Source organism: Chanodichthys erythropterus, chromosome 16 (genome assembly GCF_024489055.1).
Source record: "Chanodichthys erythropterus isolate Z2021 chromosome 16, ASM2448905v1, whole genome shotgun sequence".
NCBI classification, from domain to species: Eukaryota; Metazoa; Chordata; class Actinopteri; order Cypriniformes; family Xenocyprididae; genus Chanodichthys; species Chanodichthys erythropterus.
In genome coordinates this window covers 40,386,415-40,451,129 of record NC_090236.1, presented here as the reverse complement: position 1 = coordinate 40,451,129, position 64,715 = coordinate 40,386,415, and the positions used below count along the sequence as shown (strand labels likewise).

Below are 64,715 nucleotides of genomic sequence, written 5' to 3'. Positions count from 1 at the left end.
AAAGTCAGAATTGCGAGTTATAAAGTCAGAATTGAGATATAAAGTCAGAATTGCGAGATATAAAGTCAGAATTGAGTGATATAAAGTCAGAATTGAGATATAAAGTCAGAATTGTGAGATATAAAGTCAGAATTGAGTGATATAAAGTCAGACTTGCGAGTTATAAAGTCAGAATTGCGAGTTATAAAGTCAGAATTGCGAGATATAAAGTCAGAATTGCGAGATATGAAGTCAGGATTGCGAGATACGAAGTCAGAATTGCGAGTTATAAAGTCAGAATTGCGAGTTATAAAGTCAGAATTGCGAGAAATAAAGTCAGAATTGCGAGATACGAAGTCAGGATTGCGAGATACGAAGTCAGAATTGTGAGATATAAAGTCAGAATTAAGAGATATAAAGTCAGAATTGCGAGATATAAAGTCAGAATTGCAAGTTATAAAGTCAGAATTGCAAGTTATAAAGTCAGAATTGCGAGATACGAAGTCAGAATTGCGAGATATAAAGTCAGAATTGCAAGTTATAAAGTCAGAATTGCGAGTTATAAAGTCAGAATTGCGAGTTATAAAGTCAGAATTGCGAGATATAAAGTCAGAATTGCGAGATATGAAGTCAGGATTGCGAGATACGAAGTCAGAATTGCGAGTTATAAAGTCAGAATTGTGAGATATAAAGTCAGAATTGCGAGAAATAAAGTCAGAATTGCGAGATATGAAGTCAGGATTGTGAGATATAAAGTCAGAATTGCGAGATATAAAGTCAGAATTGCGAGATATGAAGTCAGGATTGCGAGATACGAAGTCAGAATTGCGAGTTATAAAGTCAGAATTGTGAGATATAAAGTCAGAATTGCGAGAAATAAAGTCAGAATTGTGAGATATAAAGTCAGAATTGCGAGATATAAAGTCAGAATTGCGAGATATGAAGTCAGGATTGCGAGATACGAAGTCAGAATTGCGAGTTATAAAGTCAGAATTGTGAGATATAAAGTCAGAATTGCGAGAAATAAAGTCAGGATTGCGAGATATAAAGTCAGAATTGTGTGATATAAAGTCAGAATTGCAAGTTATAAAGTCAGAATTGCGAGATACGAAGTCAGAATTGCGAGATATAAAGTCAGAATTGTGTGATATAAAGTCAGAATTGCGAGATATAAAGTCAGAATTGCAAGTTATAAAGTCAGAATTGCGAGATACGAAGTCAGAATTGCGAGTTATAAAGTCAGAATTGTGTGATATAAAGTCAGAATTGCGAGATATAAAGTCAGAATTGCAAGTTATAAAGTCAGAATTGCAAGTTATAAAGTCAGAATTGCGAGATACGAAGTCAGAATTGCGAGATATAAAGTCAGAATTGCAAGTTATAAAGTCAGAATTGCAAGTTATAAAGTCAGAATTGCGAGATATAAAGTCAGAATTGTTAGATATAAAGTCAGAATTGCGAGTTATAAAGTCAGAATTGCACGATACAAAGTCAGAATTGCGAGATATAAAGTCAGAATTGTTAGATATAAAGTCAGAATTGCGAGTTATAAATTCAGAATTGCGAGATATAAAGTCAGAATTGCGAGTTATAAAGTCAGAATTGCAAGATATAAAGTCAGAATTGCGAGATATAAAGTCAGAATTGCGAGATATAAAGTCAGAATTGCGAGATATAAAGTCAGAATTGCAAGATATAAAGTCAGAATTGCGAGATATAAAGTCAGAATTGTTAGATATAAAGTCAGAATTGCGAGTTATAAATTCAGAATTGCGAGATATAAAGTCAGAATTGCGAGTTATAAAGTCAGAATTGCAAGATATAAAGTCAGAATTGCGAGATATAAAGTCAGAATTGCGAGTTATAAAGTCAGAATTGCAAGATATAAAGTCAGAATTGCAAGATATAAAGTCAGAATTGCGAGTTATAAAGTCAGAATTGCGAGATATAAAGTCAGAATTGCGAGATATAAAGTCAGAATTGCGAGTTATAAAGTCAGAATTGCGAGATATAAAGTCAGAATTGCGAGTTATAAAGTCAGAATTGCAAGATATAAAGTCAGAATTGCAAGATATAAAGTCAGAATTGCAAGATATAAAGTCAGAATTGCAAGATATAAAGTCAGAATTGCAAGATATAAAGTCAGAATTGTGAGTTATAAAGTCAGAATTGCGAGATATAAAGTCAGAATTACGAGTTATAAAGTCAGAATTGCGAGATATAAAGTCAGAATTGCGAGATATAAAGTCAGAATTGCGAGATATAAAGTCAGAATTGCACGATAAAAGTATGAGAAAAAAGCAATTGCAAAAAAAAAAAAAAATCAGTTTCAGATCCCATTTTTATAAGATAGAAAGTCACAATTCTGACTTTCTGTCATGTGATTGTGAGAAAAAATAAGAATTCTGAGATAAAAAGTAGCAATAACCTTTTTTTTTTTCTATTATTTAGTGGCGGACATGCTTCCATAAAAATGGGAGAAAGTGGGAATTTTTTTTTTTTTTTTTTTGCCTCAGCAAATGTTCAGTAAAGGAGGAGCCTCCAGAAAATGTTGATCATCCCCCTTGTTAAAAAATGAAATAAACAAAACTATACCAGAATAGGTAAGAGGCCGTTCACACAGGACATGTTTTTCCAATCCAACGTGTTTTTCTAAACGCGCTAGACGGACGTGTATGACTGTTGTGCTCACATCTTGTGTCTTTCGCAGCGTCTCGCTCATGACACGGTGCTCAAGTTAAAATCAGTTCAGCTTTTAAAAATGCGTCTTGAGACCTTGCGTTTTTCCCCATTCCACATTTGCAAAGCAAAAATGTGCTCTGTAAACGCGCCCTAAAAGGGTTGCAAATGCAGTAGGTTTATCAAACCTATCTGATAGATATAACAAGAAACATTGGATTTGCTTTCAAACAGAAAAAGTCATGTGGTTTTTCCACATTTTGCAAGTCACTGTAGATGTATAGAAGAACTAAGCTTTAGGCTACACGATTATTTATTTATTTAAGCAAAAACACTGTGACATCTCACTTTATTCCAGCCAAGAACATTTATCTTAGCGACACAACAATAAAGTGCTGCTATAACTGTTAATGCTCAAGTATAAACAGAGCCTTGTGTCTTTCAGACCCATCAGCCTCGAGGGCGCGACCCAATAACTCAAGTCAGGCCATACATATGCAAACACACTGTTGTCAAAGTTGTCAGCACACAGTCAGCGTTACAGGATGTAGATTGGCTCGTCAGGTGGGCGCACGCAGTGAGACGCATCTGCTGCTATTGACGGAATTCTACGATGGAAAAGACGCGTTTGATGCGCAGCTCTGGTCGTGGGCGTCATGAAACGCGTGATTGACAGGGGCAGGAGAGGTCGTGAAGTGTAGGCGTCCAGTTGATAAAAGCAGAAAGGGTTTCACCCTAACATTTAATAACTTTAAGTCTTTGCAGCAACACATACTGATGAATAGCGATGCGAATGAATCGGGTCTTTTTTTTTTTATTTATTTTTTTTTTTTATAATGCACAATTATTAATACAACTTAAATAAACGGCAATATGTGCCTAGAAATGGTTTTACTGGAATTTAAGTAATGCCAATTCTGTCGAGACGTAAAATAATGGCTGAATCGTCATTTAAATCCATCTGAGCTGTTTTAAAGAACCGATTTGCAAAAATGAGTCAGACTTTCTGAAACTAGCACTGAATCACTGCGGTTTAAACGCTCTGGTTTGTGATTTGAAGCATCTTCCCACTCTCTTATGCTTTAGGAGGGTTTGTTTAATTCATAATTACTGCAGTATTCAGTTTCCCCTGAATACATTAGTAATGTTATGAAAGTATTTTATTGCACGTTCAGAAATTGTCTTTTGAGTGTTGTGGACTAGAGGAATTAATTGCACTAAACGCTAGACGGCGCGCTTGCTCTTCCCTCTATAGAGCTGGATAACTTCACTTTAATGACTCGCGCGCTCCATACAGTCCTATGCATGACGTATACAGATATAATAATTATTTTCAGGGTATTTCCCATATATTATAGACCTAGTTCTGTATGTAAAAGCAGCGCTTCTATTTCTTTCTTTCTCTCGCGTTCTCTTTTACGCGCACACGCTGCATTATCTCACATGCGCGTACGCAAAAAGATTGAAAGAAGAAAGACTTTTTTTATACACTTATACAATTCTCCAATTACCATATAGGCTACCTGGGAAATGGGCTGGCTGTTTACCCGAATGGACAGACTGTTGACTCTCTGCGTCTCGCGGTGACAGGCGCGTCAGGCAGTGAAGGTCCGCCCCTCGGCGGTGTTCAGCAGCGCTGCGCGCATCACTCTCAAACGCTAATTCCACCGGGACAGACGCAACTTCGGTCCGCACGCGGAGCGGAGGAGACGCACACGAAATGACACCAATGGCTGCGCTTATGTTCACGGCGACTTTTGCGCTAATAATCTGGATACCGAGTTTCGCGTTTACCGCACGGGTCTACCCTCCTAATGAAGGTAAGGATTTACCAAAGCAAAGGAAAATCTCTCCAAGAGTTCGGTTTTTGTTGTTGTTGTTGTTGTTTGGGTTACGACTTGGGACGGTTTAGAGTGGCACAGAGTCTCTTTTTTAATATTTCAAGACTCGAAAAGGAATTATAACATTTTTCTCCGAAAGTCCCTTTGGAGATCTCCAAGTGTCTGTGGTTCCCAAATCCGCAGCTCTAATGGAACACATTTTTTTCCTCATCAAACGAAGTTTAAGCTCGGACTCTGTTGGGAGTAAACACTCTAATTTTGTTGGAACTTTGTTTTTTTTTTTTTTATTGCACCTATCTTTATTTATATATTTTTATTTCACGAAATGTGCTTGGATGACCAAGAATGGAAATAGGAAATATGTAGCGTATAGCTCCAATAATTTGACGGAAACTTACATTTTTACGACTCCTTCATTATTTTTTATTTATTTTGGGGTGTTTTCAGAATCGAAATGGATGTTCTTCATAATCAACAGAGACGCGCACGAGACGAATGATTTTCAGTATAATATAGACTTATATTACATGCACGCTTTTAATTTAGTGTATGCTAGGGCTTTGTTTAGGTGTGTTCAGACTATATATACACACAAATTCTGAAACCTTTAGAAATAAAAAGAAATAAATCTTGCCTTTTATTTATTCTTTGCACATTCACTGCACACTGATTATGTTTTTTGTTTTTTTCTCTCAAAGGGCCTGATTTTCTTTGGAAAATAGCCAAATTAAAACAATACTTAATCATGCCACAATCAAACTTTATAAAATACAGTAACACTTTAGTATAGAGAACACATATTCACTATTAACTCCCTCATTAAACTACTAATTTACTGTTCATTAATAGTTAGTAAGGTATTTGTTTAGGTATTGGGTAGGATTAAGACTGTGGAATATGATCATGCAGAATAAGGCATTAATACGTACTGATAAACAGCCAATATTCTAGTAATATGCTGCTTATAAGCACCTAGTTAAAAGACCCTAAATTAAAGTGTTACCTAAAATACTGATTATCCAATTAATTTCCTTAATAAGCATAAATCAGTATACTTCAAGGAAAAGGAGAGCAATGAGTGTTTGGTAGCAGATGAAACCAGTTGTGACTTCAGAGACAGTTTGGTGTAGTCATAAGGAGGTTGATGATCCATCTTCAGTGACTCACGGCATTTTGTCTCTCCGCAGTGACGCTGCTGGACTCGAGAACTGTGCAGGGAGAACTGAAATGGGTTGCGAGTCCGACGGAAGGAGGGGTGAGTCTACAGAGGATTTACAATTTTGCTTTTACTTTTGTATTTGTGTAGTAAAACCTCTATCGACCACTCTTGAAGGTCTTGGAAAGTATATTTGCACATGAAAAGCAGAAATTAAAAGAGCACGGCGCTTTAACCAAGGCCTCGTGTTGTGCTAAAACACACCAAAAACTGATGGAAAGCAGCTTAAGAGGACTGTATGCACTCAGTATTTTCTGCATTAGATGAAGCACTGAAGACTAACGAGACCTACACAAACATCCATAATTATAAATCCTGACAGATGAAATGGCTTTGTTCTTATAATCTGATGTTTCATACAGACTGAGAAACGACTTGAGTTTAAGTGCTTGTGCTGAGGATAATTCATTTATACATTTTGTGCTTTGTAATTATAATGTTAATTTCTTTACATCATTTATGGGTTGGCATCTTAAAATTTAATAATTTTTCTTGTTCTTGGTGCACTGTATTTTTCCATATACAACAGTGAAGCTCGACTTTTTGTGAATGAGTAATTTGAAATACAGATTTAAACATTCATTTTATACTTTTTTCTTTGACGAGGACAGTACTGTTTACCTCCTTTTTAAATTAGGTATTTTAAAAAGGTTTCCTTTTTTTTTTTTTTTTGGCCACACTTTACATTAATATTCATAATTATTATGCAGTCAGTAGTAGTTTAAGCACATTTTTATTGTTAGTGTTGTTGTGATTTAATTACTAAAACTGAAACTGCATACATTAATACATTACATTAACAAAAACCTATTGAACCTCCCGTGTTTCTATTCGAGCATGAGCGAAGTTATTTATCTGCGATTCGCTTGATTAATTACACCACAATTAGTCTTCCCTCCGTACCCACTTTGGTTGGTTTCAGGTTTAATGGTGAACTTGGCATTTGAGGAAATGCGGTCCCCCCAGCCTGTGCTGCTTTATCTCATCGACCCGTTTGATTGACAGGGTCCCGACAGAGCCCCCTCCCTCACGCGAGCGGGCCGAATGTACAGCTTTATCGCTGTGACAGCTGGGATTTCTACACTTACGACTTACAAAGAGTAAAAAAGCGAGAAGAAAAGACAGCGTCATAGATCGTGACAGGCCTTTTCAAAAACTCTCCTTCATTGCATACATCTCATTTGAAACTCTCACCAGCAGGAAGCTTCAAACTCTAGGCCCCGTAGTATTACAATGGCTTAATATGGGATTAATGGTGACCGGGAAGTCAGGGCGTTCTTGTATATGTGCAAGAGTGTTTATTATTGAAAACCATACTTTAGCCTAAGTATTTTTTAAAAGATTATCTTTCTCCCAAATCACAGCGAACAAACATTTGACATATCGCCACATCTATCAGCCAAAAACAACTGTTTTTGAAGCCTTTGAAAGGTTTAAACAGCACTTTCAATTCTAGTGTACAGAAATGGAGCTTTTCGATGCTTTGAAGAATCATGCTGGGTTAAAAACAACCCAAGTTGGGTTGAAAATGGACAAACCCATTGATTGGATTGTTTTAACCCAGTGGTTGGGTTAAATGTTTGATCAATCTGCTGGGCAGTTTTACTTTACCCAACTATTGTTTAAAAATGATTGTATCTGGCTTAAAATGAACCCAAAATAGGTTGGAAATTAAAAATCAGTCAGGCAACAATAGGTGAACATTTATTAATAAGCAACTTAATAAATGTTTAATTTTTATTCATTAAACATATTTTGGGTTCATTTTAACTCAACAATAGTTGAGTTAAATAAAACTACCAAGCAGGTTAGGCAAACATTTAACCCAACTGCTGGGTTTGTCCATTTTCAACCCAAATTGGATTGTTTTTAACCCAGCATTTTTTCAAGTGTATTATCCCAATTATGTTGATTATTTAACAATCCCAAATTAAAAAAAAAAAAAGTATCAAATCTCCAATAACATCTTTGAGTGGCCGATGAGTTTGTTTATAAAGCAGTGTAAAGGTTGAGTATTAAAACCGCTTGTCTTAAAGGGATAGTTCACCCAAAAATGAGAATTCTGTCATCATGTACTCACCGTCGTATGATTTTTCTAATGAGGGACACAAAAAGTGTTAGCTTTTCGTCCACACTGTGAAAGTCATTGGGGTTCCAGTGGTGTTTTGGACCCCACTGACTTTCATTGATTCTTCAAAATGTCTTCTTTTGTTTTCTGCAGAAGAAATAAAGTCATATGGGTTTGAGTAAATTATGACAGAATTTTTCAATTTTCATTTTTGGGTAAACTAATCCCTACTATCTACAAAAAAAAAAGTGCACAGAGTCTAGCAGATGTGTGATTAAATTCTCATTATCATATCGTAATCAATGAAATCACTGCAGCTGTTGGTCTGTGGGAAATCTCCATCTCCGGGCCTGGAATTGTGTGCACCTGCTGTGACAAAAGTCTCCCTTTGCAGAATCTCTATAGGCCTACTTACCTCTCTGTCTCTCTCACAGTGGGAAGAAGTGAGCATCATGGACGAGAAGAATACGCCAATCAGGACGTACCAGGTATGCAACGTAATGGAACCCAACCAGAACAACTGGCTCCGAACAGACTGGATCCCCCGCGGCGGAGCTCAGCGCGTCTACATCGAGATCAAATTCACCCTGCGTGACTGCAACAGCCTGCCAGGAGTCATGGGAACTTGCAAGGAGACCTTTAACCTCTACTACTACGAGTCCAACAATGACAAAGAGAGGTACATCCGAGAGAACCAGTTCACCAAAATCGACACCATCGCGGCCGACGAGAGCTTCACGCAGGTGGACATAGGAGACCGCATCATGAAGCTGAACACGGAAGTGCGGGATGTAGGAATTTTGACGCGGAAGGGCTTCTACTTGGCCTTCCAGGACGTCGGGGCATGCATCGCCCTGGTATCCGTACGGATCTTCTATAAGAAATGCCCCCTCACCGTACGCAACCTGGCCCAGTTTCCGGACACCACCACCGGGGCGGACACTTCATCACTAGTGGAGGTACGCGGATCCTGTGTGGACAATTCAGAGGAACGTGAGGTCCCTAAAATGTACTGCGGAGCAGATGGAGAATGGCTGGTGCCTATTGGGAACTGTTTGTGTAACCCTGGCTATGAGGAACATGGAGGAACATGCCAAGGTAAGAGCTCGGATATCTTGAGTTTTTCCAGCAGGTTCTCTTATGATTCAAGACCGTGATCGGCCAGCGGCAATATATTCCATATAAGATGAGATCATTATAATTGAAGCTGACCTGGATGCACTTTTCCCTCCTTCAGGGATATAAGAGTTTACTCAGATGTAGACAGCTGGGCACTCGGCAGATCGCTGTGGATTAAGCGAGTGTTGTTATTCGAGAGGTCTGGTTATGATTATGGTTCGCCCTGTTTGATATCAAAACACCTCCCTGTGGATTTGCGCATGAGAAACGTTGGCGCTAATTATTTTGTTGGAGCAACAGCCGTGTGGTTTATGTGCAGAATCTGCTTAATTAGATCATGGGCGAATGCTCTCGTACCCTTTTCTCGTTTGCTATCTCTCAAGAGCATGTGCGATGGCTTTCAGTTCACATTAAAGCCAAAAGATGTGATTGGCAAAACGTTGAAAGAGCAGGACAGATAAAAGAAGAAAAGGAGAGGATCAGATAGATTGCTTCTGTCACCAGAGGGCCGTTTCTCTTTTTCCATGCTGGCTTTGATTCCCAGTGTCCGTAGTCAGGCCGTACGGCACTGAAAAAGCCATGATATACTGTTTGGGGTAATTCTGAGGTCAGTGCAAGCAAAAAAGGAAGAGCCAGAGGACATGTAGACAGTTTGAGCACGCCCTTTCTTTCTTTTCCGTCTGGTCCGGGAGAGGGTCATCGCTTGAGCGGGGTGATAAACAGCCGACTGGCCAGTCTAACGGCCTTTATTTATGAGCGCTATCTCTGCGGGCTAATTGCATGACAAATACGGGCTGTAATTTAGGGCTCCTGCGAGCTCAAGGGGGGCGGTCGGCATTCACAGCGGGTGATCTCTCTCTCTCTTTCTCTCTCTCTCAGTGGATGTGCTTGTGTGGGTGGTTGAAGGGGTACACTCGGAAAGGCCATTCTCAGGGATCTGGCCGTTTTTCTTGGCCACTCTTTTATTCGCTGGCAGTTGCCGGGTTCCCCACTCGCTCCTTAGCTTTCCATCTCTCTCCCTCTGCTCTCTTTTGCCGTTCAGATATGTTGAAATAAAGGAAAGAGGCTGTAATTTACCAAGAGCAGAACGGCGTTTCCACACAGACATTTGGTGGAACGTTTTACTTAAATCACTTCAGGGCCTTGCGTTGATGATTTCATTACTCTGAGATGTTTGGAAGATGGTGTTTTAAGTATTTCTGTTGTTTGGCGTAAAATTTCATATCCCAAATCTCCCAACTGTAAATAATAAAACAAAATAACATTGTTCTAGCCCAGGGTTTCAGGTAGAGGTCTTCACGGGTCCAAAAATGTGCTACAACACAGAACTGACCCGGGCCTGACTATTATTTTGAAAGTTGGACCCGGATCCGTGCAGAACCGAGAAATGCCATAAATGTACTACCCTGAACCAACACGGACCCGTCTATTATTTGAAAAGTAATACATTGGGTCCTGACCCGGACCCGGCTGACCATTTAAAATATAGACCCGAACCCGTAGGGGTCCGGGGTACTCGGGTCTCGGGCACTCTTTGTAGACCCCTAGTTTTAGGTCAGTTGAACAAAACAATCACTTGCTCTTTCAGGCCAAAAATCTGGGTTATTATTCACTCCCATTATGAAGCTTGGAAGAGCTCTGATTGTGTTCGTCTGAAAGAAGATAGTCATATACACCTAGGATGGCTTGAGGATGAGTAAATCTTCTGATAATTGTAATTTTTGGCTGAACTATCCCTTTAAGCATGAGCCTGTCATCAATGTCTGATTAAGCCATCACAGGCTGTCTTCAGAGAGGCAACAGGCAGTTGTTTCCTCATTGAAGCGGGTTCAAAAGGTGGCTTTCTATCCCAGCATGCAGATGCGAGCCGCTGTCTGTTTAATAAGTCTGTGTGTGCAGCCCAGGCCAGGGGAGGGATGCAGAGGTTCACCTTCAATGTGAGGGCTTAGGAGAGGGCGAGAACTTTCTCAATGGGGCGTCCCAAGGACCTTGTGAAAAAGCCCATTGAGGATAAGGGATACAAGCCCTGTACCCCAGAAGGCCTCAATGGGAGCCTCTCCCCAATTGTTGGGGTGTCGTGATCGGGGATGGGGGCGAGAGGGGAGGAACACTAGACAGGGTCAGGGGTGACCCCTGGCTTTATCCTCCTCTCCTCCCTGAGAGACGGGGGTCATGGCCGAGATTGATTAAGACGTCAAAATTTTGACAGCTGCAGCCTAGATGGACAGGTCCAAGAACAGAGGAGCGAGAGAAGGCCACAAAACAGCCGCCGTTCGGCTGGTGAATGGAGCGGAGACTTGGCCAGAGGATTTGGTGTCTTTTCTTCTCTTTAAGAGTTTGCTGTTTTCTCACTGCTCATCTGCTGTGTTGAGTAGGAGGTGAGGATAGAGAGGAAATCTCCGCTTGTTAGTGGGCGTCCGGCGAGCTGGAGACGTGTAAAAGCACGCTGAGATGCTAGGCTGTGATGGAGAATGACAGCCCACTCTCAGCGTTTCACTACACTGTAAACGTACACAGAGTTTAGTGAAACAGCATGACGACGTGGAGAGAAATCCAACCAACACCAGTGAGATTTCAGCTCTTTTGACTAATATGCATCTGCCTACTGCAGTATTTCTACAGAAATATACCCCTGTGATAGTGTCGCTTAGAAAAGAAGTACTGTTACCATGAAAAATGCCCAGGCAAGGATGGTATTACCATGGTACTTTGACACTATACCATGGTATAGAAATTCATGCACCATACTATTTAAAGGGATAGTTCAACTAAAAATAAATCTCATGATTTACTCACCCTCAAGCCATCCTAGGTGTATATGACTATCTTCTTTCAGACTAACACAATTGTTAAAGTTATATTAAAAAAATATCCTGGCTCTTCCAAGTTTTATAATGGCAGTGAATGGGGCTCATGATTTTGAAGCCCAAAAAAGCTCATCCATCCATCATTAAAGTAATCCATACGACTCCAGGGGGTTAATAAAGCGTTCTGAAGCAAAGCGATGGGTTTTGTAAGAAAAATATCCATATTTATAACTTTATAGACTACACGCATATTCCAGGAGAGATGAATGCAGAAGCGTGCATTGTTTACTGCAAAGGAAAACGGCGAAAAAAAGGTGAGTTGTTTAGCTATACTGTAGATTTCTATTAGTCTTAAAATGGTGTGTTCATGAATCTACCCAGGATGCTTCAGAATAAATAAAGTCGTAAGATTACGCTTGAACTCGGCTCTCGTAAACGCACGGATGGCTATAACCGGAAGCTAGTGATTAAAGTTTATAAAGTTGATGTAATAAATATGGATATTATTCTTGCAAAAACCCACCGCTTCACTTCAGAAGGGTTTTATTAACACCCTGGAGTCGTATGGATTACTTTAATGATGGATGGATGAGGTTTTTTGGGCTTCAAAATCATGAGCCCCATTCACTCCCATTATAAAGCTTGGAAGTGTCAGGATATATAACTCTGATTGTGTTCGTCTGAAGGAAGATAGTCATATACACCTAGGATGGCTTGAGGGTGAGTAAATCATGGGATTCATTTTTGGGTGAACTATCCCTTTAAATAGTATATCAAGATATTTACTATGGTATTACAATAGTGCATTTCCAAAAACATGATAGTACAGTACTTTTGTAGCATAGTACTACCATGGTACATGAATTTTAGCACCATGGTATATTTCAGCCATCTGATACTATCACGGTACTCCAGTACCACCACATATATGTCCAAAAAATGGCATTTTTGGGAGTTTGTTGTGTCTAAAAATCATATCATAGTTCTTTTTTGTCAGTGATACTATGTTGTTTTAAATGTACAGTGCAAGTACCATAGTATTTATCAAAGTATCACTCAACCATGGTGCCACCGCTTTATTTTTTTAATGGCTGCTAATGTAAAACAGCTCGCGCATATTCATGTAATTAGAAAGGATAAAGGGTTTAAAAAAACTAGAGCATGATGGGAAGGTGTGATAATATGAAACAGTGCTCTTTGAATCAGAACAGACAGCAGCTTGTGTAACTGGAAGGAAAACGATGCTTGACAAGACATTATTTATGCATGTAAGCAGAGATAGACTCTCAAGAGAACACTGTTTGTATCGACTTCACCGTGCAAAAGTACATTTTAGCTTTAATCACACATTAAGCAAATTGGTGTACTTGAGAAGAGGTATTGATCCGGCCTTCTTATGTGTTATTGTTGCTTTGCAAACTTTGCACCTTTGCACCTGTATGCATCTGCCTGTGTCTAATTAGAAAAGGCTTGCATGTGTATCTCTTCGCTGTCATAATTATGAGCAGGTGTATGAGAATCATCATCCTCAGCTGTGAGTCGTTTTTGCTCTTTTCTTTGTTAAACAATAGCCGCCGCCTGCCAAAATGCTCCCGCCTATGAATATTCATCACTTCCTTTTCGCTTTTGATGGCGAGCACATATGTTGATTCCTGTCACGATCCTCCTCAGTTCTCCCTCCGTCGGCCCCTGAATGGACTGTCAGCTGTCCCAGGAAAGAGAGATGCAGAGAGGTGCTCTTTGATATCAGACAAAATACGTCATTTGCATATTTCGTCCGTGAAATGCAAAGCCAGCAAACTTGTCTCTCAAAGACAATGGGCGGCTCGTCCTTTCAGCGAGACGGAGCGAAGGTTGGGTCCGTCCTCTTCGCTCTGTGATCATGGCAGCATGCTGTATGTGTTTGAAATCATTTGGATAATATGATTCGCATGATTAAATCCAGATCTTTTGAATCTTTGGAGTTCAGACGCTCCGGTCTGTCTGTATGTGTGCAATTGCTTGCTCATGTGTGTGTTGTTCTCCTTGACCTCTTCCTGTCTATCATCATCCGGTGCTCCCATACGGAAGCTCCCCTGACAGCTCGCAGCCCGTCAGTTGTCATGTTGTGATGGATGCACCGGGTGCGGAAAGCGGCCTGAAGGACAGAACTGGTGGGAAGGGTGAGGGATGGAGGTGACTGTCCCCCTCCCACAGAACTGTAAGCGTCCATGATAATGCAAGTTTAGAGGTGACAAATGCCCTGTGCTGCTCGTTCAAATGCTGTTTGAGCCGTCTGATTCAGTCCCTCACAGTCATATTTCTATAACGAGATATTTTCTACTTAATTTTGGCATTTTAACATTTCTCAGCAGGGGTTACTAGTCAAACTGTTTGCAAATGTACAGAATGGATCAGGGTAATACCATGGTACTCTTTAAAATACAAAAAGTTTGAGATCGGTGAGATTTTTTAAAAATGTTTTTAATAGAAGGTGATGCATTTATTTCACCCAAAATACAGTAAAAAACTGTAATATTGTAAAATATTACCACGGTTTTTTGAATATATTTTAAAATGTAATTTATTCTAATATGCGGATTTGCTGTGCTAGAACAGTTGTTATTATTATCAGTGATTTTTTTTTTTTCAGGATTATTGGATGAATAAATTGAAAAGAACAGCATTTATTCTAAATAGAACATTCTAAATGTCTTTACTGTCACTTTTGATCAATTTAATGCATCCTTGCTGAATAAAAGTATACATTTCTTTCCAAAAATAAATAATCTTACTGACCTCAAACTTTTGAACGATAGTGTATAATGTTACAAAAGAGATTTCAGATAACTGCTGTTTAGTTAACTTTCTATTCATCAAAGTATCCTGAAAACAGTGATGATAATCAGAAATATTTATTGAGCATCAAATCATCACATCAGAATGATTTCTGAAGGATCATGTGACACTGAAGACTGGAGTAATGATGCTGAAAATTCAAAAAAATAAATTACAGTTTAAAAAATATTAAAAAAGAAAACAGTTATTTTAAATTGTAAAAATATTTCACAATATTACAAATTTTTTCATATTTTTAATCAAGTAAATGCAGCCTTGGTGAGCAGAAGTGTCTTATTTCAAAAACATAAAAAAATCTTAGCGATCCCAAACTTTTGAACGTAAGTGTAGCTTGTAAATGGCCTGTGTTTTTCCCATGGTACCGTTCATATCAAAGTACCACAGTATGATACTTTTTTTTTGTAAGGCGAAATGCCTGAAATAACCAGATGAAGTAGAAACTACCCAGCGTCCTTGATAAATTCACATAATTTCCCAAGAAAGTCTGTTGAAACTACATGCTAAGCACATTTTTGCTAATGTTCCCTTTTGAGAAATTCTGCTAGCGCTGGCCTCATCTCTCTGGTGTTTAATTATATTTTAATTACGCCGTCTGGCACACGTTCACTGCCGGCGGTCTGGATCCCTCAGATCAGCACAGATCTCCTTTAGCATCACTGCTATAGTGGTGCGGACGAGCCGTATTGACTCTCCGTCTGAGGGTCTGTCCTCCCATTCTCCCTGATTAACCCAGCATCCATTTAGCCGCTGCTCTCCACACATGCTTCATGCCAAAGGGTTTGTGTTCAGATGTCCATCAACGGTGGACGTGAGCACCCATCCCAGCTACTTCATGCGATCCTCCCCATCAGTTACTGCCTTAAGTTGGCCTCCTTCCAGAGAAGGTCAAAGGTCGAACGCAGGAAGGCCCGAGCCATCGTTTTCTTCTGAAAGAGACGTTGAAACTGCTGACCTGTTTTATGCGAGACTTTACAGTCAGCGCGGCCGCTGCGCGTCTTTGTGTTCGGGTTTGATTAGGACGCTGCCAAAATTTTCTCTGTACAAACGCACCAGATGGAGCTCATGAATGCAGTTGTTCTTTTCTACTAATGAAGTGTTTATGAAAGCCTAATATGAATGGTTTGATTCACGATGATTGATGTCTCAAATTAATCTTAGTGCTGTAGAAGTTTGAACAAAATGACTTTTTTCCTGCAGTATGAATGACAGGAACTGAAGTGGCTCGGTGTTTTCTCACTTAGGTAAATATGCAAACGCTGAATGAAAGAAATGTTATTCAAAAGCACTTTTTGAACTCTCCATTGCACAAACATGCATACTCAGGGATTCCTGACTGAAGGGCTCTTCGCAAAACTCACTCTCGGCACTTCAGGATGGGACGTCGGTTAACAGATGTCAATTAAGCTGAGAACGGTGAGCATTACTTAGTAATGGGATTATTTCGGGGGTCGGCAGACCTGTTTCCACAATGCAAGGCAACACTTGTGATTAGCCCGTAGGGGTCACGGCGGCGACTTCACAATGCACATTAATACTGGTAATTATTTGAAGGGGCTGAAGCATGGCTGGATCTAATGCTTGCCATTAGACTTGAGGGTTTATTCCATTCCTGGGGTTTTGGTTAGAGTGGATTGGACCGGCTGCTGTGGAAAAAGCCACTCGGTTTGTCACTGAACACAATTAGTTGTGACTTTATGTCTTTGTTAGCGCTGAGAGAAAGGCGGGAGGGGAAGAGGAAGAGCGTTCTGTAGAGGTAAATCTCACAGAGGAATTTCGAACGAGATCCTTATATAGAAGCATTGAAATGTTGCTACACATTGTCACCAAAAAAGTAACTGTGAATTTACAGATTTGTTCAGTGTCCTTGAGGAGTACAAAGTAACATTTTTAGATTGACGGTGGCTCAGCGGTTTATAAAACGGTTTAGAATGTTACTTTTTCATCAAGTAGCAGTTCAGTGTGACGAAATGATGCATTGAAACTTTATATTAGTGTTGTCAAAAGTACCGACTTCGGTACCTAGTCGGTACTGAAATTTAAAAAAAGTTTGTTGAGTGGATTCGTAAACATCTCTGATTGGCCGTTGTTTTCACGGCTCATCGGATATGTCTGTGATAGGCTTCAATGATCAACGCTGTAAAAACGTTGTAAATAGTCACCAATTAATCTCTTCACTAAGCGCTTACACAGATACACACGGGTGCGTTTGAAAGCAGGCGTCTATCGCGGTCCACTGTTAGACGCCTGCTTTCAATCGCTCGCGCTCCCACTTTCAAAACGCTTTCAAATTCAAACACTTCCGTGTGCTTTCAAATGCTCCCACGCGTTGATCATTGTAGCCAATCACAGGCATATCCGATGAGCGTGTCAACACAATGGCCAATCAGAGACGTTTATGAACCCGCTCAACAGCGCTCAAAGCGTCACGTTTTTAAAATTTCAGTACCGATAGGTACCGAAGTCGGTACTTTTGACAACACTACTTTATATCACACTGAATCGCAACTAAAGCAGTTGTCAAACACACAAACGAAACAAAAAAAGTCCCTGCATTGCATTTGACCTCAGTTTTGTAGCAAAATGTTTCAATTATAACAAGTATTTTTCTTTTAATTTAGTAAAAGTCATCCTAATCGAGATTTATACATATATTCATTTATTACTTTATATATATTTTATAATCAAATATTATAATTATAAAGTCTTTTACTTAAAATATAATCTAATTTTAGATATTTAGACATTTTTCTCTTTAATAGCTTCATTGTAGTTAACTACTTTTTCTTAGTAGCTTGTTACAAATCTAACTACTACTTTTCCTTTCTCTTATCTTGACTAATTTAACCTCCTTTAATTACGCCCCTTTTTACAAGATGTAATATAAGTCTCTGGTGTCTCCAGAATGTGTCTGTGAAGTTTCAGCTCAAAGATAATTTATTATAGCTTGTCAAATTTGCCCCTATTTGGGTGTGAGCAAAAACACGCCGTTTTTGTGTGTGTCCCTTTAAATGCAAATGAGCTGCTGCTCCCGCCCCCTCCAGAAGAGGGCGGAGCTTTAACAGCTCAACAACAACAAAGCTGGAGAATCTCACGCAGCCAAAATGAGGATTGTCGGTAATGGTAGACCGTTGTCTCTTGCCATAACAAAATGGCGGCGCCATGGGTGGAAACTTGCAGATTAAGCGGTGGTAAAACTATAGCCAAAACAAAGTTACTGGGCTGTCCTTTTTCACGTTTTCTGGGTTGGTAGATGCACTGGGGACTCGATTATAGCACTTAAACACAGAAAAAGTCAGATTTTCATGATATGTCCCCTTTAAATCGTGAGTATCTTGTATCTTGACTGTCAAAGTTTCAGATCACTTACTCAACATTGCAGAGTAATAAAACATATTCATAGTCATATTCAGAGCAGGTGATATGAGAAGAAAACACATTTAAATGAAAGATCGTAAGAAAGCAAACTTATGTATTTTATAATTAGCACACACACACACACTCCTCTTGGCCTGTAAACGACCTCTAACAGCATTACAATGTTGCATGCCTCCTCTAACACATGTGGCTGACTTAAATAACCCGAGTTATGTTTCTCCTCACAGACTCCCAGCTCATTTTTGTGTGTGTACACACAGACTTTCGCAACCTAAACCACACATGCATTTCTCTCATTTATGTTTGCACTCCTCAACCTTCAAAAACGAACACACGTGACAGAAAGCAAAGCAGTCATTTGAAAAAGAGGCTGTTGCGAAGTGTAATTCACTCATCGTTGCCGTGGTGTTGACACATTTACCCTTTAATATCCCTTGCTGGACATTAATCCGAGAATCCAGAAACTCTTTCTGCTCGCTCACCACCTCGTCGGCACACACCTCTGCTCTGAGGCACGAGCTTGTGGCCGCACATTCACAGTAACCACAACCCATAACCCTTTGCATGTGCATTCTGGAATTCTTGCGCTGCGTCGAATTTTGGATCACTTGAGAGAGTCTTAATGTTGCTTATTTTCACTGTAAGTTGTTACTGCTTACTTTGGCTCTGATTTGATGCATGTAATCAAACCGTTAGATTTTATCCGTTCTGTTTGAGTTTCTCCAGTGCAATGTTCTCCATGTCATGAGCTGTTCTTGGTGTTTTTTATAAGGCACAGATTGCTCGCTAAGCGAGAGCGTCCATTCAGCGGGCAGCACAGTGCATTCTCCCTGTCTTTGTGTGGCAGCCTCCCTTTGAAGGCCCTTGGCTAAGAGGAGGTGGGGGACCGAAGCCGACAGCGAGAACATTAGCATGTCAAAAGCCCCTAGAATCAATAAGGGCCTTTTTCTATCTCTCTTTTTCCCTCTCTCTCTCTCTCAAGCGCTATATCTCTACCCAGAGGCCACGACCCTCCCTGGCATCAACCAGCACCGAACAGACCTTACCTTCATTTTTCTGTGTTCACCGTGGTCCTCACGGGCCAACATTTGTGTAGGTTATATATGGAAAACCAATGCTATAACTTAAAGACCTTGAGAATTACATGATATGAACACAATTTTACATTTTAGTAGAGAAATAACATGAGTGAAATAGGATCAGGAGCAGAACTCAAACTCAAACCAATAAGACGTAGCTCAGATTCAGGTTTTGAAATGTACATTTCTTAAAGGGCACCTATTATGACATGTTTAACAAGATGTAATATACGTCCCCAGAATGTGTCTGTGAAGTTTCAGCTCAAAGATAATTTATTATAGCTTGTCAAATTTGCCCCTATTTGGGTGTGAGCAAAAACACGCAGATTTTGTGTATGTCCCTTTAAATGCAAATGAGCTCCGCTTTTCAGAAGAGGGCGGAGCTTTAACAGCTCAACAACAACAAAGCTGGAGAATCTCACGCAGCCAAAATGAGGAAAGTGTTCAGCCTTACATTGTTCAAACCGGAGTCGACACTGATGGAGAGACTCAGGAAGAAGTTACAACTTTTAGACGTTTCTGAATGGTTAGTGGATAAATTGATGTAGTTGCTGTGGAGTTGATTCAACTCATCCACTAGCATGTGCCGTCATGTTCATCTTTTGTGCAAAACCCGTATGGACGCCACTATACATAGCATACCAGTTTGCCAACCAGGCTAACGTTTATGATTGCGATCAAATGCTGTGAATGGTTTAATATTTTTTTCCAAAATATCACTCAGACAGAAAGAGCTTGCCAGGGTCAACTTTCAGGCTCTAAATAGTGTTCTGTGTTTAAACGACACTTAAACATGGAAAAATTCAGGTTTTCATGATACGTCCCCTTTAAGGGGTTTGTGTTTTTTTCTTCACTATAAGCTGTCAAAGCACGTCCCGCCGCTACTGGCTCCAGCCCAGCCCCGAGTAGCCCTTCGCAGTCTCTGTGGTCTGGCCGCCCAACAAAACAAGTGGACGGGACACGACCTGTTCTCAGCAGCATCAGCTCTTTAAGAGAGCACCACTTAGCCAGGGTTCACGGCGAATGCACCGCCCCGACCCCCTCTGCAGAATTTAATATAGCGGTCCAGAGAGAGCCCACTGCCAAGCCTGCTTGAAGTGAGTGCTATTTGCTAATGATTGTAAGAGTAATCCTGCCTGCGAGATGTGTTGAAAGAGACAGACAGGGCTGGTTTATGGAGTGCCAGAAAAGCAATTGCAGGCCAGAGCATTGGAAGTGAGGGGAAAAATGTTGGCTTTGCAGTGAGGGGACAATGATTCTGCGCCCCGCCGAGCGAGGCAATTATGACCACAAGTGAGTAGTGGAAAAAGACACAAACAGAGAGAAAAAGGAGAAAGTAATGAAAAGAGAACAAAGGAGCGAGAGAAACCTCAAGGAGAATGTAGTACCATGTTTTTGGGCTTTTACCATAGTAGTACTATTGTATTTTTGGATGCACCATGCTTTTACAGACAAATACTAAAAAAATACCATGGTATTACCACAAGAGTTTGGACTTTTAGTGTGGTACTTTTGGATGCGTATTCCATGGTATATGAATTTCAGTGGGTTGAAAATGGACAAACCCAGTGATTGGGTTAAATTATTACCCAACATGTTGGGTAGTTTTATTTAACTCAACTATTGTTTAAAAATGTCTGTATGTCTGGCTTAAAATGAACCCAAAATATGTTGGAAATTAAAATCAGAAACATAATTACTAGAGGCAACAATAATAATCAAAAGGTGAACATTTATTAATAAGCAGTTTAATAAATGTTTATTGTTTAATTATTATTAATTTAACTTATTAATAAATGTTCATTTATTAAACATAAATGTTAATCTCCAACATATTTTGGTGTTCAAGCAATACAGTCATTTTTAAACAATAGTTGAGTTAAATAAAACTACCCAGCAGGTTAGGCAAACATTTAACCCAACCGTTGGGTTAAAACAACCCAATCACTGGGTTTGTACATCATTTTTTTTAAATGTACAACTTTTTCCTCAATAAACTCCTAATTACTGCTTATTATTAGTTAGTATTTTTTAACTATCAGCTAACTTTCAGTAATTAGTTAAGTTTAGGTATTAGGTAGGATTAAGGGATGTAGAATATGATCATGCAGAATAAAGCATTGATATGTGCTTTATAAGTACTAATTAACAGCTAATATCCTAGTAATATGCATTAACTAGTCTAGTTAATAGTGTGAATTGGACCCTAAACTAAAGTGTTTCCTAGAAATGCAGCTAACTGAAACTGTTTAAGTACTAAAGTTACTAAAACTAAATCAAACTGAAAGTAAAAATGCATTAATACTAAAAAAAAAAAAAAAAAATGCATAAAAAAATTGCTAAAACGAAAGTAAAATATTCTCCAAGGTACAAAACACAATGCTGAAGTAGTAACACTATATACTAAGTCTTCTGCAGCTTTATCTGCAGTTTTGCCTGAAGAAATGTCTGACATTTAAGTCATTATTCACTTCAAAAATGTTGTTTTCCACCATACTTCTCGAATCTCACTAGTCCTGAAAGTTCAAATTGCACGTTCACAATACATTTTGGTCTACACCTTATTTCACTAGATAACTAGCACTATATCTATCCCTGCGACATGATTGATAACAACTGAATTTGCATCTTTCGTGTGAACCTTCCCTTCACATCCACACACATTTCCAGGGAGCTCCTCCTTGTTTGCTATGCAGGAATTGTTAGGAATGTGAGATGTTTGGCCCCCTGCCTCTCCCAGCTGCCCGTCCCCTCACAGGACAGTAGACAAGACAATGAGCTGCATTTCACCTCCATATCCCTGCCCCCACCGCGGCCCGAGAGCAGAAAAGAGTGTGTTCTCGTCACCTGCGTGAGCCAGGCCTTCATAAAGACTTCCTGAAATGCCGTGAGTGTGTGTAGGTGGAGTTCCTGTCTATCAGATCCGAACCTCTGGCTGGGATCTTGATATGATTCAGAAAGACCTACCCCGGAGTTGTTGTCTGTGCTGCTTTGCCCCCTTCTGCCTTTTCCTTCAAAGCTTTATGTATACCTCCTTATATAAAATACAGCAACACACACACTCACACACTTCTGTACAGCAGATGGCCGCGTAATAATTTACCTCGCGCATAAAGGTTAACACTCGTCCTTTGTGTGCTTCGCCTCTGCCTTCGGTGAGACCTTGGGACTGTCTTTAGAAAAGTTTTGGGAAACTTTTGACAGGTTCAGGGGATCAGAGAGGGCAGGAGAAGGGTACGGAGAAGCAGAGACAGACAGAAGAGCGATAAATAAACCTAGGCGAATATATGGAGATTAAAGTCAGTGCGGTTTGACGCAGCTCGGCCTCTCGCTGACAAACACGCTTCTCAGGGGTTTGAGCCGCATCAATCACACACACACACACACACACACACATACACTGCAGCGATGAGGGATGTTTGAATGCAGTGAGTGGATCAAGGTATCAGTCACTGCAGATGTAATTAATAAGCAGAAGAAGGAAACCGATCGATGAGGGAATTGGTGTGTTCCTGCTGGAGGGCAGAGATGATAATCATGTCGTTTTTCCCCGTTCTGTTTTTTGAGTGAGAAATGAGTGATATAAAGTCAGAATTATGAGTTATAAAGTCAGAATTGTGAGATTGCATGTTATAATGTCCAATTGTGAGGGAAAAAAAGACATTTTTTCACAGAATTGTGTGTTTATACTTCTGACTTTATAATATGCAATTGCATGTTATAAAGTTAGAATTTCGAGATTCAAAATTCTGAGAAAAAAGGTCAGAATTGTGAGATATAAAGTCAGAATTGCATGAGAAAAACGTGCAATTGCGAGAAAAAAAGTCAGAATTGCAACTATATCTATATCTGAGAGTTTATATCTCACAATTGCATGAAAAAAGTCAGAATTGTGAGATAAAAACTCGCAATTACCTTTTATTTAGTGGTGGAAACAAGCTTCCATAAAAGTGATAAAAAGTGAAAGCAGTGTTCGAAAAGTTAAAAAAAAGACAATTTGGGGAATTTTGTTTAAGTATAACCCAGTGGTCAACTGAGTAGTGGCTGTTGTGATGCCAATATATGTTTGTATAAAATTTAGAGAGTATTTAGTAACAAATGTGTGTATATATACATATATATATACAGCTATGGAAAAAATTAAGATTATTTTTTAAAAACCACTTAACATTGATTTCTGAACTTGGAATCAGAAATTTTCCATAGCTGTATGTATATATATATATATATATATATATATATATATATATATATATATATATATATATATATATATGAAGACTTCAGATGCAAAAGCCTCTAAGTGCCGTCTGAAATGGTCTTCTTAAATAAGCACTTTTATCAAGCTCGTATGTGTTTAATTCCACTTTAATGGCAATTAATAGGTCCTATTCATTGAAAAAAATGCTTATTTTAGAAGAAAATTTCAGACGGCACTTAGAGGCTTTTGTAACATAAGCCTGTGAGGTGACAAAAGGGGAAAGGAACTGCATTAAAGGCTATAAACTACATAAATGTCATGAAAAGGCCCTGATATTCCAACAAAACTTGTAACCCGTGAGATAATGTGTGTGTGTGAGTGTGTGTGTGTGTGTGTGTGTGTACGTGAGGTGGATTAGCCTCTGTTGATCCTTTTGGAGCAGTGGCTTCAGAGATAAGCCAGCATCATAAAAGTGTCATAAATATGTTAGCCATTAGCTCACGCAAACCCACAGGTCTCGACTTCACTTTCTCTGCTTTCGGCAAGTCTGTGTGTGTGTGTGTGTGTGTGTGTGTGTGTGTGTGTGTGTGTGTGTGTGTGTGTGTGTGTGTGTGTGTGTGTGTGTGTGTGTGTGTGTGTGTGTGCAAAAGAGACTTCTTCTTCTTCTTCTTCTTCTTCAGAGCAGAAGCAAATAATGTCCAATATGCTCAATTTCTAATCAATTTCCCATCTTATAAAGTGTTTATGAGCAGCATTAGCTGGGTTTCCATCGACATATGTTGTTGTGATTATGGGATAATGCCTAAAGAAGTAAATGTACACTGTAAACCTGAATACGTTGGCAAAACTTTAAAAAAAATGAGTTAAGTTAAGAAATTCAAAGTTTAAGTAAGCAGAACTGGCAGATTTCAATTCTATACTCATATATTTTAATTGCTTTTAACTTGAATTTTTTGCATAAGTTAATTTATACACTAAAACTTAAAATTTCGTGGTAAAACATGCTGAGAAATAGAAATCCCAGCCCAGTTTTAGGTAAATTTAAGTTTGTCTAAATTAAAAGAAATGAGTTCATAAAACTCAAAACAATGAAACAGTTCAGACTACTTCAAATGTGTCCGTTTCATGAACTCAAAAGAAAAATAAAGTTCTAAATTCTCATAAAAGTTCATTTGATTGAACTAATTTGTTTAAATTGAGTTTGTTCAACTCAAACCAATTAAGTATTTCGAGCGTTAGGGTTTACAGTGAAATGTGCGAAAACTTTTGCATAAATTAAATCCACAACTTTTTTACTATCCATTGTTATTACTTTTTAATTGAATTATTTTTTAATCACTCCGGAGTTGCAGGATGTGGTGGAGGGAAAAAAGGGCAAGAAACGGAGATAGAGACGGAGGGAGTCACACTTGACTTGTGTGTGAGAGGAGAGAAATATAACCTGGCAGAGTGAAGTCAGTGTTGAATTTCCTGAAGGACACACACTCTGAAGACCACCCAGTGCTGAAGCTCATTCCCTCTCATTTTCCTGTCCCGTTCTTTTCTTTCCACTTCTCCTCACATGTTTATTTTTCCTGCAGTTTTACCTCTTTGTCCGCTATTTATTTATTTGCGATCATCTGAATGGAAACCACCAGTGTCTATATTGATGTCCCGCTTCTAACCAAACGTTCTCGGATTACACGAATCTAATTGAAGTCTTTTGTCCCGTCTGGAACATCTCTCAATACTCATAAACCGCCACACATACCTCGCAGAATTCCATAATTCATTGGCTTCCCAACACAATGCCTTATCCGCCTTTGTCCTCAACTCCACCCTGCGTTTTGTCTCTCTGTGGAAGACAACAGGTGACTGTTTTAAGGTCTAAAGCCTGTAGAAAGCATTCAGAGCTCGGTTTGAGACAGTGTCTTCATTGAGACGTCGGGACGAGAGCGCTGACCCTGAATATTAGGGCATGGGCTGGTAATTACGACCCTATTATGTCACAGGCAGTAAGCTCATCTCCTCAATCGTCCACCGGAGTGGACAATGAGACCGTGATTGTCCTGCTATTGTCCGGCCCATTGGCCATAGGCTTCATGGAGAGAGAGTGGAAAGGTCAGATCCGTAGGGGGGACGAGATTTGCCTGTGGAATGGAATCCAGGAGTCTCCTGAGGGATCTTAGGAAGCGAGAGGACAGCTGGTCGTCCACCGTAAGGGTCTGGGACTGAGAAAACACTCGGGCTCTTAAGCAGGTGGAGGGTGTTAGATATCCTAAGTGCTTGAGACTGCATTCGCTCATAAACAAGACCGTCTTCTGGTCTCCCGAACACACCTCCAGTCTCCTACCGTGGTGTTAAGCTTCCCCTCTTCAATTAACTCTGTCCTCCAGCTGGTGTTAAGATGAACCAAAGCTGATCAGATGAAGCCTCTCGCTCTAATTCCCATCCTTCCCCTCCAACGCACGGCAACAAAGCCCGCCGTCCGGCAGAGGTCGCGACCCATCTCTTCTCCCCGAGCTCGTCCTATCTTTCCATCCCTGCTGTTGTTTTATGGATCCTGTTTAGAAGATGACAAAACTGTGTTAATCTCCTCTCAGAAGATGTATGTTAACCCTCCGCTCTGATCAAGCACGCTGTTGCGGCTGATTGCGAGTGATTGGCCCCTGGGCAGCCTGTGATGGAGAGAGAGATGAAACGGAGGAGTGGAAGGTGGTGATTCCCGAGGGCGAGCGCTAATGCGGCCCCGGGGTTCCTGACACTTATGTGAGATTAAAAGAATTGGCCGGCAAAGAGAGAAAATAAGAGAGAACGAGGCAGAGAGTGATGAGGGACACTTGTTTGAAGTACATCCTGTCAATCAAAAGCAGAAAACTTTTCTGTCCTCGCTTGGAGCGAAAATACTGTCAGATTGTTTTTTTAACGATCAGGTTAATATGCACTTCTATTTGCACTTATAAGGGACAGTCGCACTAGATTTTAGGTATGAAAAATGATTTCCCAGCAACAAAAATAGGAAACTGGATATGATGTCATGTTCCATAACATTATGATGCGTGATATATTGTTACCGGTTCAGGGTTTTATATCTTATTTAGTATATGGCACTTTTCCATCATCGAGCGCATGATTAATGCTGATAAAATGCTATAAAAATGAGTGCTATAAATACTATAAAACACTAATAATGATACTAATGAAATTGATAGAATTTAATGATTATTTTCAGTATGAAAAATTATTTCTCAGCAGCAAATATAGGAAACCGGATATGATGTCATGTTCCATAACAGTATGATGTGTGATGTACCGGTTCAGGATTTATTTTATTTTATTTTATTTTATTTTATTTTATTTTATTTTATTTTATTTTTTATTATTTTATTTTTTATTTCATTTTCATTATCATTATCATTATTATTTTATTTTATTTTTATTATTATTTTATTTTATTTAGTTTCTTTCGTTTTTATTTTATTTTTTATCAGTATATGCCACTTTTCCATCATCTAGCACTTAATTAATGCTAATATATAAAAACACTAATAATGATACGAATAAAGATAATAATGAAAATAATATAATTTAATAATACCGTTAAATGTAATTGTTTTTCAGATCTCAAAACTCATGTTTATCTTTCATATTGCACATTTGATTCTTAAATTCACTGTAAAACTATTTTAAATGTATTGCTTTTAACTTTTGGTGTGTTTTTTATTTTATGTTTATTTTTTAGATTATTATTCATTATTTATTTATTTATTTTTTTTAGTTATTAAATACATTTTTAATTATTATTAAGTGAAATATGTTAATAATTTTATTATTATTTCTTAAATTATTAATATTTTTTGACAAAATAGCAAACCATCAAAGCGTCGTCTTAACTGAAGTTTACTTTCTTTCATATTTATACTAATGCAAAACCACAAAAATGAGAGTTTCCCCCATGTTTGATTTTCACACAATGTGCCAGTCCATGACGTTCAGATCCTCTCTTGGTCTAACGTCTTTCTGCGTTGCAAACTTTCAGGTCAGAGTTCACCAAACCCAAACTTTTGTACTCAGTGAAAGGCAAATATTTTTCATTCATATGAATGTAAGTGAATGGCACACAAAGCCCAATCTAACTGCCCTTTACGGCCCATCCTCTCGACACACGAAAGCTTGTTTGTCCTATTTGTCATATAAAAGCCTTGTGTTTCTTTCCCATAATGCTTTGCTAAGAGCATGTATGATTATCGCTAAGGGCATTATTATGATTTGTGATAGAGCGTGATAGGGCCTTTTAGGGAAACACATCTGTAAACTATCTACAGATCAATAAACTCTTAGATAAATGTCATAAGTTGTGCGGCTTTATTCTCGTTCAAATGCTATCCGCGGGTATCGATGGCTTTGTCGAGGAAAAAAAAAGTCAATAAAAGACCTCAAAGCATTCCTTTGTCTCTGTCACCATAAATAGGAAATTATGCTGCGTGTTTGTGTGTGTGGAATATTAGAAGCAACGGAAAAAGAAAGAAGGAAGTAAAAAGACAAACAAACAAAGGAGGGAAAGAATAAAGCTGGAGAGAGGACAAAAATGGACGAGAAATAAAAGAAAGCGGGCAAACTTGAAAAGAGAAATCAGAGCTAGAGAACAAATGCTGAGAGAGCGAGGGCGAGGGCTTGGCTCGGGTGTTAGGATTAATGACAGTGCATTCCTCTGGTATCACTTCCTCTCTTCATTAGAGTGTCATAAAGTCGTGCACTGCTGTCTGTCATTCAGACACTCCACACCCTTACAGTGTCTTTCACAGGCCTGACATGAACACACACACTCCAAGTGTCTTTATGATAGCCAGAGTTTTTTTTTTTTTTTCTCAAAACTTAATAGTTTATGATCATTAACGTCTCAGTTTCTCTCTTTGCAGCCTGCAAGATCGGTTACTACAGAGCTCTGGCTACAGACGACAGCTGCTCCAAGTGTCCGCTGCACAGCTACTCTGTGAGGGAGGGATCCACTTCCTGTGCCTGTGAAAAAGGCTTCTTCAGGTCTGAGACGGACCCTGCCTCTATGCCCTGCACACGTAAGTGCATTTAACTCTATATATATACACATGGTGCATCAGGGGCATGTGTCCGTTGACAACTGTAGTCCGATTTACACTGCTGTTCAAAAGTTGGTAAGATTTTTAAATGCTTTTGAAAGAAGTCTCTTTTGCTCTTATGCATTATTTGATCAAAAAACGACTGACGTAAACGATTTAGAAATAACTGATTTAATGCAATTTATTCCTGTGATCAAAGCTGAATTTTCAGCATCATTACTCCAGTCTTCAGTGTCACATGATCCTTTAGAAATCATTCTGATATGATGATTTGCTGCTCAAGAAACATTTATGATTATTATAATCAATGTTGAAAACAGTTCATATCTTTTTTTTTCCGGAAGTTGTGATCAGCATTGAGGTGATCACAAATATACTCGAGTTATATAATCAGATTACTTTTTCAAGTAACTAGTAAAGTAACACATTAAATTTACAAAATATCTGAGTTACTTTTTCAAATAAGTAACACAACTTAGTTTGTTTTCTCATTTACTCACTGACAGCTCTCCTGTCCTCGCGTTGAGAGAAATAAAGCGCAGAGGTGTTGTGTTCACTGTGTGAATATGATGGTTATTGTACTTCTAGACTAAATGTGAACATGCTTTTATTCATCTCACTTGCAAGAAAACAGATTCAGCCCTCTACTCTATGGGTTGAATTTGCATTTCCTTCAGCTTTAGGCTTATTCATTTCACTTTTGATGTGAAAAGGCATTTGCATTTGCCAAAAAAAAAACAAAAAAAAATTAATTTTAATTAAATTGTATTAAAAAACAAACAAGCAAGCCCAGCCCAAGTGAGTAAAAGTAATGCAGAAGTAATGTAACGCATTACTTTGCACAAAATGTAACTAAGTAACGCAATTAGTTTGTTTTTTAGGTAGTAACGCAATATTGTAACGCATTACTTTTAAAAGTTTCCCCGACACTGACTCTGATACTTTTATTCTTTGATGAATAAAAAGTTCAAAATAACAGCGTATTTTTTAAATTGAATACTTTTTATAACATGATACATTTTCATCTTTACTGTCACGGCATCCTTGCTGAATAAAAATATTAATTTCTTTCAAAAAAACTGTACTCAATTAAAAATTATAGTGTAGACATGATGGACAAATTAGTTTGTCTGACTTCGCAAAAATCTAATTGTTACAATTTATTGTTTTATTTTGAATACATTTGAACGTTTTAAAACATGCTAAATTTGAGTTTGTTAGAAATATGTAATGGAAAAGTTTAAAGACATTTCATAATTACCCACCTTTAAATGTCTGAAATTTTACATTTTAGCTACACCGTAAACCCAAACAAGTTGGCAAAACTCAAAATAAATTAAAAAAATAATCAGTTGCATCAACATTTTTAGGTTAAGAAAAGTTTAAGTGAGCAGAACTGGCATTTTCTATTTTGTATTATTTATTTTTTTCAATTGTGACTATTAATAGTAAATTGAATCGGTTACTTTGTCTGACGAAGACCTTTTGATTTATTTAATTTTAATTTTTATTTTTGAAGACTTTTATTTTGTACATTTTTATTGCTCTTAATTTAAAATATTGAGTAAGCTAATTCGTTCATTTAACTTAAAATTACTAAGTATTCTCAACTTAAACATTTCTATTAGCAGAAACTTAAATAGTTATAACTTATATTACAATAATAATTTTTGAGTGCCATGGCCAAGCCACATGGAAATAGAAATCCCGGCCCAGTTTCAGTTAAATTTAAGTTCATCTAAATTAAAAGAAATTAGTTCATAAAACTCAAAACAATGAAACAGCTCAGACTACTTAAAATACATAAGTTCTGTGAACTCAAAAAAAAAATTCTAAATACCCATAAAAGTTCATTTGACTGAACTAATTTGTTTAATCTAAGTTTGCCATACTCAAACCAATTCATTATTTTGAACATTAGGGTTTACAGATGGTCTCTTCCTGTTTAAGTGTGCTGTTCTTGGCCAGAATAATCAAATGCAGACCAGATTATGCTCGTGCTCAAAAGCCGGGCTGTGTGAGGCTAAAAACACAGACGTAAACAAACCACCCTGGACACGAGTAATCATTAGACAAGGTCAGGGATTTTGAACTGAGGAAGCACATATCAGTCAGGAGAACCAGCACCGCCTGCATGGATTTGTACCAGACTGCAGCTGTTCACTTCACACACCAGTGGAGCTGTTTTCCTAAAGGCTACTTTGCAAAGTTAAGGACAAAAAAAAACTGCACTTGACAGTGACAAATTATTGGACGTTTAATTGCAGCGGATGTTATTTTGTGTCTTTTATTCCTGCATTGTCTAATCAAAAAGTTTCATGACTGACTGAAAATGTGTGTGTGTGTGTGTGTGTGTGTGGTTGGGAGGATCCCTGTCATGATGAGTAAAGATAGATATGTGTGTCAGAGCCTGAGGTGAGTCATAGACTTGATAACAGTGTTCTGCTCGTTAAATAGAGACCAGCGCACTCACAGCTCTGAGCCAAGACGACACGGTTAATCGTAAAAAACGAACACACACGTCAAATCTTTCTCACGTTTGTGCACTCACATGCTTAGGCCGGGGTGATCTAAAAAGCGTAACGTGATAAATATATTAAAGATCTCTGGGAAAGGGGCAGAGAGGCACCCAGGCCAGATGTGGTCATGGTGTCAGATTTAATAGGTTTTCCAGATCTGAATGATCAGGGACGGCAGGTGGGGGAGGGAGAGGGCTCTCGTGCACCTATCGGGCGTCCATTTTACGTATCGGATTGTCTTTCTCGCGTCTCTAATTGGAGCTCTCTTTCATATCACCGTCTGTCGTTCACCCACAAGCAGCCGTCACACACTCAACAGCTAAAAGCTGCATTGAAAAAATGAGATAAAAAGGCACTAGGTAGCAAGGGATGGAAAAAAGCGAGTGAGGAGACAGGCAGGCAGCGAAGAGGCGCGAGAGAAGCGACCCCATTACGCTTGCCTCTCTCTCACCTTTATCGTATTAAAATGCAGCGAAGCCAGTCGACTTAATCAGCTCCTGTCAATCACGGAGTGTGTGGCACCGAGCCACTGTGGGAGCGCGCTTGCTTCACCCCGGTCTGCCGGGTGGGTACGGCAGCCACATACTTAATACAGGTTAAACAGAGTTTAAAGACCATTTACACTTAAAGCTCAGCCAGGAGGAATTCAATCTAATCCAGACCTGGGTCAGATATGTGTTTGAAGTGTTTAAATGATTTGGAGGATATGGAGATATTTTAAAATGGCTTTTGCCATATGGGGAGATCTCAAGGAGGGATAATGAGATGCATCCTGTTTGAATGTTTGTCCTCTTCACTCACTTCTTTGAGTTTAATGTTGAACGTGTGGCGCTCGAGACCACCCACAGGAATGAAAAACATCTCACATGAGATCTTTTAAAGATGAAAGGGAGTTTCTTTATAGTTAAAGTACTCTTGTCTATCACAGCTACTTATGCCAGCTTTGGCTTAACCAGTGGTGTGAGTTGGAGGCGGGATCTTCTTGTCTGGCCAATGGTAGATGAGGAAATGCGCTTTATTTTGAGTATTTCAGTTGTTTTTCCCGTGAAAGCAATGAAATTTAAATGAGACACTTATTTCATGCCAATCCTATGGAAGCTTATTTCCGCCATGAAATAAAAAGTAAAAAAGGTAATTGCGACTTTTATCTCACAATTCTGAATTTTTTCTCAGAATTGCGAGATATAAACACAATTGCAAGTTAAGTCAGAATTGCTTGATATAAAGTCAAGAATTGCGAGTTTTAAAGTCAGAATTATGCATTATAAAGTCAAAATTGTTTGATATATAGTCAGAATTGCGAGTTATAAAGTCAAAATAGCAAGTTAAGTCAGAATTGCTTGATATAAAGTCAGAATTGCAACTTTTAAAGTCAGAATTGCAAGTTATAAAGTCAAAATTGCTTGATATATAGTCAGAATTGCAAGTTTTAAAGTCAGAATTGCGAGTTATAAAGTCAGAATTGCGAGTTATAAAGTCAGAATTGCAAGTTTTAAAGTCAGAATTATGCATTATAAAGTCAAAATTGCTTGATATATAGTCAGAATTGTGAGTTATAAAGTCAGAATTGTGAGTTATAAAGTCAGAATTATGCATTATAAAGTCAGAATTGCGAGTTAAGTCAGAATTGCTTGATATAAAGTCAAGAATTGCGAGTGTTAAAGTCAGAATTATGCATTATAAAGTCAAAATTGCTTGAGATATAGTCAGAATTGCGAGTTATAAAGTCAAAATAGCAAGTTAAGTCAGAATTGCTTGATATAAAGTCAGAATTGCAAGTTTTAAAGTCAGAATTGCGAGTTATAAAGTCAGAATTGCAACCTTTTAAAGTCAGAATTGCGAGTTATAAAGTCAAAATTGTTTGATATATAGTCAGAATTGCGAGTTATAAAGTCAAAATTGTTTGATATATAGTCAGAATTGCAAGTTTTAAAGTCAGAATAGCAAGTTAAGTCAAAATTGCTTGATATAAAGTCAGAATTGCAAGTTTTAAAGTCAGAATTGCGAGTTATAAAGTCAAAATTGCACATTATAAAGTCAGAATTGCTTGATATATAGTCAGAAATATATATATAATTATATAGTACAAATAGTTTTACTATATACTTCTAGTTATTTACCTATTGCGGCTAATGAATTGGAAGTCTCACACATTCACAAGAATTTGCTTACTTCCACGTTGAAAAATAAGGTGGATTTCTTTTGCCTTTCAGATTTTGTCATGTTAATGAAGACCTTAACAATTTCAAAAAGAAGTTTCAAAAGAGACTGCAACAGTGTCTCAAACTGTGCTGTCAAGATACCAAAGTGTTTAGATTTCAGTCTGAACTCAAACTTTTCTCATCCATGTAACACTTCTTTCTATGTTTCTTTCTCCTCAGGAAGAAACCTGAGGGAATTCTAGTTTCTTAATACTTTAATATAACACACCTGAGGACTCAATTAAGTCTCCTGAGCAATAAAAGAGCAACTCCTGAGCAATAAAATGTTCCTCAGGGCAGATTTTATGAGAAAGTCAACCTGATACTGCTGATTTTAGAGACAAAAACGTCATTGCTTTGCTATACCAGAAATGGCAGCGAGGGCGACCAAATTAGCATTTATGAGATCCCTATCAGCAAGTTGCTCAATTATGGAGATGTAATCATTCTCTCTCTCATTCTTTCTCTCTCGCGCGCGGGTTTAGTGTATTTCCTTTTTGCACAGCTAGCACTGCGTCGCCTGTGGTGCTGGTTTGTCATAAATGTAATTATCTTTAAATTCAGCAGCGCCTGGTTTACGAAAACACCACGGAGAAAAACAGCGCTAATGCACACAAGCACATAAACAGACTTGTATCCGTCATAGCCTGTAACATCATCTGCCTGCAGTGGCAATAAAAGGGTGTGTGTTTGTTTGCCATTGAACATTCCCTTGCCAAGGGTGTATTTTGAGATCAATCTCTGCCACAGTCATAATCCTGTTTTGTTTGTTCTGAAACTTCCAGACATCACTGTAGCAGAAATGAAACATAAATCACATGCATATTTTGTCATAGTATCTCTAAACTGTGTTATTGTCTTTTGGTAGAGCCCCCATCTGCTCCTCAGCACCTTATTTCCAATGTGAACGAGACCTCTGTGAACCTGGAGTGGACGGCTCCAGCGTCCTCCGGTGGCAGGCAAGACCTTGCTTATAACGTCATATGCAAGCGGTGCAGCTCGGACGGCCAGCGCTGTCAGCCCTGTGGCAACGGCATCCATTTTTCCCCTCAGCAGCTGGGCCTTCGCGCCACCCGGGTGTCCATAAACGACCTGCAGGCTCACACCAACTACACCTTTGAGATCTGGGCCGTCAATGGGGTCTCCAAGCAGAGTCCTGGACCGGAACAGGCAGTGTCTGTGACGGTTACCACTAACCAAGCGGGTAAGTGTGTGGTTTATGTTCACGAGTTATTGTTAAATATGATATTCCCACTGTTATGACTTCATTAAATACCAGGATGATGTCGTCATGTGATCTGGTCACAGGCTGATGTGTTGATTTTAACACCGAACACAGTCATCAGCTCGGTAATCAGCTTCCCGTCTGTGAAAGTACTCTGTCTTATATCACCACAGAGAAATTTCTAATTACTTCTTGCCTGTGTCTGTCAGAATGGATTTTTATGACATTAAACCGCGTGTCGGGTCAAATTGCGCGTATGTGCGTTTGTTGGCTGTTCCCATTTGTTTGCGCTGAGTGGACTGTTAACTTTTACAAGGTGTTTAATTTCAGGTTCTTGAGAAAGTGTGAGACAGGAAGTGCCTTTTTGTCTGGCTTTGGGGACTGTGTGTGTAGTGTGGGGTCTTCCAAGTGTCTTTCTCTCCATCATTGTCTTGGTGAACTCTGATTTGAATAGCCATCACACCTGTAGAGAAATCTCTTCAAACAGACCTTCGCTCCTGACTGTCTGTTCTTAGCTTTTATGACCCCATATATCGGGGTTATGCCCTACAGCATTGAAGCCAGATCTGATTTTCTCTATTGGTGCTTGCTAAGGGCCATATCAGTATTACACTGGTAACAATATAACATTTCTCTTGTGTAACCCCTGCTGTTCGAACCGCCCGCTCTAAGCGGGACTCGAACCCGGGTCCGCGGCATGGGTGTCGGGCTCTCTAACAAGGTGTCAGTCACTGCATAGCAACATGTTTTCCCGATTTTCAACAGGAAATGTAAAAAACAAGTTAATAGAAGTTAAATATTGAACACTGATCTGTTTCTAATTATAATTTTCATCTGTGCTGAGAAACTAGGCCAGAATCGTCTCAGGGTCTGGCTTAAATTCCCCTTTGGCAACTGTAGAGTGTCACTGATAAAACCCTAAAGATTACAGATAAGAATATGCTCCCTAGATGACTACATCAATGAACCTTCTGTAGTAGCAAAGAGGAATTATGAGAGGAGGAAAAGAGGCAGAAGCACTTGTCTGATTCTCATAGTGAATCCGTAATGATGATGGTGAAATAGTCACTTTGGTGATCCATCCTTTTTCTGGGAGTTGCGAAGCTGTAATCACTACTAACCTGTGTAGCTTCCAACGTTTAGTTGTTGTTTTTTTAGGTTTTCTCAGTTTGACAGCATAAACATCTCCAATCTCATACCTTTTCATTACTTTATGGCACTAACGTGTTTATGTTTCTTTCAAACAGCTAGGTGGTCGGGGTGCTCCTAGCAACACTAAGCTTTTTCTCTTTGTGTTTTTCTCTTCTTCCAGCTCCCTCTCCGGTTACCACCATCCAGGCCAAGGACATCACTAGACACGCTGTGTCTTTGGCATGGCAGCAACCCGAGAGACCAAACGGAGTCATTCTTGAGTACGAGGTCAAGTACTACGAGAAGGTGAGATGATTCATGGGAAAGCAGTTTCCAAAAGTTGGCCCTGATGAGATATTTCTAGCATATGTGGTCAACAGCATATGCTGTGTTTTGTATTTTGGCGTACAGCCCACTGAGGCTTCTTAACCAGAAAGCTTGGTCAACCAGCTTCACCAGAAAAACTATGCTGATTGGATTCAATTTTGCAATCCAAGCTGGTTTAAGATGGTCTTTTTTTAGGAGTTTCCTCATTCCTGACAGCATTAGGGATGTACTTCTGGAAATGTAGTTCAAGATTAGGCCTTGTGACGTCACTCACTTGTCAGGTACTATAAATGGGAAATATGCTGCTTTGAAATTATGGTTTAAAGGGGAACTATTATTCCCCTTTTAACAAGATGTAATATAAGATGTCTCCAGAATGTGTCTGTGAAGTTTCAGCTCAAAATACCCCACAGATCATTTATTATAGCTTGTTGTAAATGCCCATTTTTGAGTGGAAGGAAAACATGCTGTTTTCGTGCATGTGTCTTTAAATGCAAATGAGCTGCTGCTCCCCACCCCCTTTCCAGAAGAGGGTGGAGCCTGTACAGCTCATGCATCGGATACTCTGCCAAAAACGAAAAAAAAAAAAAAAACATCTCTATTGCAGTTATGCTCACGTGACATTGCAATTCTTCATTATCATGAAACTTAATTATTTGCATGTGTTTTAAAGCCATATCAGTCTAAACAGTCAGTCTATATTTGGTTTTCTAAACAACAAAAGAAAAACTAAAAATTACTTACTGCTCTTGACTGAATAACTTCAGTAGCTTTAATAAGAATACATTTCTTACTTGAATGCTGCTTGTAAATGCTCTGGCGAGGAAATAAACATGGTGGACTGTGTGCATCTCACTCAGGGGAGGAGCTAAGCTAATAGGGCGGGGTTTTTCAGCAGTCGTGGGCGGAAATCTGGAAATGCTCATTTGGAGAGTTTATGATTTATGAGGATTATAAAAAAAGGAGTGGGTGGATTTTTACCATTATAGTCTGGTTGTTTACATACACATCTGTGTTCAAACACCTTATAGAGTCAATTTTGCATAATAGGCTCCCTTTAAGGTGTAGCAATCAACGTGTAAGTCCTTAACATGAGCCGTATGATGTCAGGTACTGTACATCAAAATGAGAGAGCTGTCTTTTAGTTCATGGCCAGACCAGACTCACTCACACTCGCAGCAGGCGACTGGTGAACCAGCAGGTCAGAACAGCATGGGGTGGATGGACAGATCTAGGGTGGAGCATGTGGACCATTGGGATAGAGAGAGGATAACGACGTTCTCCCCTCTCTACTCCCGCTGTGTCTTCCTCTGGCTGACTGATTACAGATTGCAGCAGTGGTCAGATTCCTTTCCCTTACACGCTGATGTTTTCCATTGCAAACACACTCTGACACACACACACACACCAAGACACAAAGGTTCTTGTTTTGTGATCCAACAATTACAAGCTAAACATTAGGGGACATTATAAAAAAAATAATTAAACTTAGTTCCTTTGCTTTTTTTGGTTCAAACTCGACATTGTTTAAGTGGTTTGGATGTAGTGATGAAACGGGGGAATTTTGAACAAGCAAATTCAGGTTACACCCAAGGGAGCGAGTGAAAACAAAGATGGCAACCTCGTTTTTGTACAACAAGGCTGCGGTTTTCCCTACAAAAGCCTGGCTGTAGTTTCTGTGTCAGACCTTAAACAAATCCCTCTTCCGTTTTGTTTTATCAGGGTTTGATCCCAAATAAAACAATCCTAATGACCAATCCCACGAGTTGGTTCAACATTTCCTGTTTCTCTCATCCAATCAGGATCAAAATGAGCGCAGCTATCGCATAATGAAGACCACGTCCCGAAGTGCTGAGATCAAAGGCCTGAGCCCGCTCACGTCCTATGTATTTCATGTGCGTGCCCGCACCGCTGCTGGCTACGGAGACTTCAGTGCCCCCTTCGAGTTCATGACCAACTCAGGTAAGTTTCTGTGTGCGTGTTAGTGAGCCAACAATGACAAGTCTTTGTTTCCACAATTAGAGACTTTTGTTGAATTTTAGGGTGGATCAACCATTCATCCGGAAACTATTTCTCTAAAGTAACATAATTATAGCCTATGTGTATGTTTTCCTTTTCTTTACGATAGTTTCTTTGTTTGCTCACTACAAAGTCGCTAGTATTTTTAAAAGCACTTTAAAGCAAACTCTGTAGCGAGTGGAATGTTTTTGAGTTTTAACGATTTAAAAGAAACAGGATTTGTTCCTCTCTGATGAAACTAGGCTAACTGAGGAATTTAATCTGACACTCCAAATGAGAATTATATATTTAAGATGAAGTTTAATTTTGTTTTTCCTCTCAGTTCCCTCTCCCATTATCGGGGATGGTGCCAACTCCACTGTGCTGCTGGTGTCTGTGATTGGCAGCGTGATTCTCTTACTCATCTTCATCGGAGTCTTCATCATCAGCCGCAGGTAAGCCACCCATCCCAACTGAGTGTCATTCATCTCACAGATACTGTCTGAAACAGGAAGCATTCCTCCATCTCTCCCCCGTCCCTGTGGGCGTCTCCGTCACCTCTCCCTCACCCTGTCTGTCATCCTTTATCAGTCTTTCTATCTGTTGTTCTCCTGCTGTCTTCCCCTCTCTCTACCTGTCCATCAGTCTGGTTCTCACGGCTCTTCCTCCTTCTCTTTCCAGCATTCTCGCTCTCTTTTTTCCTGTGGTGTAGGTAGTAGTATTGTGACAGGCCACTGGCAGCTCTGCCTGATTAGTCTGTGCTGTGCCGCTACGGGTCTCTGTGTCACATGTGTTGGAATCCGTAGGGAACATGTACCATTCCCAAGGGAGGACGGTGCATGTGCACGTACGTGTACGTCTGTGTACCGTACTCAATCAGAGCAGCTGTCATACTCCCACGGGCGAAATGTCATGCATGCTTTACCTTAATCAAACAACTTTTTCTTTGCAAACTCTGTCAGCTACGCTCTTACTATCATCAGCTACATTTCCCTTTCTGAAGGCCTCCTCCCTTTGTGTCCGATCAGAGTTTCCTGAGACATGCTGAAAAATTCAGCATAAACCAGCATGAATTTCATGCTGGTCCAGGCTGGTTTATGTTGGTTTGTGCTGGTATAGTGCTAGTCCAGGCTGGTTTATGCTGGTATAGTCCTGGTCTAACTGGTGGACCAGTCCTCCATCAAAACCGAGCTGGTGAAGCTGGCCTTGCAGGGTTGAGTGTGAGTAGACCAGCTGTCTGTATGCAAGCAAGCAGTGTTTTGGGTACAAGCTTGTTTTTTGTATTGCATAATTCTATTTTTAATACATTAATGAAGTTTTAAACAAAGTAAAAACTGAAACAGGTGAAACGTTTTAAAGGATCAAAGGATTTGTCTCCTGTCTCAAAGGATCTGTACACAAATCATTTAAAAAGAGCTTGTGTACATTACAAAACAAAAGCATAATCATAAGCAGTTTGTTCAATAACAGGAGTTATGAGAAGAGCACTTGTTAAGAAAGAGCTATTGATAATGAACACTCAAAATTGAAGGTTGCTGTTTTTAAAGAATTTAGTAGTCAACTGGGAACTCCTATGTCAAAATCCAGATGTCAGTCACTGATCTTAAAAAGTGTACATAGTAAAAGGTATGTCATCGCAGACAGGAGCATGAAATATGCACTTTCAACAATTGCTGAAAGAGAATTAATTAAACCAAAGTCAAGGGCCAAGTGCCCAACTAAAAGTCACGTAGTGAAACATAATGACACACCTTAATGGTGACTTCAAACAGACTTCAACATCTTTTAACAAATACGCAAGTATTTTTGTGGTCTTGCTGGAATCATATCAGCACCCAAAAGACAACATATGCTTGTCTATCAGCACACCCGCTTCTCATGTTGAGGACCGGCAAACTAGCATCTCATGATGGGGACCTGCAAATCAGCAACCAGAATCCTTTGCTGGGGACCAGCTTACAAAATATACCTTATGCTGGTGACCAGCAATGCTGGATTTTTCAGCAGGGAGAGTATCTATTCTTGCAGTGCTTAACATTGTATCATTATCAGCCGAGATAATCATCTTCACATCCTCAAAGAGAACCATCACCCTCATTTAGGGTGAAAATAACAATTCCAGCTAAAGAATGGGGCTTTTGTTTTGGCCAAGCAGCCATTAAGCACTTCCTCAGTGGGAGACAGGACTACACCTTGTGAGTAGTTCTCACCTTTGGCCTGCTCCTCTCTACCTCGAGGGGACACCAACCACTCGATCATGGAGGCGAAGGAGGGGGGTTACAGCCCCACACAAAGCTGCAAGGTTTCTTGCTTCTGTACTTGGATAGCACACCTGATAATCTCCTTGTTCCTAAAATAAACGTGTACCGGCCGCTCGGGCTGATGGCACGGCCTCCTCCCACGAAGGCATGGACCCCTGCAGGCAGAGCTATTTCTATCTTCTGCGGAGCACTCAGGCGTTAAAGCCTGGCCCTTTCCTCCTGTTCTACCTGTGGATATGCCCCTCTCCCTCCCTCTAACCTTTTCTTCCTTCTCTAGCCCCAAACCTTGGGGGACTTTGTCAACGCCAGAACGCTTTAGAAAAACAATAACAGCAGTTGTGCATTCCCGGACGAGCCCCCGTTTCTATATACAGGCAGGTGACCCCAACCCCAGCAGGGAGTCTTGGGTTAGGGCAACGTCCTGGGTCGTTCCATTGCCTCTATTCTCAAACCTGCACCCATGTAACGGGGTCAGCGGTTGGCTCTAAGGGGTCAGCAGGTGATTGGGTGAAATGGTAACTTTGAAGGTGGCACATTCTAGCTCGTTTATGTCATTGTGGACGGGCAGAGAGTGATGTTTTTAGAAGAGGGGTGGGGTGGTTTTGGCCACTTGATGAGTTTTTGTTTACTCGTCTGTCATTCTACCTCATTCCTTTTTGTTCTTTATCTGTCAATCTCTAAATGGTTTTAGATGAAAGGCCAGTGGACTTGGTTCATGAACAGACATTTCTGCTTTGATGATGTAGTCTCTCTCACTCTGTGCAGCTTCAATAGCTTTACAGATTTTTACAGACCCATTTTTGTGGAAAAGGTTTAAGGTTGTTGACCTACTACAGCGACTCGCCCACCGTGACTCACACATATGCCAGTTAGTCTGGGAGTATGTTTTGTAGAAATGTTTCAGCTGATTTCTCTGAGAATTTTTCTTTTTACTAATAATAACTTAAACATTTTTACATTAGCCTCTGAAAGTGAACATTCTGCTTTAAGAGGTGTTGTAATAATAATAATAAAGTCAAATAATTTATGCAAAAATATTGCAATTATGCATAATTTGGTATCTAAAAAAATACATCTGAGCACAGTTTCTGGCATTGTTAAATCTCAAAGAATTCATTCCTGTCTGAAAGAAACCAATGAGACATTAAAAAGGTCTTTTTTGTCATTTTTCTTTTTCTGTGGATTAAAATCTTTCTCATATCTGTGTGTTAACAGGAGAAGCAAATACAGCAAAGCCAAACAGGATTCTGACGAGGAGAGGCATTTACATCCAGGTAATGCAGTGGCCAAATAAACACAAAGATGTATGCATCACCTAACTTAAAGAAAAAAATAAGTTGCATAGGAGAAGAGAAGGTTGTATGTTCGTATGTTCTCAATGTGGTGGACAGACAGAAGCCAACAAGAGGGGGAGGAGAATTGAAAACAGATGTTGTACTGTATATTCACCATGTTGTCTGTCTGCCAGCTATCCTCCTCTCCTCTTCTCTCAACCTCCTAACATGTAGGCATCTCTTTCCGTCTCTCCACAGGAGTCCGGATCTATGTGGACCCCTTCACCTACGAGGACCCCAACCAAGCAGTCCGTGAATTCGCTAAAGAAATCGACGCCTCCTGCATCAAGATTGAAAAGGTCATCGGCATTGGTGAGCAAATGACCTGCTGTTTTCCTTTCCGTGTGTCTCAGACTGAGTGTAGCTAGACCACAACTGTTACAGTGAAATGTTAGCCCACCGTTCCAGAGGTATCTCATGGCTCATTATGTACCACAGACATTTTTGATTCAAGCCTGGTTTTTCCGCTTTAAAGGCGAATTCGGGGAGGTGTGCAGCGGCCGTCTCAAAATGCCTGGAAAGCGTGAGATCTGCGTGGCCATAAAAACCCTCAAAGCGGGATACACTGACAAGCAGAGGCGGGACTTTCTGAGCGAGGCCAGCATCATGGGCCAGTTTGACCACCCCAACATCATCCGACTGGAGGGAGTCGTCACTAAATGTGAGTCCTTTGAGTGTTTATAATGAGAACGAGCTACTCGTTTACTTTGACCACATCCTTTCAGACAGATTTGTTCTGGTTTTGCGTATCTTTTGCATATCGTGACCTTGTTGATCCAAGCTTTGTGCTACAGCCATCTTTCACGAAAAGCGTTTTTACAAAGTGATGCATGATGATTTTTGATGATTCTAAACCTAAAATAAGATAAATTAGTTTTTTTTTTAAAGAATACAGTGAATAATAATAATAATAATAAATAAATAAATTGAAGTAAAATAATACATAAAATAAAATAAAATAATGCATGAACTGTATATTTACATTTGTTACTCAAATAAATTAAATTCTCCATTATATTGTTTATATTCTTTTTCCCTCCTTAAATTTACTTAGATTTAAACTTTGCAATGAAAAAAAAACTATTAAGTTTAAAATTATGGGAGTAAAAATCTTATGCAATTTTGCCTCTCACATAACTTTCTTTATTGGATGTCAAGGACGAAAATGATGTTTACATATTTATAGGGGAAAAACAAGACAAAAATACTTGTTAAGACAATCATTGTTTGCTGTGTTGTCAGCTTATTTGGCCACCCATTGAAGCTCTGCTGTAGATCTGATGGTTTTCATTTCTTTAGGTTTTCGACTTTGAGTTTTAGCCATCATAAGCCTTGGCTTGAGAATTAGTCCACTTTGCTTCTACATTTTTTACTGTTGATGCCTGCCTCCTGTTTGCATCTTAAATGCCTTTTGGAGCCACGCTGAAGGAATGACGCACTCCCCGTTCCCCGATTTGATGAAAATCAACCCTGTCTTTTGTAATGCACCCTTCCCATTACCAGAACGGAATCTTGGCTGACTGGCAGACCTGACATCAAACCTTTTAATAACTCATTATTGATTGAAAGTCGAATCTCTCATATGTGTGTTTAAGAAACCTCCAGAGTGTAGTTGTAGCTAGGCCTCACTGTGCATAACAAATATGCAGAGAACCTGGTGTGTGTGTGTGTGTGTGTGTGTGTGTGTGTGTGTGTGTGTGTGTGTGTGTGTGTGTGTGTGTGTGTGTGTGTGTGTGTGTGTGTGTGTGTGTGTGTGTGTGTGTGTGTGTGTGTGTGCTTTTGTTTATATTACATTGTGGGGACCAAATGTCCCCATGATGTAATATAAACCTGAGTTCACCTACATCGTGGGGACCAGCCAGCGGTCCCCACAATGTAAATGGGTTTATAAATCATATAGAATGAGTTTTTGTGAAAAAGTAAAAGTTTGCACAGTTTCCTGTGAGGGTTAGGTTTAGGGGTAGGGGCAGGGTAGGGGGATAGAATGTACAGTTTGTTCAGTGTAAAATGCATTGAAGTCTATGGAAAGTCCCCACAATTCACAAAAACAAACATGTGTGTGTGTGTGTGTGTGTGTGTGTGTGTGTGTGTGTGTGTGTGTGTGCTTGGAGCTGTGATTTGCATTTGATGGCTTTGCATTTGACAGCTGGACTGAAGAACACCCTTAGTGTCTTCTCACACTGATGGCTCTTGTGCTGTCTGGCAGCTCGGGAAGCTCTAGAGAAACACAAAGATGAAGATGTGTGTGTGTGTGTGTGTGTGTTTTTTAAGTTTGTTTTGGTAGACTGCATGGAAGAGAGCTGCATTCATATGCAGGGGCTTCTGCAGACATGTAACAATCCCACAATCCCACTGAGTCACATCTTTTCTCCAGACAGCCCTGGCAAATCCCCATCCTCTCTGATGTATTAGTGAAGACAATGCCAACAGATGGGTTACACAGAGAGAAAGAGTACAGAAGTGAAACAGAGAGCAAGACAGAGACATTATAAGGAGCAGGAGAGAGACCACTCGTGGAAAAACTAAATGGGAGAAATTGTAACAGTCAATATGGCAACTTTAGGAATGGAAAAACACCTTTCAGTTGCAAGAGCCAATTGCCATTTTCATTGAGTTTGTTTTCTGTGCAAGTACATTAACTGGACCAAACTTAACCAGACCTATTTTATTTTATTTTATTTTATTTTATTTTATTATTTTATTTTATTTTATTTTATTTTATTTTATTTTATTTTATTTTATTTTATTTATTTTATTTTATTTTATTTTATTTTATTTTATTTTTATTTATTTTTTTATTATTATTTAATTTATTTTTATTTTATTTTATTTTATTATTTACAATTTTATTTTATTATTATATCTTATTTTACTTATTTTAATTTTTATGTTTTGTGTTTTATCTTATTTTATTTTATTATTAAATGTATTTTTATTTTATTTTATCTCATTATTTAATGTATTTTTATTTTATTTTATTATTTACAATTTTATTGTATTATATCATATTTTAATTATTTTAATTTTTAAATTTTGTGTTTTATCTTATTTTATTATTTTATTTTATTTATTTTTATTTTACTATTTTTATTTGTATTTTTTTATTTTATTTATTTTATATTTTATTTTATTTTACTTTAAATTTTTAATATTTTATTTTACTTATTTTTGTTTTATCTTATTTTGTTTATTTAATTAATTAAATTACTTTAATTTTATTCATTTATTTTATATATTTTATTTTACTTTAATTGTATTTATTATTTTATTTTATTTTGTTTTTACTTTAATTTTATTTACTATTTCATTTTAATATTTTATTTTATTTAATTTCATTATTTTTTTTTATTATTTATTTTATTATTAGGATGATTACAGATGAAAAACTAGGAAAATGCATGATACGAAGTGATCATAACTTATAATATAATATAACAGAACTGCCGTTGCATATCCAGGTTTAGTGTGAAGCGTTAGAGTGCCGTTTATCATTAGCAGCCCTTCTCCCATAATCCTCAGCATGGCAGAAGTACTGTCTTCAGGATAACTGTTATTACAAACAGACAATGGCAGACCTCTCTCATAGCCTACGCCTCCAACCGGGCCAATTAAACCTGTTAAATAAATTACTAATGATGTAGAAATTGTCCTAAATAAATAAAGACAAAATGCCCCTAAGCCTGTGAGAGCGGGAGGGAAACAGGATGCCAGCCGTCTCTGCAGAAAGCTTTCACAGACGGGCTTGGTGGGCGCAGTCTTTTATGCGCTGGCATTAAATGCAAGATTGTATTTGCATAATGAAGGCACCGCTAGAACACTGAAATGATTCCTCCGAGGTGAAGTGTGTATGCGTTTGTGTAGGTGTGTGTGCGTGTGCCATTGTCCTCTATTGTGAAGCCCCTGCACTCCATCCTTTTGGCTCCGTGAGAGGGGCTTGCGTTGCCATAGCATTGCCTTGTCTCTGCACTGACTGGCAGGTAATGTGGGAATGCAGTCCTGATAGCCTGCAGCAACGGCCGCATTCAGTAAACAAACCCACACAGAAATCCCACTCGCAAACAGGAGCGAAGAGGAAGAGAGGGGGAGTGTGAGAAAGGAGGGGCTGGAGAACCAACACTTTAGGGCTTGACTGGGAAGTGTCGTTCAGAAGTGCAACAACATAGAAAATCTCTGAGTTTTGAATCACGATTTGACTGTTTTTGTTCTTGAAGACAGGTGATTTAAGCAGATGATTGGTTCAGTACCCAGATTTACCAAATCTAATCTGAAACTGCATCCGATCAGGTGCTATTATGTATCTACAAATGATCTGCACATGATGAAATGTCATTTTAATTCGAGTTAATTTATTAATTTCTCTGCACAGGTAAGCCAGTTATGATCATCACTGAGTACATGGAGAACGGATCCCTTGATGCTTTTCTCAGGGTGAGTTTTGTTCGTTGGGTTTTCCGCGCACATCGTTATGATCTAGTAGTCGTTTAGAACTACTGTATTGGCTTAAAAATTTCCTGATAATTTTCTAACCTCCATGTCATCCAAGATGTCATGTCTTTCTTTCTTCACTGGAAAAGAAATGAAGGTTCCAGGATTTTTCTCCATATAGTGGACTTCACTGGGGTTCAACGGGTTGAAGGTCCAAATGTCAGTTTCAGTGCAGCTTCAAAGAGCTCTACATGATCCCAGACGAGGAATAAGAGTCTTATCTAGAGAAACCATCAGACATTTACTAAAAATAAATAAAAAATTATATACTTTTTAACCAAAAATGCTCGTCTTGCACTGCTCTGTGATGCTCCACGCATGACGTAATCATGTTGGAAAGTACCGCGGTAGGGTGAAAAATCGTATTTTCTCCTCCATCTTCAAAATCGTCCGACATCCATGTTTTACCTTTTTTTTTTGGTTTGCTTTGTAAACACTGGATCGGTACTTCCACCTACGTCACACGTGACCTTTCCAACATGATTACATCATGCGTGGAGCATCACAGAGCAGTGCAAGACGAGCATTTGTGGTTAAAAAGTATATAATTTTTATTTTTTTTAGATTTCTTTAGATAAGACTCTAGATAAGTCCTCGTCTGGGATCATGTAGAGCTCTTTGAAGCTGCAAAACTGAACATTTTGACCTTCAACCCGTTGAACCCCAGTGAAGTCCACTATATGGAAAACAATCCTGGAATGTTTTCCTTCATTTCTTTTCGACTGAAGAAAGAAAGACATGAACATCTTGGATTATCAAATTATCAAATTAGGAAAGTGAACTAATTTTTTAAACATCTTTTAACTGTAAATGTTGCTCCTTCCATAGAAGAACGATGGGCGGTTCACTGTAATCCAGCTGGTGGGAATCCTGCGTGGCATCGCTTCGGGAATGAAGTATCTGTCCGACATGAGCTACGTCCACCGTGACCTGGCGGCACGCAACATCCTGGTGAATAGTAACCTAGTGTGCAAAGTGTCCGACTTCGGCATGTCTCGAGTTTTGGAGGAAGACCCAGACGCTGCTTACACTACCAGAGTAAGTCTGACCTGTCCTTGAACTTGCCCTAGCACAAGCTTTCTAACCCGTTATCTTCAGCGTTTAACCTGCATGGATGTGCTTGTTCTGACAGAAAGTGCTGCTATTCTTTCAATGAGCAAACTAACCCTAACATTGAGTGCAGAGCGTGTGTGTGTGTGTGTGTGTGCATGCGCGTGTGTGATTAACCTCGATGCATGTGTTTGCTGTCTCTTTTGAAAGGAAATAACAGGAACCTATCAATCACAGGGAGGCAAGATACCTATCCGCTGGACTGCTCCTGAAGCCATCACGTACAGAAAGTTCACCTCCGCCTCCGACGTGTGGAGTTACGGCATCGTCATGTGGGAAGTGATGTCATACGGAGAGCGGCCATACTGGGACATGAGTAATCAGGATGTAAGTGTTTTATAAGGAATGGACGAGGTTGATTCGGATCTTGAAGTGTTGTGTTTAACTTCCCGTTTGGTTCTCTCTCGTGTCAGGTGATCAAGGCGATTGAGGAAGGCTATCGGCTGCCTCCACCCATGGACTGTCCAGTGTCTTTGCACCAGCTGATGCTGGATTGTTGGCAGAAAGAACGTGCCGAAAGGCCAAAGTTCAGCCAAATTGTCAACATGCTGGACAAACTCATCCGCAACCCCAACAGCCTGAAGAGGACGGGAGGAGAGATAGCCAGGTAATTAATAAAATCTCTGACACATAAGCCAGGGGACAACATGCAGCTGTCCTGAGGGTGCACCGGTCACTGTCCTGCTGCACTTCTTTCCCTGTCTGAGATGTTTCCAAATCCGTTTTTTTTTAAAACAATTGTGAAAATTTTTTTTGAAATAATTATTATATAAATTATTATAATAATTTTATCATTTGTGTTATGATAATCTGCCTTATTTGCTTTATTATTTTGGAAGTTGAATTTATAATAATAATAATAATAACATTAATTTATTAAGTGTTGGAATTTATTATTCAACTTCCAAAATATATTTGTTTTTAAATAGTTAAAATTAAATTTTATTATTAATTAATCTATTTTTTTTAAATAAATTACTATGATAAAAATATCAATATTTTTTGTATAGTTTTTTGCATTCAATTATTATTATTCAGTTATTACATTTTTATTATTAAATTTTTATTTTTTTGCAATTTCCAAATATATAAATACAAAAAAAATTAATACAATATTTAAAATTAAATATATCCACACTAAAAAAATGCTGAGTTAAAAACAAGTTGGTTTGAAAATGGACAAACCCAGCAATTGGGTTGTTTTAACCCAGCGAATGGGTTGTTTTAACCCAGAGAATGGGCTGTTTTAGCCCAGCATTTGGGCTGTTTTAACCCAGCGATTGGGTTGTTTTAACCCAGAGAATGGGCTGTTTTAACCCAGCGACTGGGCTGTTTTAACCCAGTGATTGGGCTGTTTTAACCCAGTGATTCAGTTGTTTTAACTCAGCGATTGGGCTGTTTTAACCCAGCGATTGGGTTGTTTTAACCCAGCATTTGGGCTGTTTTAACCCAGCGATTGGGCTGTTTTAACCCAGCGATTGGGTTGTTTTAACCCAGCGATTGGGCTGTTTTAACCCAGAGATTAGGCTTTTTTAACCCAGCTATTGTTTTTTTTAAACCAGCGATTGGGCTGTTTTAACCCAGCGAATGGGTTGTTTCAACCCAGCATTTGGGCTATTTTAACCCAGCGATTGGGCTGTTTTAACCCAGAGATTAGGCTGTTTAACCCAGCGATTGGGCTGTTTTAACCCAGCGATTGGGCTGTTTTAACCCAGCATTTGGGCTGTTTTAACCCAGCGATTGGGCTGTTTTAACCCAGCGATTGGGCTGTTTTAACCCAGCGATTGGGCTGTTTTAACCCAGAAATTAGGTTGTTTTAACCCAGCGATTGGGCTGTTTTAACCCAGCGATTGGGCTGTTTTAACCCAGCGATTGGGTTGTTTTAACCCAGCGATTGGGCTGTTTTAACCCAGAGATTAGGCTTTTTTAACCCAGCTATTGTTTTTTTTTAAACCAGCGATTGGGCTGTTTTAACCCAGCGAATGGGTTGTTTTAACCCAGCATTTGGGCTGTTTTAACCCAGCATTTGGGCTGTTTTAACCCAGCGATTGGGCTGTTTTAACCCAGAGATTAGGCTGCATTTGGGCTGTTTTAACCCAGCGATTGGGCTGTTTTAACCCAGCGATTGGGTTGTTTTAACCCAGCGATTGGGCTGTTTTAACCCAGAGATTAGGCTTTTTTAACCCAGCTATTGTTTTTTTTAAACCAGCGATTGGGCTGTTTTAACCCAGCGAATGGGTTGTTTTAACCCAGCATTTGGGCTATTTTAACCCAGCGATTGGGCTGTTTTAACCCAGAGATTAGGCTGTTTAACCCAGCGATTGGGTTGTTTTAACCCAGCGATTGGGCTGTTTTAACCCAGCGATTGGGCTGTTTTAACCCAGCATTTGGGCTGTTTTAACCCAGCGACTGGGCTGTTTTAACCCAGTGATTCAGTTGTTTTAACTCAGCGATTGGGCTGTTTTAACCCAGCGATTAGGTTGTTTTAACCCAGCAATTGGGCTGTTTTAACCCAGCGATTGGGTTGTTTTAACCCAGCGATTGGGCTGTTTTAACCCAGAGATTAGGCTTTTTTAACCCAGCTATTGTTTTTTTTTAAACCAGCGATTGGGCTGTTTTAACCCAGCGAATGGGTTGTTTTAACCCAGCATTTGGGCTGTTTTAACCCAGCATTTGGGCTGTTTTAACCCAGCGATTGGGCTGTTTTAACCCAGAGATTAGGCTGTTTTAACCCAGCGATTGGGTTGTTTTAACCCAGCGATTGGGCTGTTTTAACCCAGCGATTGGGCTGTTTTAACCCAGAGATTAGGCTGTTTTAACCCAGCGATTGGGTTGTTTTAACCCAGCGATTGGGCTGTTTTAACCCAGCGATTGGGCTGTTTTAACCCAGAGATTAGGTTTTTTTAACCCAGCGACACTATTGTTTATAAATTACTATCTTGCTTAAAATAAAGTGTAGCTCAACATCTTTGTCCAATTTAAAATCAGCTTGGCTCAGAATGTTTTCTCAGTCTGAGTGGGCATGCCTCTTCTCGTGTCAGCCATGTTCTCCAGTGATTAGTTTGCTGTAAATGTGTTTTCAGCCGTGGCACTCAAGTGCATGTTAAACGCATGACTGCCAGTGTTATATAAACGTGTTCCAATGAAGTGAAGCTCACGGCTATAAAGTCTTTTATAGTTCTTTCATACGTTGTTCAAAGTGGGCGACACAGAGCCAGCCCAAGCTCTCGGGGCTCCTAACTAAGTCTTTTCTCTTTCTTTAGACCCAACACCACCCTCCTGGAGCCCAGCAGCCCAGAATTCACATCCACCCTGGGATCAGTCGCCGACTGGCTGCAGGCCATCAACATGGAACGTTACAGAGACAACTTCACTGCTGCTGGCTACACCACTCCAGAGGCTGTGGTCCACATGACACAAGAGTGAGTCACGTGACCAAAATACTGGGCACTACTGAGGTGTCAGGAGATGTGTGATGTGTGTATGTTGGCTTCGGGCTTCAGTTTGACTAATACAAGGGAAAGAAACCCAGCGCTCAGGGATGCACAGTCCTGACGTATGAGCTCAGTAGTCACATGCAGATGCCAGCCAAGCATTGAAAACTTCTACTTTGGCATTCAAATGTTCAGGCAGGATCAAGTTCTTAGATTTCATGTTAAAAGCAAATGAGTTTGCAGAGAGAAAATGAAACATGTTCTCACCCCCTGTTGTCTTGTGTTTGGTTGGAACAGAGACATGGCGAGGATAGGGATCTCTTCTGCCGCACACCAGGATAAGATCCTCAACAGCGCACAGGGAATGCTGTCCCAGATGCAACAAATGCAAGACAGGATGGTTCCTGTCTGAACCCATGGGATCGAAACACACAAACTCGAAACACACTTTGGACTTCCTTTTTTATTTTTGGTTCTAAGAAAATCCATTTACCTCATCCATGCACTTTAAATTAAATTTAAATGAAACAGAAAAAGATTTCAGAGGAACGACACGGCACTTTTCTTTCAATAACGCCATCCGAGTCGCGCTGTACCGATGCTCTGGATATATGATTGTAGGAAACTTTTCATTTCAGTGAAACTACAAAGGAGTTTCTCTGTTCGCTTATTTGATTTTTTTTTTGTATGTGTGTGCCTGTAAGTAAATGTATAAATAGTACTGGATTTTTTGCCATTTCATGCGGAGTTTTAACACGTGAAATGGAGGCGTCGGAGCTAAAGATTTTATGCACTCTTAACCGCTTTTGTTCCGGGGATTTCGCAGAGGCATTCATCTTCCCAGCGTCCACAATGGAAGAGCAGCTCTGGAAAGTCTCCAGGTCTCCCCACCGTCAGAATGGAATATCTCCGCAATTCTCCGCACGGCTTGGGTTGGAATAGAAAAATCGCCCCTCGGTTTACATCTTTCTCTCTCCACCTCGGCCTCCACGGTTTTCCCCTGCCCTCTCTCTCCTCGCCTCTCTGTCTCCGGAGACCTTCGGCGGGCCGTGAAATCAACACATGTCTCCCTCGCTGGAAGTTCCATCAGAGCTGAGCTAAGGTAAGCACAAAGTCCGACCCAGTGTTTATGGGATCTGCTCTACTTCCTCTCTGTCCCCTGCAGTTATTTATCCGCTCATTAGTTGGGATTAGAACCAGTGCCGATGAATACAAGGGATATATAACCGTGCCGTTTGATGGGATGAGCTCAAAATCAAAACGGAGCCAAAAAATGTCAAATGTGTTTTTCCCAGGCTCCCCAGCAACAGAGCAAACAGAGCAATTTCAGTTTCCATACTCCATGGATTACTCCAATTAATGCTGCGTTTGTGTGTTTACAGGACGCGCTTTGAATCCCTGAATCATAATCATTTTCTCTCCCTCTCTTGCTTCACAGAGTCACCTTCACACATCTGCTCCGCGGCGATATCCTCCGTCGAACCCGACGCTGACTCGCATCCATTGCGGTTTCAATAACTACATTTACTTGACACCAGGACTTCAATTCCCATGATTCCCTGAACGCTTCCACGACGGGAGACTGAAAACATGACAAACAAACCCGAGGAGCAGTCGGTCGTCTCCTAAGAGATTCGATGAGAGATATAATGAACATTTTCATTTGGTCTCACTCTTGACAGGAAAAACTCTCCGCTCTCAGTGCAGCGTGTTGCTGTTTTCTTTGAAGGTTTGTTTTGAGGCGCGTACACAAAGGACAGAAGCACATGATGTGTGCTAAGACTGCAGAAGTTTGTGGCGGCTCTCTGGAGACCAACATACTGGAGTTGTTTGCTATATATCCTGTTCTTCGCTTCTTACCAATGCTGGAGATTGTAACTAAAAAAAAAAAAAACGCCACATTTATTTGAGTCCTTTGACTCGAATGAAACCATTTCAGTGCTGATTTGAATGGTCTGAATGCGGACTGCAAGAAGAGGCACGTTATTTGTACCTAAAATAAACTTATTACAGGAATGTTTATAAAAAGGGAAGAAAAAGAACTGTTAACATTTCAAGTGTGCTCTGTTTCACTTCATCCTTCCAATCCGAGAGACTCAATATGACGCATTCTCATATGAAATGCTTTCTTCCCATTTCATCTTTCGATAGACCCGGTTTAGGACCTGTTTGGAATATGCAATGAATGTGAATGAGGAGAGAAATCCAATAGAATGTACCGTGCCAAGTCTCCTAATGTAGTTTATTCTGAAAGAACACTAACGATTCTCGTTTTTTCCCCCAGATGATCTAGACATTTCAAGTTTAAGGTTGTGTCATCGTTTTCCTTCTCTTCCATTTTTATTTTTTGAATTTAGGTACATGAAACATGTCATTTATTTATGGTCTTTTTTTATCTAGTTTGTAAATTGTAAAATAGAGCTATGAGAGAAATAAATGATTGCCAAGTGCATTGTAATTAAAGGGGTCCTTGATTATGATTTTACTTTTTTAACTTTAGTTAGTGTGTAATGTTGCTGTTTGAGCATAAACAACATCTGCAAAGTTATGACGCTCAAAGTTCAATGAAAAGAGAGATATTTTCTTTTACAGAAATCGCTGTTTATGGACTACAACGAGCTTCTTCCTAGGTTGGTGACATCACTAATGCTAAAATTTACATAAACCCCGCCCCCGAGAACGTGCAACAAAGGGGGCGGGGCCATGTTGGGCTGCTTTAGAGAAGAGGAAGAGTTGTTGTAGTCGAGTGTTGTTGACATGCCGTCATTTTACACCAAACGAGGGTCAATTCAACACAAAAGATGAACATGACGGCACATGCTAGTGGATGAGTTGAATCAACTCCACAGCAACTACATCAATTTATCCACTAACCATTCAGAAACGTCTAAAAGTTGTAACTTCTTCCTGAGTCTCTCCATCAGTGTCGACTCCGGTTTGAACAATGTAAGGCTGAACACTTTCCTCATTTTGGCTGCGTGAGATTCTCCAGCTTTGTTGTTGTTGAGCTGTTAAAGCTCCGCCCTCTTCTGGAAAGCGGAGCTCATTTGCATTTAAAGGGACACACACAAAAACGGCGTGTTTTTGCTCACACCCGAATTTGACAAGCTATTATAAATGATCTGTGGGGGATTTTGAGCTGAAACTTCACAGACACATTCTGGAGACACCAGAGGCTTACATTTTGTGAAAGGGGGGCATTATAGATCCTCTTTAATGTCTATAAAGTGATTTATGTGGCTAATTCTTTGAAACGGATTTCTGGAAAGGTGTCTGATGAGGTATTCCCACATGGAGAGACATGAATCGCATGTTTATATCCTTATAAAGTGGCAGCTGAGGGTGAGAGCGGACAATTGGCTCCGATGCCGGTCACATATTTCTATTACATTTTGGCCGCAGTTGAAACGGACAGGGCGAATGTGGTGGTATAAACACGTTTGCCTGTCTTGCCAGTAGCATTCAGAATATTTTGAGTTTTCTCTTCTCCTTTTCACCCATCATTCCTCTCCTCGTCTCTTTCAGCTCGAGCTTGAAGTGAGTGTTTGTGTAAACGCTGATTGTGAGTAAAAGCAGCTTGGCAGGGATAACCAACACATTAAAAGCGTATCAAAAATAAGAGGGAAAAAATGAGAAAATTCTCCCCCGAAGAACAATTTCAACAATCAAACCGTATTATGGTTGAAGAGGGGGCTGCCCGCGAGTGCCTGTGTTTCGTCAGCCTTTCTTTTTTTTTTTCCTCCCTTTACTTTATTTTCTTTAAACTTTTTTTTTTTCCCTGTCCTTTCTACACTTTGAATGAGCCGTAATACAGCCGCTTTGGCACGGTACGCCTGCTTAATCAGTAAACATCTGTTTCCCACAGCCGTCCCAGTCGCGATGAGGGCTGATTGTGGAAAGCCTTTGATAAATAAAGGAGGGAGGGAGAAAACGAGGAGAAAACGTAATTTTAGAATCCCAGAAAACCCTGCCGTGAGCCAAGCAATGTTTTTCCTCTGACAATCATTCTAATGAGAGATGCATTCATTATGCATGTATTTAGACGCCCGTCACATCGGAAAGGATGAAAAAACTTAGAGGAATTAAACTTTGCTCAGGAAAGACTCACCAGCCTGAATCTGGTTGGTATGTAATGAGGAAGAGAAGCGGCATTCCTGCAGGATGAGAGCAGAGAGAGAGAGAACAGGAACTAGAGTGTTTTGATAGTTCTCGATGAGGTTTAACAGGGACGCCGTGGACCAGGACTTAGTCTCTAAGAGGGTGGTGAAGGACAGAGAGTGTCTGAGGACCCAGAAACAGCTTACAACTGCAGTCTGAGAGAAAACCAAACCCTGAATGCATGTTTTAAATCCTGGAACAGCACAATCTGAATCATCAGGACATAAGCCAGATCTTAGACTTATATGAATCTGTTCTAGTGTCCTACATCCGCGAGATCTCTGTGTATTGTAGCAATGGCTAGATATCAGTCTGTTTCAATAGCCACTTTATCAATTATTTTCAGAAAGAAAGAAAACATAAGTTTAACAAGGAAAAGATTAACAATCGAAATCTGGAGCGGCAGGAGCAAATGAATTCATTCCCTCTCTTTCATCTTGTCCAATGCCAGACGAGCGTGGAAAATGTCTTGAGTTGATTTTAGCAAGGATGTCACCAAATGTTCACTGCAAAAAAAAATGATGTCTTTGTCTTGTTTTTATTTGTATTTTAGTATCCAGTATTTTAATTTATTTATTTATTTAATTTGGCTCTGGCAGATAGTAAAAATTAAATTATTTGCATAATTATTTTTTGAGCGAGCCAACCCTATTGACCGAGGCTGTTGGGGTTAAATGACCAGTGGCTGAATGTTAAATTAGTGAGAAAAACGGATCCTTTCAGCTTTTGACAAATGGTTTGTGGGAACTTTTGCATTCTGCATTTCCATAATCAGCCTTAAGCTGTACGAGACCTCTGGTCCATTAATCCCTGTTCAAACACTCATCCTGGTGTGGTGAAGACCGTTGTCCTGACCTCCCTCCGGACTAAAGGAATCTCTCTGGCTCTAGATCAAGATGACATTTCAGGACACATTTCAATATTAAACCGCAGAATATTTATTCAGAACAAAAACAGCCTCAAAACCATTTTTTTTTTTTTTAATAATGTAATATACATACGAACACACACACACACACACACACACACACACACACACACACACACACACACACACACACACACACACACATATTATATATATATATATATAGCTTTTGGTGAATTACTTGTAAAGTAAAAACAAAACAAAAAATGTTGGTGCCATAAAATAATAATCCCCAAACAGCTGTAAATATGAAATACTATATTTGATTCAAATTGTTTTTTATCACAGTTTGTAAACTATATTTGCACAATCATAAGAGATGAACTAGTCAAAAGTTCTTTGTGAGCAAACGCAGTTTCTCGTGGGGAGAAAGCAAAAGCATTTAAATGTTATTTTTTCTCCATCTCATATTTTTTCCATCACCGTGTCCCTTTAAGGGCTCTGTAGAGCACTAGTAATCCAGATTTGATAATCTGAAAAGGTGTGTATCTGGATCAGTTCCAATCCAATTTTGTTGTGAAAAAATGGCACAAAAGTACGATGAATTACCTGATCCTGGATAGCAAAAGATGGGATTTCCAAATCCAGAACATTCTGATCCAGCACTCAATTTACATTATTCCTTAATGATTTCACTCTGTCATTCTTCTTTCACCTTTTATGTAAATAAGTAAATATATAGTATTTTTTGACCAGTTTTAAAGTTTTATTAAATTTTTGTTCCTGAAATTCACCCTTCTGATGGGATCTGTAGGTTATAATTCAGACTTTTTGGATCAAAGGTATCTCAATCTTACTAAAATGTTTTAAGCAACACAAACTGATGAAAAAAAAAAACAAAGTATTTATTATAGTAAACTATAGTACACTGTAAAAAATGACCGTGATTTTAACAGTAAAAGACTGTAAAAATACTGCGGTGAAAAACTGTCAATTGGTTTAGAGAAAGTTTCCGTACTATATACGGTGAATAACTGTAATATATTTTTATATACATTTAATGTAATTTTACGGTAAAGTACCGTTAAATTCACAGTTTTTGGAAGTGAAAAATAACAGTTCATTGTAAAATTTACAGTGAAAAAACGTAAATTGACATTAACAGATTTTTTTTTTACGTTGCTACTGTATTTTTTACGTTTTTTACCGTAAATATTACTGGAATTTTTTTTACAGTGTAAATTGTAATATACTGTATTTATTATAGTATTTACAACACTTTGTTAATGAATGCAACAGCATACTGTAATATTAACTATAGTGAACTGATAAACTGTAATAAATACTGTAGTTTACTTTAGTTTTTTAGTATAATATACCCTGTAGTTGTGGAAAACTAAGTAAGTCATTTGTTTATATTAATACAGTTACGTTACCACAACATCTACTGAATAACCACAATACATTAATTCAAGTACTTTACTATAGTATGGTTCAAAAACACTATAGTATTTACATAAATTAATATTCATGTGGTTTAATCCAGATCAAAACCAAGATTGGATTGTGTGATCTAATCTGATTTCAGAATCCTTTTTTCCTTTTGAATAACCCATATTCAAGATTTGATCCAATCCGATAGCCGAAATCTGATCAGATGACTTTTGAACAACTGGCCCCAGGTCTTGTTTTACAGTTAATATATCACTATGATATGTATAATTAGTTAGGAAAGAGTAGAATCAGAATTTAGTGATTTAGTAAAAAAAAAACATTTACTAACAGATAAAACAAAAAAAAGATATATCTTCTCAAATGAAGTCTTAATATTTTACACAATTTTGTGTCATATTGTGTTATTTGATAAACAAGGCAAACGATACTAATTAAGCGAACACTTTTGCAGTGCAGACATTTCTAATGTGACCTTTGTGCATCGTCCCTCTTAATGCATGAAGCTGATTTTAACTGATCACTCGATGCTGGATCACGTTTAATACATTATCGACATTTCATGCCTATTAATATGTGAGGTGTATAAGTGTGAGTGATTGACTTTGGCTGTGTGCACATGCTGCGGTGAGCTTCATACAGCCCTGCATGATTAATGAGAAAGAGATGACAAAGGTAATGAGGTTTGCTTAACAGTGTCATACTCACCCACAGGCTTTTACCGGAAACACACAACTAATGGAGAGAGAGAGAGAGAGCAGAGGGGGTTCAATGCAATTAAAATCTTCAATTTATTTTCCTTTCCCACTGTCTCCTGCACTTCTGTCATAACGTCGTATGTAGTGAGTGTTTTCATTGCTCATTTTTCTCTACTTCTACTCTTCATTTGCCACTCTCTCAAGGATTTTTGATTGATTGTACCAAGCTTTCTCTAGGATCGGCACACACACGAGCTCCGTTTCAAATCCTAGTAAGCTTCCTATCCGTCTGTCTTCTACCAAGGCAGCATACTAACTGAAATTGAGCCGAAAGTGGCTGATTTGGGACGTTATACATAAACAGCAACTCTGCACATAACACAAATAGGCCTATAGTGTTAAAACACGATTCTAATGGACCCTTTCCAGGTTCGTAACTCAAAAGTAAACTTTCGCAGGGAATATTTCTGTACATGGGGAAACACAGAAAATATTACTTTTGAGTTCATAATTGCTCCAACAGAAAATGAAAAACAATCACTATTGCATTTCCACGATTTTCCAAAAAAAATTAATATAGAGAAAAACTAATTACGGCAGGCAGAGGAGAGAAAGATGTCAAATTTACAATCACTCCCTTAGCAGCTATATTAGAAAACAGCAGAAATGTTGACTATTTTTTATTGTAATTTATCAGGGTATAGTGTCGTAAATTGAAAAAAAAAAATAAAAATAAAAATATATATATATATATATATATAACACTGGCCAGATTTACATTAATTTTTGCATAAATGTGTCATCACACTGACAAGGGTCTAAAGTGTTCAGTGTTGCCAAGTATGCGGTTTTCCCGCAGAATTTAGCTACTTTAACACTGTTGCCGCGGGTTGATTTTTTTATGTCCGTGGTTTGAAGCGACCCAGAATAACATGATATTTAGCCCCTGAAACGCAGGGGAACATCCTGAAATGCGTTTGAGTAGCAATTTGTTGTGAAAACCTGGCAACCCTGATAGTGTTTGCAGTTAGCTTGTTGCTAAGCAAACAACACAATATCCATACAGCATACAAGTACTTAGCATGCACAAATATTGTGTAAATAGCCCATTTTCAATTAGTCAAATGATTTATTATTGATACTTTCTAAGTTTATTCAACATTTCTCCCGCATTTAGGATGAGCTCTTTCAATGAGATTGGTGCAATACATTCTGGGATTGTTTTCACCACAAAATGATACATATGGTCCTTTCAGAATAGAAACCATCATATAGTCATGCTGCCTAATGTTTAGACTTTGTGTTGGTTGCATACCTACAACTCCTTAAAATGCTGTCTATGTGGGTAGCTCACTAGGTTTTGGAACAGGACTGTTGACTTTCTCTCTAGGAGCAGGAATTGAGTTAGATCACATTTAAAAAAAAAAAAAACCTGTGGTGAAAATCAAGATTTTAATGTTGTTTATATGTGGTGTTTTTAATATGCTTTAAGACAAACCATGTTTGACAATTATGACAAACAAATTCATCAGTCAACACCATCGCTGAGTATTTTCTTCTTAAAACTGCAGTGTATCAACCGTGTTTTGAAACCGCCTACCGTCACAAACATGTAATCCTGACAAAGTTCCTATCATTAGGATGGTGATTTTTAGAAGGCAGCTGAGATGGTGAACGGGAGCATGGTTTGTGTAACATTAGCAACACATTATTAGCTGCTTGATAACGTAGTCAAGCCAAAGGCTAATCATATCAATAACCAGGGCTTGACATTAACTGCGGGTGTATTTCAGCAGTGGCGTGTGACGCAGTCACTCCTACTAGCCACTTTGGCGGGTTGAAATTTATATAAAATATATACATTTTTCAATTGTAGTCTTTTAAAAAGGCATCTGATCTAATAAACTAAGTGCAACATAGTGTTGTCAAAATATTTCGATACATATCCACACTGAAATATCTGAAACTCTTCCAATACTCATTTTCCGAAGAACAGATTCACGATATCAGCTGCTCTCTCTCTTCTCTCCGACAGCAAGTCGACACACAAACCGCCTCATTTCATTTGCTTCGGATGAATATTGTTGGTGTTACAGGCACGTATTGCGCATAATTTTGCTAATTTCTGCAGATTTTGCTCTCACACCCAAAGTGCGCCACATAAAACCTCCTCTCAGTACTAAATTTAGTACTTTTTCACTGCTTATTGCACTTAAACAGTCAAATACACACAAAATAATGTCACAATGCCGGTCTTGGTGAGTATTCACGTAAACACAGTCAGTTATGTTTGAAGTGAACATAAACAGTTGAGAAAGAAAACGCATGTGTAACAGTATAATGGATCTTAAAGTGACAGCAGCCTAATAAACCTGCTGACAAATTATGAAATAATATTATAAATATCTACACAGCAGTTTTCCCCATGATATCGCTGTCAAAATTGTGGCCAGTAAAAATGCTGAGGCTAGTAACTTTGGAAAAAAAGTAGCCAAATGGCTGGTAAGCAAAAAAGTTAATGTCAAAGCCTGTCAATACCTGTCATGTGTCCGACGTAGAGAGTGATACATAACACTTGTAGATGAGCCTGTATAATCTGCTCTTCCTCTGAATCAGTTTCTGGTTCAAACATGCTGTGTATGGCTGAATTAAACCAGTATTTCCACTCACCATTGTGCAGCGTTTACTACAGTAAAGTTGACCGAGTGGATCTCTGAGCTGGTGTGAGTGAGTGGAGGCGGGGCTAATCTGCATATTCATGATCTGCGTATACTAAATGAAGCAAGGGTGTCGAGTTACAAGCTATTGAAAAAAAATTCCCATTTTGTTCATCAAAGATGTGTTTTAAGGTATAAAATGATTGACTGCAGGGGGATCGTAAAAATCAGTCCAAGCTGAGGTTCTGATACCCAGCCATTTCCCACAGTATCGACAAACACAGCATCCTCGTCCACACGCCAAATGGAGTTTGGTTTTCTATCAGACTAAAACGCTGCAGACACCGCCGCGGCCAAAAAGCAGTCCGCTTAATTTCTTCTCTGTCCAGTGATAAGTATTTATGAGATTGTGTAAGAAAAACCCAGCAGTATAAATCAGACGTGAGCAAGGGTTTAGGCCGTGCCAGCAATCTTGAAATCCTCAACTTAAGGAAAGTTCAACAGATCCATCTCTATAATGCAACAAAGCTCTGGAACCTTTTCAACCACAAAGTGTGATATAGAGAACACTCGTGCGTTTCATCAGAAACGAGAGATAGAGAAAATGATGGAGCGAGGGATACATATCAAGAGCCGGAGAGAGTGAGGGAAATGTTTGGACAAGGCCTTGAGCTTAGTGCCTGGGTTTGCATGTGCACCACAGGACAATTCATACAGTCCGTCATGCCAAAAGTCCCCTGTGTCGAGCGCAAACACATTTCTTTTCCGAAGCTTTCGGGTTCGTCGTGGTCCAAGACCAATACTGAGGCGAGCTTTAGTATTTCTACAAAACTCTACGTCTTTTTCAACTTCTAGAGCTTATGAAACGGGATTTATAGCCGAACCCTACACAAAAGGACAAATATGTATGAATTACGCACAACATGGAAGAACTAATCCACAGACCGTCCTCATTATCTCTAGCATGGATCTAAACACACACGCTGCAATCCAATGGTATTTCCATCCCGTGTTTTTGTTGAAATCTGTCTTCCAAAGCGAGGGAGAGGGGACACTGCGCTGGTCTGCAGTGGTCTGGCCGGTGTCCATTTCTGGCTGCGGGGACAGGGGGCAAATGGAGGGAGAGAGAGGTAGAGGCGAAGAGCGCGAGGGAGAGTGGGACGGAGAGGGATGCTGTGAGCCGTTCTGTTGAAACGTTCAGCGGTGGAGGGAAGCCATCTGCTGCATTACAACAACCTGCAGGAGAGAGAGAGGTGAAGGAGGTAGAGTAGCGCCTCAGGTAATGATCTCACCCAGGTTGGACAGAAACAAATGCACACGGTATTCTGCTACAGTGACTTCAATCTGCTACTAGACATTTATGAGCAGGTGACAAAACACCAGCCAAATCAGTCACGCGCACACACCGACTGAAAGATGACCGCATCCTAGCGGAACATTTAATTGCTCAGAGGTTGCTCTTGCAAAGCTCGGGAGGAAAGTTGTTTCTTTCAGTATTTCTCTGATGTTTTGCCTTTAATTCCGTAGGAAAATGAAAAGTAGAAACATATGAGACTATAGTTGACATAGGGTGAGATAAAAAAACAGATAAGATGGTCTTGGGAGACTTTTTTTTACATCTTGGCGCAGATATTGTTGAGATCTGAAACTTCTCTGCTGAAAGACCAGCATTTGTTGTGTTTTGGATTGACTAGTTTAACCTTGTAAGATTTTCTTGGTCAACCAGAAGTATTTGAAAGGTTCCAACATAGACTGTAAAAAAAGATGGACGATCCAGAAGAAAGTCCATTGGCGCCTCAGTGGCTACTTCACTCAGAGAAGCTGTCAATCTCAGCTGTCAATCATGACGTCTCAACCCCCATTTTTATAGCATCAAATAATTGACTAAAACCAAACTTATTTAAAGAACGAGCACTTGAACTAATACCAGCGTGATAAAAACTGCCTAAAATGACAGAATCTGTCTTTGGAAAAAAAGTTTAAAGTGTAATTTGATTGTTTAGTTTGTCTCGCATCCCATTGTATTTCATGGAGAGGGCGGGGTTTATGACCTCTATACTGCTTCCAGCCACCTGGGGGCGATCAAGACGCTTTAGCTTCAATTTTCAGGACTCTTGTGGCACGCTTGGAGTGAACGCGATCATCTCTTCCTCTTCACTAATAGTTACAAAATAAACATGAATGAACATCTGAAGGTATGTTGAAAGATACACCTTACCGAAACATATAATATATTGTGTAGCTAATCGCTCAATCAGTGTTTTAACCGCGGAAACACATCGATTAAACAGCTTGTAAACAATGTCACAGAGCACATTTACCTCAGAAAAGTCAGAGAAATGAACTCTTTCGCTAAATATATGCACTATATATTCATTATATTTTACTTAGTGATGTCTTATTTGTCATTATTTAATGTATGTTTAAATAAATACGTCATAAAAACTTGAAAATTATTATATTTCAACAATGACTTGGAAAAACTGTTTTATAATTAGATAGGCCTATAGAAGTTTCAATTTGCATTTTTTATTATTATTTGAGTGTTGATGATTATATCTAAAAATAGATACTTTGGTTAAGTTGGTTTTATATTCGCACATTCGGACTTCTGATAAATTCAGACATTCCAATAAATGTGCAATAAATTAATGTTTGCGAATTTTAAGCAGCGACATGATTGTCAACTTATAACATTTTTCACAGTCGATCAAAATAGGCAAGTATTGTTTTTAATTGTATGATTTAGCTCTATATATAGTTTACAGCATTAGCAGAGATAGTTTTTAATTTTAGAAATTTTAGTTATAATTGATATACAGACAGTTTTTTCCGTAAACCACTGTTTAATATTTTTTTTTTTTTTTTTTTTTAGTTTTCTCACCCCGCTGTACCGAACTTGTGTCAAAGTGTGACTTCAAAACCGAGGTACGTACTGAACTGTCCTTTTTTTTGCAATGTTACACCCCTACTAACTAGCATAGAAAGTGTTGCTGATCTGCAATGCAATCTATATTGTGACATGTGGACTGGAAAGGTCTCTATTCACTATCCATGCAATGTCTTTGAGATCTTAAAATCTTCTTCAACAAAGTCACAATGTAAGGGAAGTAGTGACAGATCATTTCTTCCGTATTGTGATGTACATCCGAATGAAACGGATTATCGAAAAATAAAAAAATGTAGGGGGAGTTGGTTCTGTCCACTGCTTGATGATAAAAATGGTACGATCAATGTCATGAAATGTTTTTTTTATTACTTTAACTCAAAAAATAAAATTGACATTGGATAAATTTGATAAGTTATACAAAATTCACCTAGTTGAAATGACTTGTACAGCCAATTTTATTATACTTAAGTTCAGCTGATGTCTTAAATTAAGTTTTTAAGTTGAATGAATTAGGGAGAATTGTTTTTGAATGGAGGCAGATCTGAATGTGAGCTTGCAGACGATTGCAAGAAAGGGTCCTGGTTTAAGTAGACTAAATGATTGGAGAAGTCCAGCATATGTAAGGGATCGTCTGGATTTGTTTGTCTGGTTACATGGTTTGTCATTGATTGCATTATGTGCACCTGTTATTCATTTCTCGGATTGGTCTGTCTATTTAAATCTTGTGTTTCTTCTGTTCTTGTCTTTATGTCATGGTTGTTCTGTTTGCATTTTCTTATCCTGAGAAGTGATTTTTGATTCTGTTTTCATTAAACTTTCACTGCGTGCGATTAGATCCAGCTCTTTAATTTGAGTGTTTTGCAACCATCGCTGACACTAGAGAGAAGTCTGAAGATCAAGTTATGAGATTTTGATTAAAATTATGGGCTTTTATTGATCTGATGATGTTCTCAGAAATTGAATGAGATCAATACGATGCATTTGGAAAATAGATAGGAATATATGAATTTCCGACTGATGAAATTTCTCAGTCAGAAGAAAAAAATAAAATAAATAAATATTAAAGACATCTCCATTTGCTACTAGCTTAATCTCACTGGTGATCTCATTTGTCAGGACAAGTCTCTATTTAATCTCTTTTCTGTAAAAATTGGAGATCTCATTTGTGATTTTCTTATGGCATATCAATCAACAAACTGAAAATCTAATTATATTATCCATTTGACCGCTAATTACCTTCCCAGTGCTTTTTACTGGAAAATAAAACACCTCACAATAAGAATGTTTGTCGTTTGTTTCAGGGAAATAACCGCCCGTATCACGGTTCGGTCGTCGTGTCAGCTGTATCAAAACGACATGGCCCCGACTGCACAATCGACCATGAAAAACGCAGAGATAAGGCCATTGTTTACAAGGAGGACGCTTTATTTGGAGTACATCATTGACATTCCCATTCGGTGCAGGTAACAGATAATATGGAGCCAATTGCCTCGCTCCAAAACTGGCATAAATATTCACCAGCCCTGCCCGCACAAAACAAATTGATTCCACATTCAAGGTTACTGATAAGATAACATCCGTGAGTGAATACCAATCTACCTCCCATTGACGGAGCTGAAGCAGACTTTGGTCGGGTGGGGGAAATCTGCACGCGTCGTGTTGTTGAATGATGAATGGACCAATTGAGTCT

The 64,715-nt window shown here is 39.0% G+C and overlaps 1 protein-coding gene across 3 annotated transcripts; it reads left to right on the top strand.

The window, feature by feature from the left end:
• The first annotated feature begins 4,243 nt into the window (after positions 1 to 4,243).
• epha4a (eph receptor A4a) lies at positions 4,244 to 52,846 on the top strand. Of its 3 annotated transcripts, none has more exons than XM_067364223.1 (18): positions 4,244 to 4,478; positions 5,687 to 5,754; positions 8,218 to 8,881; positions 28,101 to 28,256; positions 33,866 to 34,201; positions 35,535 to 35,659; positions 37,483 to 37,642; positions 38,022 to 38,133; positions 41,155 to 41,213; positions 41,472 to 41,585; positions 41,749 to 41,934; positions 45,640 to 45,701; positions 46,587 to 46,796; positions 47,019 to 47,195; positions 47,282 to 47,475; positions 50,132 to 50,290; positions 50,600 to 51,404; positions 51,741 to 52,846. In XM_067364223.1, exons 1-17 carry the CDS (start codon positions 4,379 to 4,381, stop codon positions 50,712 to 50,714), a joined length of 2,997 nt encoding a protein of 998 aa, XP_067220324.1. In that variant the 5' UTR covers positions 4,244 to 4,378; the 3' UTR covers positions 50,715 to 51,404; positions 51,741 to 52,846. The 3 variants fall into 3 exon arrangements, with proteins under 3 accessions (XP_067220324.1, XP_067220326.1, XP_067220325.1); XM_067364224.1 differs by having other exon boundaries at positions 4,245 to 4,478; positions 47,046 to 47,195; positions 51,741 to 52,845; XM_067364225.1 differs by lacking the exons at positions 50,600 to 51,404; positions 51,741 to 52,846 and having other exon boundaries at positions 47,046 to 47,195; positions 50,132 to 50,294.
• Positions 52,847 to 64,715: the final 11,869 nt, after the last annotated feature.

Excerpts from the sequence above, each read along its gene's own strand:
- epha4a (XM_067364223.1), top strand. The coding sequence starts at position 4,379 with ATGACACCAATGGCTGCGCTTATGTTCACGGCGACTTTTGCGCTAATA. Across the intron at positions 37,643-38,021 it reads CGAGTTCATGACCAACTCAG|TTCCCTCTCCCATTATCGGG; the intron begins GTAAGTTTCTGT and ends TTTTCCTCTCAG. Across the intron at positions 41,935-45,639 it reads GGAGGGAGTCGTCACTAAAT|GTAAGCCAGTTATGATCATC; the intron begins GTGAGTCCTTTG and ends TTCTCTGCACAG.